This window comes from Garra rufa, chromosome 25, assembly GCF_049309525.1.
Source record: "Garra rufa chromosome 25, GarRuf1.0, whole genome shotgun sequence".
Lineage (NCBI taxonomy): Eukaryota > Metazoa > Chordata > Actinopteri > Cypriniformes > Cyprinidae > Garra > Garra rufa.
Window position 1 is genome coordinate 39,425,135 of NC_133385.1, and position 72,089 is coordinate 39,497,223.

At 38.7% G+C, this 72,089-nt stretch overlaps 1 long non-coding RNA gene and 11 other non-coding genes across 12 annotated transcripts; all 12 read left to right on the forward strand.

The window, feature by feature from the left end:
- Window positions 1-11,501: 11,501 nt before the first annotated feature.
- Window positions 11,502-12,155, forward strand: LOC141302203 (uncharacterized). The gene is made up of 3 exons (XR_012342315.1): window positions 11,502-11,550; window positions 11,647-11,929; window positions 12,048-12,155. It is a non-coding gene; the product is annotated as an uncharacterized lncRNA (long non-coding RNA).
- Window positions 12,156-18,183: 6,028 nt separating this feature from the next.
- trnat-cgu (transfer RNA threonine (anticodon CGU)) lies at window positions 18,184-18,257 on the forward strand. Its single transcript has one exon. It is a non-coding gene; the product is annotated as a tRNA-Thr (tRNA).
- Window positions 18,258-18,686: 429 nt separating this feature from the next.
- trnat-ugu (transfer RNA threonine (anticodon UGU)) lies at window positions 18,687-18,760 on the forward strand. The gene has a single exon. It is a non-coding gene; the product is annotated as a tRNA-Thr (tRNA).
- Window positions 18,761-18,940: 180 nt separating this feature from the next.
- Window positions 18,941-19,030, forward strand: trnar-ucu (transfer RNA arginine (anticodon UCU)). Its single transcript is given in 2 exon segments — window positions 18,941-18,977; window positions 18,995-19,030. It is a non-coding gene; the product is annotated as a tRNA-Arg (tRNA).
- Window positions 19,031-19,311: 281 nt separating this feature from the next.
- trnar-ucu (transfer RNA arginine (anticodon UCU)) lies at window positions 19,312-19,401 on the forward strand. Its single transcript is given in 2 exon segments — window positions 19,312-19,348; window positions 19,366-19,401. It is a non-coding gene; the product is annotated as a tRNA-Arg (tRNA).
- Window positions 19,402-19,923: 522 nt separating this feature from the next.
- Window positions 19,924-20,013, forward strand: trnar-ucu (transfer RNA arginine (anticodon UCU)). The gene is given in 2 exon segments: window positions 19,924-19,960; window positions 19,978-20,013. It is a non-coding gene; the product is annotated as a tRNA-Arg (tRNA).
- A 269-nt stretch (window positions 20,014-20,282) lies between these two features.
- Window positions 20,283-20,356, forward strand: trnat-ugu (transfer RNA threonine (anticodon UGU)). The gene has a single exon. It is a non-coding gene; the product is annotated as a tRNA-Thr (tRNA).
- A 180-nt stretch (window positions 20,357-20,536) lies between these two features.
- trnar-ucu (transfer RNA arginine (anticodon UCU)) lies at window positions 20,537-20,626 on the forward strand. The gene is given in 2 exon segments: window positions 20,537-20,573; window positions 20,591-20,626. It is a non-coding gene; the product is annotated as a tRNA-Arg (tRNA).
- Window positions 20,627-20,887: 261 nt separating this feature from the next.
- Window positions 20,888-20,961, forward strand: trnat-agu (transfer RNA threonine (anticodon AGU)). Its single transcript has one exon. It is a non-coding gene; the product is annotated as a tRNA-Thr (tRNA).
- Window positions 20,962-21,496: 535 nt separating this feature from the next.
- Window positions 21,497-21,570, forward strand: trnat-cgu (transfer RNA threonine (anticodon CGU)). The gene has a single exon. It is a non-coding gene; the product is annotated as a tRNA-Thr (tRNA).
- A 429-nt stretch (window positions 21,571-21,999) lies between these two features.
- On the forward strand, window positions 22,000-22,073 carry trnat-ugu (transfer RNA threonine (anticodon UGU)). Its single transcript has one exon. It is a non-coding gene; the product is annotated as a tRNA-Thr (tRNA).
- Window positions 22,074-22,253: 180 nt separating this feature from the next.
- Window positions 22,254-22,343, forward strand: trnar-ucu (transfer RNA arginine (anticodon UCU)). The gene is given in 2 exon segments: window positions 22,254-22,290; window positions 22,308-22,343. It is a non-coding gene; the product is annotated as a tRNA-Arg (tRNA).
- The last annotated feature ends 49,746 nt before the right edge of the window (window positions 22,344-72,089 follow it).

Genomic DNA, 72,089 nt, shown 5'->3' on the forward strand with positions numbered 1-72,089 from the left:
TCCTGCACAGTCAAGTCACATCACAGCTGCTGTTCCTGCACAGTCAAGTCACATCACAGCTGCTGTTCCTGCACAGTCAAGTCACATCACAGCTGCTGTTCCTGCACTGTCAAGTCACATTACAGCTGCCGTTTCTGCAAAGTCAAGTCACATCACAGCTGCTGTTCCTGCACTGTCAAGTCACATCACAGCTGCTGTTCCTGCACAATCAAGTCACATCACAGCTTCTGTTCCTGCACAATCAAGTCACATCACAGCTGCCGTTTCTCCAGTCAAGTCACATCACAGCTGCTGTTCCTGCACAGTCAAGTCACATCACAGCTGCTGTTTCTGCATAGTCAAGTCACATTACAGCTGCCGTTTCTGCATAGTCAAGTCACATTACAGCTGCTGTTCCTGCACAGTCAAGTCACATTACAGCTGCCGTTTCTGCATAGTCAAGTCACATCACAGCTGCTGTTCCTGCACAGTCAAGTCACATCACAGCTGCTGTTTCTGCAAAGTCAAGTCACATCACAGCTGCTGTTCCTAAGAAGTCAAGTCACATCACAGCTGCTGTTCCTAAGAAGTCAAGTCACATCACAGCTGCTGTTCCTAAGAAGTCAAGTCACATCACAGCTGCCGTTTCTGCAAAGTCAAGTCACATCACAGCTGCCGTTTCTGCAAAGTCAACTCACATCACAGCTGCCGTTTCTGCAAAGTCAAGTCACATCACAGCTGCCGTTTCTGCAAAGTCAAGTCACATCACAGCTGCCGTTTCTGCAAAGTCAACTCACATCACAGCTGCCGTTTCTGCAAAGTCAACTCACATCACAGCTGCCGTTTCTGCAAAGTCAACTCACATCACAGCTGCCGTTTCTGCAAAGTCAAATCACATCACAGCTGCTGTTTCTGCACAGTCAAGTCACATCACAGCTGCCGTTTCTGCAAAGTCAAGTCACATCACAGCTGCCGTTTCTGCAAAGTCAACTCACATCACAGCTGCCGTTTCTGCAAAGTCAACTCACATCACAGCTGCCGTTTCTGCAAAGTCAACTCACATCACAGCTGCCGTTTCTGCAAAGTCAAATCACATCACAGCTGCCGTTTCTGCACAGTCAAGTCACATCACAGCTGCCGTTTCTGCAAAGTCAACTCACATCACAGCTGCCGTTTCTGCAAAGTCAAATCACATCACAGCTGCCGTTTCTGCACAGTCAAGTCACATCACAGCTGCCGTTTCTGCAAAGTCAACTCACATCACAGCTGCCGTTTCTGCAAAGTCAACTCACATCACAGCTGCTGTTTCTGCAAAGTCAACTCACATCACAGCTGCCGTTTCTGCAAAGTCAAATCACATCACAGCTGCTGTTTCTGCACAGTCAAGTCACATCACAGCTGCTGTTTCTGCACAGTCAAGTCACATCACAGCTGCTGTTTCTGCACAGTCAAGTCACATCACAGCTGCTGTTTCTGCACAGTCAAGTCACATCACAGCTGCTGTTTCTGCACAGTCAAATCACATCACAGCTGCTGTTTCTGCACAGTCAAGTCACATCACAGCTGCTGTTTCTGCACAGTCAAGTCACATCACAGCTGCTGTTTCTGCACAGTCAAGTCACATCACAGCTGCTGTTTCTGCACAGTCAAATCACAGCTGCTGTTTCTGCACAGTCAAGTCACATCACAGCTGCTGTTTCTGCACAGTCAAATCACATCACAGCTGCTGTTTCTGCACAGTCAAATCACATCACAGCTGCTGTTTCTGCACAGTCAAGTCACATCACAGCTGCTGTTCCTAAGAAGTCAAGTCACATCACAGCTGCTGTTTCTGCACAGTCAAGTCACATCACAGCTGCTGTTCCTAAGAAGTCAAGTCACATCACAGCTGCTGTTTCTGCAAAGTCAAGTCACATCACAGCTGCCGTTTCTGCAAAGTCAAGTCACATCACAGCTGCCGTTTCTGCAAAGTCAAGTCACATCACAGCTGCCGTTTCTGCAAAGTCAAGTCACATCACAGCTGCTGTTTCTGCACAGTCAAGTCACATCACAGCTGCTGTTTCTGCACAGTCAAGTCACATCACAGCTGCTGTTTCTGCACAGTCAAGTCACATCACAGCTGCTGTTTCTGCACAGTCAAGTCACATCACAGCTGCTGTTTCTGCACAGTCAAGTCACATCACAGCTGCTGTTTCTGCACAGTCAAGTCACATCACAGCTGCTGTTTCTGCACAGTCAAGTCACATCACAGCTGCTGTTTCTGCACAGTCAAATCACATCACAGCTGCTGTTTCTGCACAGTCAAATCACATCACAGCTGCTGTTTCTGCACAGTCAAGTCACATCACAGCTGCTGTTTCTGCACAGTCAAATCACATCACAGCTGCTGTTTCTGCACAGTCAAATCACATCACAGCTGCTGTTTCTGCACAGTCAAGTCACATCACAGCTGCTGTTCCTAAGAAGTCAAGTCACATCACAGCTGCTGTTTCTGCACAGTCAAGTCACATCACAGCTGCTGTTCCTAAGAAGTCAAGTCACATCACAGCTGCTGTTTCTGCACAGTCAAGTCACATCACAGCTGCTGTTCCTAAGAAGTCAAGTCACATCACAGCTGAGGTTCCTGTGCTAAGTCAAATCTCAGTTGTTCCTTCAGAGACAAGTCAAGACACAGCAGCACTTCCTGAGCCAAGTCAACTTACAGTGTTGAAGATTTTTATTGGTCAAAATGTGAACTAATCAAACTACTATTATAATCATGTGCTTGAGTGTTTATGGAACTGCAGGAGAATGAAATGTGCAGACATTGCAGAAGTCACATATAATGGACCTTATATGCTTAAGCTGCACATCCTGTTTTGACACTAGACAAGAAATATATGATGGGGCCTCTTCCAATAACAATAACCACACATGTGAAATGTATAGAACACGCCTCGACAGATTGCTCTGCAGAGTTCTCTCGGCCTTGTTGTCTCTGACAATAAAGTCTCTTTTGGCATCCAAACCCAAGACCCCAGAATGTTTCTTCAAATGGGAAAAAAGGGAAACCACAACATTTGGCGTCACAAACAGGATTGGAAAAGAGCACAGGTGAAAGACCATTTGGGGCTGTCTGGACTGAGCAACGCAAACAGTGGCCACTAAAAAAGGTAGGCAGTTTTTGCTTGCATAATTACTTTGTGTTGTTCAGCCAGAAGCTGCCCGGGATGGTAAGAACACTAAAAAATTTGCTCCTCCAAATTGAAAAGAACAAAAAAAGGGGTTTTGATTCCAAAAGCACTAAATGCATGCATTGATCTGTGTTTTCTGTTGAGTTGGTTTTGAGAAGAATAGAGAATCCAGATTTTAATATTTTTTTATATAAGTGTAGAGTTTAATAAAAATATTTAATTTGACTTGTGTTACGTCTTGATGTATTGTGTATGTCTTGCTTTTTGCTGTTTTTTTTTCTCCTCTCTCTCTTTTTGTCCCATCCTTTCTTTCACAGGATTGGATCCTACCAAGTGATCTTCAGCTCTGATTGGTGCTAATGGGACCAAGGAGAGGCAATAAAAGGATCTACAGTACCTGAAGAGGGAGCTCTGCTCAATTAAGGAATTCCTGTTGTTTAATTGCACATGTGCTATTGTGTGTTTGCTACAGCTTGTTGTTGCTGTAAGCTTATCTGTTTGATCTGCCTGTTGGGTGTAGTGTGAATTTTGGTTTTTGAGTTGATTTGTTGTTGTCAACCTCATTTCCATTTTGTATAAATTGTAAAGTATTGTAAATACTCTTTTTCCACACTTGGAAGCTGTAGGGGGTGAGTGCCATTTTCTTTTGTAAACATAGTTTTCTCCAGTTTTCCATTAGATAGGGAGTTAAGGTAAAATATTGTACTTTTTTATTTTGCTTTTGTTAGGGAATTTAGCCTTCTCTGTTAGGAGCTAGCTTGGTGTTTGTTTGTTGTTTTGACCTTTGCTCAGCCCTGAGGTTGTGCTTTCACTTGTGGTTTTGTAAATAAATGTATAAAAGATATTTGTTTGTCATTGTCAGTTTAATGTTGCGGCCTTACCCTAGACAGGGTCGTAACACTTGTGTTTTCATCTGTAGATCAAACCGAAAGTATCTTGAAGAATGCTGTAAGGGAGAAATTGGATGGAAATGGAGTGGTAAGTGTTTTGTTTTATGTTTTGACGTTAGTAAATGATGAAAATGCAATAAAAATAAATAAATGTAATTTATATTTCATTTAATTAAAAGGTTGAATGGTGAAGTTTATAGTTTATTCGTGTGTAATTTGTACTGTAAAAAAAAAATATATATATATATATATATATATATATATATATATATATATATATATATATATATTAGTAACGCCAGGCCAGCAGAGGGAGCCCTTACACTGACTGTTGCTGCTCCCTCTGCTGCTGAGTTTCATATGCAGATTTTTGATGTCTGTGACTCTACATGGGCTTCTCTAAACAATTTCTTCAAAATGACATGCAAACTTTCAAAGTAGCACGGTGGCACTGGGTTTCATGCTTTAAATTTTTAAGGACACAGAAAAAATGAGATTCATTTCAATTAACATGCTTAGACACCTGATTTCTAATGAGGCTAGTGAGTCAAATAGCCATAGCAAGATCATCCACAGCACAACTTTTGAAAGATACAGTTACAGCAAACAGAAAAAAGAAGGGGGGAACTTTTGCGAAAATCAAGGGTCAAGAGCCCAACTAATGCTCATCTCCACAACGGTGTTTCTTTTGTGTGAAAGAAACAAAGTCAGACTGGTTTGTAGTATTCAGTGAGGATGCTGTGATCTAGACAGATCTGTTAGTGTTTCATGTTCTGTTGGAATTTAAAGGGTTTGTGTTGTCTGCGCTTTGTGGGTCACCATTGTGCTGAAGAGTAAAGCCTGTGCTTTAGAAGACAAGCAAATGTTGATGCTATGCTGTATGCCATTTTCTTTAAAGGCTGTAATTGCGGAGCTGGTGATGCAGTGATAGTTAAGCTAGTGCTAGCTATTGGATAACTGCACACAAAAAGAGAGAAAAAAGAAAGCTTGGATTTTGCAGAGAATGTTTCATGATGATAATCTAGGCAACACCTGTAAAGTAACACTTAAAAAAAAAAGTTTGACTTTTAGTTTTACAGTTTTTGTTTGGAAGCTGCTTCTGCTAGTCATTGACCGTTTCTTAAAATATGGTCTTTAACCACTATTTCCATTAATGGTAAACATTTGGCACCATGTGCTGCCATGCATTTTACTTTTTTTTTTAACGTTTAATTTTTTAACAGTGTGGGAAGCAGTTCTAGGTGTTTTGTTTTATTGTTTTTTGACGTTAGCAAATAATGAAAATGCAATAAATAATGAAATAAAAAAATAAACATATTAATTTATATTTCATTTAATTAAAAAAGATGAACGGTAAAGTTTATAGTTGACTAATGTGCAATTTGCGTTGTAGGAAAGAGTTGTAAGTGTTTTTTTTTTGACATTAGTAAATAATGAAAATGCAAATAAATAAAAGTAATAATAGCAATAAATGTGATAATTTATATTGCATTGAATTAAAAGGTTGAATGTCAGGGTTTATAGGTTAATCTTGATTCATTTGCATTGTAGGGAAGATTATGAGCCCTTTGCAGTTGCCTGTGAGCAGAACACAAGCGGCCTACTTACAGCCTTCCATAGGATACGCAGAGTAGAGGACTTCTTGAGGGAAGAGTCAGTTCATGTTCCTATATTTGCATCGGTTTTGGAGGAAGCCGGGTAATCTGTCCGATACAGCTACGATTTAGATGGAATAGTAGTGCTGCTATCCACTTTATCGTGTATCAGAGCAGGACTGCACTACTTGGTTGTAGGCACAGTTGATGGATCTAAATTGTCCAACCACTGGCATATATTAAGGAAGCACTGTGATCTGTCTCAATACATGCCAATGGGGTGAGGGCTCTCTGTAAGTCCGTGGGCACTGTGCTGGCCTTTGTTGACGGGGATATTTTCTAAATATATCCTGTGTACCTACCCACCCCTAACCAGGTCCATCCGATGTTTAAGTCTGAGGCGAACGCAAAGGCCCATGCAGTCGGAACGATAAGTGCTGTGTTCAAGAATTTTGCAGGCCGCCTCAAGGTCCTGCCTCCAGAAGATCTGGCGTGGCCATCAGTACAAAAGGCTCACCTCAACAACCTGAGCAGAATGAATCTTTTGTTTGAGGATCAAGAGTTCCTCCTGGACCTTTTAACTCAAGCTGTGCTGTCAGTGAACCAGGACGTGGACTTGGCTATCCTTTTGTCACTCACCAAATTTGGACAAGAAGTGGTGGGTGCCCGGGGTACTCTATTCCCTGTGTACTCCATGGCCGAGGCTGCCTATTTTCAATCCAACATCGACCACATGCCATTGGACACTGACCCCACACTGAGGCAGGTTCTTCGTGAAGATGGATGCAGTGTGAACTTTATTCAGCTTTATGCTGTGACACCCCACTGCCATGAGTCGTGCACACCCCACCACCCTGTGAGCAGGGTAATCACCATGTGCAATCTGCACATACAAAAACACAGACGCATGATCCTGATGAATGCAGAACGTTACGTCGACTACATGGAAGATCTGGGCTGAAAGACTGACCAGAACATGCGTGAGATTGGAGGCTGTTTTTGTGGCTGGGCCAGGCTACGTTAAGCGGTTTCATCCATGCCATTTCTTCATCGCATCAATGCTTGACAACTTGCTGGAAACCATGCCCATGATTATTCAATTTAAAGACAATGAAAAGGGGTCGGGGCTCAGAGAGGTGGTCCATCCGGTCTGCAGATACCTCACTTCCACATTACATGACCTTTTGCAGAGTGGTAAAGGGCAGGGCGGGTATGAGCGCAGCTGGACCGCTTTTCAAATAGAACTTGCCCTAGAGGAGATGTTCTTCGGTCGTCCCCTGTGTCTCTCATCGCGGCAGTACTCCGCATCCCTTGGGGTGAGTGCCTCACACCCAGATTCCCAGACCAGGATGAGGGGTTTTCTGGGCCTTGGACCCGTGGGAGGTGCAAGTGTGGGATAGTCCCCTCCCCCACTCGATACTTGGATCAGGGATGACCTACAGAAGCTGAGAGTGGAACGGATATTCCCGTTGTCTGACCTGGTTTTTGCAGGAGCCAAGGTGGTGGAAGAGGAACTGGTGAAGATTCTGCTGGGCGACCTGTATCAGCGTAACGACGTCTGCCCGTCCAGGTGCTTAAAGGGCCAGAACGTCCTATTGGCAACCTCCGTGACTGCCACACCGTGGAGGAATTGGCCCGTGAAATCTGTGACAGGAGAGCATTCAGATACCCGCACACATTCTCGAGGGCTGCAGACATGGTAATGTCTGTCGGATTGGATCCCGCAAAGTGTTTAGAGCAGGGACTGGCAAACCTCAAGTACTTCCCGTTTGTCCGTTATTGGGATGAGAACCATAACTTGAAGGCAACATGAAATCGTAAAGATTTTATTGAACTCCACAAGGCAAACGAAATCCCTTCAGCGGCCTCGCGTGCAGCTGCCTACACAGGAGACGTGTGTGCTCGGGTTGAAGAACTCAATCTGTCGAATCCGCACAATGTGAAAAAGTTCAGAGACCACGGCATGCCGTGGCTTGAAAGATGCATCGAGCGACTGCCACGAGGGATGTCCAAAGAAAGGCTGATCCATGTGCTTTTGTTTCTCAGTTCTGTTGGAATGATACAGAATGGGGACTTTGTGTCCTTCCAAAAGCTCACGGAGGTGGAGCGTGACCTACCTGTTACGTAGAAGTACATGCAGCAGTTGGCCATCCTGTCCCAGCTCGTGCTCATCCGTTCGCCGTGTTTTCTGTTTTTTATGAGGCTGTACCTCATAAAGTAGTCGTCCCAGTCACTCCACCTGGCAAACCTGCCCAGCCTCGTCCTCCAAAAGAGGAGGCACCTGCTGAAGTGCTCGAACCGCCACCTGAGGAGCAACCAGAAGAGGAGCTCGTCCAAAAGATGGAACTAACCTCAGTACCAGCAAGCTCTCACTCACATTGGACAGACATGGAGGTGTCATACATAGATGGGAATCCTAAACTGAGCCATCGCAAGGCCTATCCAAAAGTGTATTTTTTTTTTTTTTTTTTTTTTACAAAATGACTTTGTTTTCATTTCTGCTTTTTTCAAAGCAGCTATTTTGAATTTTTGAAATGAGCCCTTTATTTTGTTATGCCTTAAAGTCAGAGTTTTCAGACTTTTTTGTAAGAAAGCGAGCTCATATTTGATTCGATTTTTATTTATAAATTTTTTTAGTTAGTCTTAGCACAGTGTTTTGAGTTGTGTTTTGATGTATGTACATGTTTGTGTTCCAGCAAGTAAAAAAAATTTTTTTTAACCCAGCCTCTAACATAACATAACACTTCAGATTGTAATGTTAGTGCCGGCCCCAATCCCGGATAAATGGGGAGGGTTTTTAAGTATTTTCAGGTCTTCTTTCAAGTATTCTTCTTCTGTACAATGGTCATTTGGTCCGAAGTGAAGGCAAATATTGATCCAAATCATAATATTGTATGAGGTGAGTTCTACATTGCATCATATTTCCTTATGGCTATACAGTAAAAAAAAAAAAGAAAAAAAAGTTTTCATTCACATTAATTGCATATTAATTTGCAAACTGTATGTGATCGGCCAAAGCTTTTATCTTTCAGATGTTTCAGTTAGATTCAATGGGAATCTAGATAGATGTGTCCAGGTGATAGAAGACAGGACAGTTGACTAACAGCATCCACCATAGTGTGATCACCAAGTGTTGGAATCCTTAGCAGTTTTAACAGATGGTGTTTACAGTGTCATCTGGGAGAGGGCGACTTATGAGGCCTTGTTTATTTCCTGGAGTGAATGGATAGAAAAACTCTTCTTTTCTTGTTTCTATTTCCTACCTAAGAAAGATTTTGGATGTGTTTTTTTGATATCACACGTGTATTAAAGCTAGGTTATAAATGTAATCCCCACAATCACGTGGAGTTGTAAAAGTAAGACAAGGAGTGCTAGATAATAAAGTCTTGTTCAGTTAGGCTGTGATGTATGTAAGGGAGTATTTAGTTATTTTAATTTGAATAATTTTTAGGTTAGTTATCTATGTATGCATGGATGTTCCTGGGACATTTACACTGGTGCTGTACTGCTGAGTGATATTACCCAGTGGAAGAAGTTACCACTAGACCTTTTTGAACAAAAACCTCTCTCCTAATCACATTGTTTATTGCTTTTTTATAAAGACTATGCTGTTCTTGTTTCTATTTTCTTTCATTTTTTTTCCACCAAATAAATATTTTTGACATGTTTCTTTGATATAATGATTTTTTATTATTATTTTTTGCTTGTTTCTAAAACCTTCCAACAATTTTCTTAATTTCTCCTCTATTCTTCCTTTAGGTGTGTTATAAGGAGGGCTATCAAGTGTCAGGTAGATAGATGGATAGATGGATGGATGGATGGAAGAAAGCAAGCACAAAGAGAGAGAGAGAGAGAGAGGGAGAGGGAGAAAAGGGGTCTCATTGGCAAGAATATAAATCCAAATCTAAGCGATTACAGAGTTTGTGTCTGGCTGAAACCTCTATTGGAGTAAGATGTTAATCTAGTCTTCCTTAAATTAGTGTCTGTGTGTCTTAAAGCAAATTCAGACGAATGAAAACTATAAAACTCTGAAAATTAGACAGACAGACACTCTGCTGGTTTTGCCTGAAGCTCTGTGTCTCCAGATGTCCAGCAGAGGGCAGCAGATACCTTTTTTTGGTGATTCTCTGAAAAGTCATGACCTAAGTTTAATAGAGATGCAGATCATTAATGAGGGGCACCGTATTTGTCTGACCATCCTTACAAATAAACAGGGTACCAAACAGCACCCCTGTCCTTCGGTCTAAAATTAAATGCACTTGTGCTTTGCTGTCCTGAGAAACCCATCAGGTGGTCTTATACTAAGTGGCCACAAGTGTTAACTTATAATATCCTACAAGGTCCCTATAATATCTTTAAGTCCCATCCCCCTCTCTGACCCGTGACGTCGTGCTGTCAATCAGACCTGTTGTTTTGCACCGCTACTGACACGATTTAATGATCGATCTTCTGCTGGTCAAGGTAGCATAGTAATCGTTCTTTTTTTATTTGTTTACATGAGATGTTACGTTTTACCGGTACATATGCATTCACACGTTCAAGTCTTTAACTTTATTTATTAATTCGAACAGGTCTTTCGTGGTACTCACTGCCTTTTGGACATCATACAAATAAATGAAACGCCCCTTTTTAGAAGTACTATATTTTTTTTAAAGTTATTTTTCTTTACTTTTTAGAGTTTGTCATCATATGTTAAGTTATTCCTGTATTCACATTTTAAGAAAATTAACATAAGACATAAAATGGTTGCTCTTCGTCGTGTTAACCGTTTGTTTGAATATTTTTAATTAATTAACTGTATGATTGTACTGTACGTGCCTACTATTTGGACATCACCTTGACATAGTCACCACTGAAAAAGTACTACACCGATTCTAGAAAATATACCAAGCTTATACAAAGGAATGTGAATCGTAATACTGCAAAATGTTATTACATTGTAAAATAATGATATATAAAATGTAATTTATTCCTGTGATACACAGCTGAATTTTCATTCGCTGCTACTCCAGTGTTAAGTGTCACAGGATCCTTCAGAAATCATTCTAATATGCTGATTTATGAGTACTTATTAGTAATGTTGGCTGCCAATCTTTTATTTTTTTGCAACCTTTGTTTCTTTTTTTCAAGATTATTTTATTAAAAAATTTAAAAGGACATCACTTATTCAAGTATTAATATTTTATAACGATGTAAATCTCTTTTTATTAACTGAACACGACCTTGTTGAATAAAAGTATTTCTTTCCCAAAAAAAAGAGAATACAAATGTACTGTCCCCAGCTTTTCACCAGTAGTGGATATTGCTTGGACATTTGCCAGTTTTACATAAAGTTTCTATACGCATGATACAGACACACAAATGGTGTTGCAGCATGTTTAATTTATGGTTACCATGTTTTAATATTTGTACACCCGCTACCTTTAACAAGGCTGTTTCACTGCAAAAAATGCTTTTCTTACTTAGATTTTTAGTCTTGTTTCCAGCCAATATATCTAAAAATTCTTGAATCAGGTAGGATTTTCTAGACAAGTAAAAATTTGTGTCTGGTTTTTAGTAAAAACAAGTCAAAATTAAGTGAGTTTTTGCTTAAAACAAGCAAAATAATCTGCCAATGGGGTAAGAAAAAAAATCTAGTTGTCTGCTTGAAATAAGATTTTTTTTTCTTACCCCATTGGCAGATTATTTTGCTTGTTTTAAGCAAAAACTCACCTAATTTTGACTTGTTTTTACTAAAAAAAAGATAATAATTTTACTTGTCTAGAAAATCCTTCCTGATTCAAGATTTTTTAGATATTTTGGCTGGAAACAAGACAAAAAATCTAAGTAAGAAAAGCATTTTTTGCAGTGTTCTCATTGCTGCAGACACACACTGCCGGAGAAAACAGAAAAAAAGCATGGAGAGGACGAAATGTAAGTGCTGAAATGTCAATATTGTAATGTAAAGGTCATTCTAGCATACATGTGCATTGTGTCATGTGACTGATAATTTATCTACATGCTATCTAGCAGTGTGCAGTAATCCCCCTAAGGTGGCCCACTGCTTGAAATGCCTAAGGCCCCAGTCCAACATTGAACAGCACCTCAGAAAAGGATGCCTACGGGATGCAGAAGAGGACTGTATCCAGGCTGAAGTATTGAGGGCCAAGGAGTCACAAGATAAGTGGACAAGAGAGGGGAGGGTTATTAATGTTTCAGAGGTTAGAAAGTTGGTTAGTGAGGACCCATCTTGTGACTCCTTGGCACAATATTTCAGTTCCAAGGGATTCCTAATCGCAGAGCAGCATCACAGGTAGGGAGGTCTGTGAATGGAGAGTGAACTAGGCGTTGTAATCCATTTTTGATGGTTGTAATAGTCTGGAGAAGGGTGTGTTAGTCATGCCAACAGTAAAGATCCCTCCGTTTCCTAGTGCGGACATCCAGAATTCGGACATCCTCGCTCGCGTAGAGGAGGACATGGGTGGGGTGTTAGACCGCCTTGGTCAAAATAAGCTTCTGTGTTGCCACATTGATTTGGGTTTATGACCTCGGTCCTGCAGTTATGAAAGAGTTAAAGGTGAGCTCACCACTGAAAAATTTTAGATGTGTTCAAACACAAAAATACATTAGACCTTATCTTTCCTGTCTTAATGTTCTCAAAGGTCCAGGAATGGAATGACCGGGTGAAGGAAGGAGAGGGAGTCATTGTAAAGGTGTCCAAAGGAAGCATAAAGTTGAGCCAAAAAGAAGAACAGGTAAGATGATCCTGTACAGACTACACTATTAGTTCATTAACAGTATTGCTCACAGCAAACACTTGTAAAATAAGCTTACGTAATTAATAAATAAATAAATATATATATATATAACGTTTTTTTTTTCTTTTCTTTTTTCCCCCCATTACTATTTAACACTGTAAAGCCGCTTTGTCACAATTGTGTATTGTTAAAACTTGACAAATCTTTGCCGTAGTTGTTGGACTGCTACTTCACGCACATCCGGCCTGAATATTTAAAGGCTCAAGCCCCGGAGGGGGACGACAGGGACCGGTTGTTCCTAGGAGCTTCAGGGCTTCCTCTTAGTAACCCAACAGCCGATGTGCAGCGGCTACGAGAAAAGTAAGTATTGTAGCCAGTGGCTCATATGGAGACAGTTGAGTTTCAAGCCATGACAGACATCTTACCTTCATTTCTCTCTTGAATGCATGCCAACAGGTACGTCAAAAGGCTGCAAGAGGGACCACCACCAGAGCCCCAGCCAGGAACGGAGGCCAGTCCACCCAGTCCAGCTGCCGAGGAGGGGCCAGCACAGATGCTGGAGAGGTACGGAACGAGTAAACTTCATTAAGGTGATCCTCGTGAGTAGGGTTGGTAACTGTAAGAAATGATCTGTCATTCAGATTTCTGTTCAGACTAGGCAAGGCAAGGCAAGGCAAGTTTATTTATATAGCACATTTCATACACAATGGTAATTCAAAGTGCTGTACATAAAAAGGAATTAAAATCACAACAGCAAACAAATCATAAAAATTTAAAATAATCACACTAACAACAATAAAAACAGAAATTAAGAACATTTAAGATGATTTTAAAAATTGATTTTAAAATTAATTAGCACAGTAAAATGATTATACATAAAATAATGCAGTCTGTTCGGACGTAGCACAGTGCTCATTCAATAAATGCACAACTAAACAGGTGAGTTTTAAGTCTACGTTTAAATGTGGCTAATGTATTAGCACATCTGATCTCTTCTGGAAGCTGGTTCCAACTGCGGGCGGCATAATAGCTAAAAGCAGATTCCCCTTGTTTTGTGTGAACCCTTGATTTTACTAACTGACTCGATCCTAGTGATCTGAGTTGTCTGTTAGGTTTATATACTGTGAGCATATCTGCAATGTATGTAGGTCCTAGGCCATTGAGTGCTTTATACACGAGTAGAAGTACTTTAAAATCTATCCTAAACATAACTGGAAGCCAGTGTAAGGACCTGAGGACTGGTGTAATATGCTCTGATTTTCTGGTTGTAGTCAGAATCCTGGCAGCAGCGTTCTGTATGAGCTGCAGCTGTCTAATGGTCTTCTTGGGAAGGCCGGTGAGGAGACCATTACAATAGTCCACCCTGCTGGTGATAAAGGCATGAACAAGTTTCTCCAAATCTTGACGGGAAACAAAACATCTAATTCTTGCAATGTTTTTGAGATGATAGTATGCTGATTTAGTTACTGCTTTGACATGGCTACTGAAACTGAGGTCTGACTACAGAATCACACCCAGATTCTTGACTTGATATTTTGTTTTTTGACCCCTAGTGTCAAGGTACGCATTTACCTTATGAACTTCATCTTTGTTTCCAAATGCAATGACTTCCGTTTTCTCCTTGTTTAACTGTAAAAAGTTTTGGCACATCCAACTGTTAATTTCATCAATGCATTGGCAGAGACAGTCAATGGGGCTGTAGTCATTTGGCGATAAGGCTAGGTAAATCTGGGTATCATCTGCATAGCTGTGATATGCAATTTTGTTCTTTCTCATTATTTGACTTAGTGGGAGCATATACAGGCTGAACAACAGCGGCGCTAAAATTGAGCCTTGTGGGACTCCGCATGTCATGGACGTCCACTTAGACTTATGTTCTCCTATACTCACATAATAGCCTCTCCCTTCTAAGTATGACCTGAACCAATTTAGAACCATCCCAGAAAGCCCGACCCAGTTTTCCAGTCTATCTAGCAGAATGTTGTGATCGACAGTGTCGAACGCAGCACTGAGATCTAGTAGTACCAGCACTGATATTTTGCCAGAATCTGAATTTAGGCGAATATCATTTATTATCTTTATGAGCGCTGTCTCTGTGCTATGATGTTGTCTGAAGCCAGATTGGAAGTGGTCCAGGTATCCATTTGAGTTTATGTAGTGATTCAGCTGATTGAAAACAACCTTTTCAATAATCTTTCCTATAAAAGGAAGATTTGATATTGGTCTATAGTTGCTCAATATGGTGTTATCAAGATTTTTCTTTTTCAGAAGGGGCTTAACGGCTGCAGTTTTCAGGGAGTTTGGAAAAGTCCCAGAAAGAAGTGAGGTGTTCACCACTTTTAAAAGATCTGCTTCTAAACAGCTAAGCACACTTTTGAAAAAAGATGTAGGAAGTGTGTCAAGGGGGCAGGTTGACGATTTGAGGTGCTGTACTGTTTCTTCCAAAATGTTGCTATCTATTTCTTCAAAAGTAGACATAATGACTTCTTTTTGAAATTGCGGTCGAATCTGTCTGACCTCTGCATAACTTGAGGATGTGCTAATTGTCTTTCTGATATTATTGATCTTCTCAGAAAAGAAGGAAGCAAACTCATCGCACTTGCTGTCAGAGAGCAGTTCACTAGGGATCTGACTAGGGGGGTTTGTTAGTCTCTCAACGGTAGCAAAAAGAGTGCGAGTGTTGTTTAAGTTGCTGTTTATAAGGTTTGAGAAGAATGTTTGTCTAGCTTTACTTAGTTCAACATTGAAAGCATGAAGGCTGTCTTTATAGATGCTATAGTGAATTTCAAGTTTTGTCTTCCGCCACATCCGCTCAGCTTTTCTGCATTGTCTTTTTATTATCTGTACTGCTGTTGATTTTCTCCACGGTGATTTCTGTCCAATTATCTTTCTGTTTTTTATAGGTGCAATGTCATCAATGACATTCTTAACTTTTGAGTTAAAGGAGTCCAGGAGAAAATCAACAGAGTCTGCAGAAATGCTTGGCATTGAAGATATAGCCTTCATAAATAGCACACTCGTGTTATCGTTAATGCATCTCTTCCTGACAGAGACAGATCTAGATTCAGTGGTAGCAGAGATCAATATATCAAAGAAAATACAGAAGTGATCAGATAGTGCTACATCCTTGATAACAGTGGATGAAATGTTTAGACCCTTACTGATGAGTAAATCAAGAGTGTGTCCACGATTGTGTGTAGGCCCATGCACATGCTGAATCAGGTCAAACGTGTTCAAAACTGTTATAATTTCTTTTGTAGTTTTGCTTTCTGCATTGTCTATGTGAACATTAAAATCCCCTGCAATAGCAAAACAGTCAAACTCTGAACAAATCATTGATAGCAGTTCTGTGAACTCTTCAACAAAGGCTGGAGAGTATTTTGGGGGCCTGTAAATAATGATAAACAGAATGCGAGCACCTTTCAGCAGAATCCCTAGATATTCAAAAGACAAGTACTGACCAAATGACACTTGTTTGCATTCATAGACATCTTTAAATAGAGCAGCAACACCACCACCTCTTTTAACAGCTCTGCAGACATTCATGTAAGTGAAATTAGAAGGAATTGCTTCATTTAGGATTGTCGCACTGGAATTGTCTTCTAACCATGTTTCATTTAAAAACATAAAATCCAGGTTGTTTGTGGTTATAAAATCATTTATCAGAAGTGATTTATTTTTTAGTGAGCGAACATTTAAAAATGCTAGCTTGATGGCATCACTTTTTGTCTCTAGAGCAATCTTAGTTTGATGCCTAATAAGCCTCAGATTAGATGTGTGAACTGTACGATTTGAGAGGGCCTTAGACTTTCTATCACATATTAAAACAGAAATAGGGAAAGCTACAGGCACACTGGGTTCCCGCTTGTTTTGTAAACATTCCTGATTGTTGCTGTTACCGTAGCGGGGACCCGTCACATATCACTGAGGGCTGTTATCAGTTGTTTTTGGTTCACTCACAGCAGATGCAGGAGGGTTTGAGCCCTGGCGTTGTGGCAGCGGCCGGAGAGCTCTCACAGGAGGAGGAGGGTGAGCTGGGCCCACAGGTTTTGGTGGTTGTGGCGCCTGCCGTTTTTTTGTTGATAGCTGGGGGCTTGCAGCAAAAGAGTGGGAGAGTCTGGTTCCAGCATATACCAGTTCCTCCATTTTCTGTGAGAAGCTTAGAAGTGGAGATGCTGGAGAGAGGGATAATGTGTCTGGTGAATGGAGCTCTGGCTCTGGAGTTTCCGGTGGCTGGAAAATGTTGTTGTCCTGGCTTCTCTGACTGTTTACCAGAAAGTCGTCCTTCGGTGTTGAGTCTGTCTGTGATAAGCTCTGTGCGCAGGGCTCAGCCAGGAAAGTGTCCATGAGCAGTGCTTGTTGTGGCTGCGTGGCGTTGTCAGTGTCCTTGTTGGTTGTGTTGGCCACATGATGACTCTGAAGCTGATAGGATGTCCTGTCGTCACTTTGTCCAAGTGTGTGTGTGCCATTCATGTTGGGTAGACTCACACATTCTACTGAGGGATGCCGGAGTGAAAAATAGATATTGTCCTTAAGCACTCTCGCACCAAGTTTGTTTGGGTGAAGGCCGTCCAGTTTGAACAGTTGTCTATGGCCCCAGAAAAGATTGAAGTTGTCAATGAAGTTGACTCCTTTTAGACTGCAGGTTCTTTGTAGCCAGGTATTCAGTCCGAGCAACCGTGAAAACATGTTAGTTCCCCTTGCTGGGAGTGGTCCACTGATGAACGACTGAATTTCAAGTCTTTGAAGTGTTTCAATGAGTTCACCGAAATCCTTCTTTAGGAGTTCTGACTGCTCTTTCCGAATATCGTTCTTTCCCACATGGATGATGATTCGATTTGCAGTCTTGTGCTTCATTAGAATGTTCGGAAGTTCTTTGTTCACATCAGAGACGGTTGCTTGAGGACAACAGCATGTAGTTGTAGTTCTGCTACTGATATTTCTGATAATGGAGTCCCCCACTAACAGAGTCCTGGGCTCGGCTGCGCTCTGAGCTGAGTGCCGCTGTCTGCTCGACCTTGCGCGCCTGTTTATAGCAATGTTAGGAGTTGGCTGACATGATACATGTTCAGTCACATTTGGGGATTCCTCACCCACATTCATTAATGCATCAAATCTGTTTTCGAGCTGTATAGGGGGTGGTAAAACAACAGTTTTTGCAAGCCTTGTCGTAGCCATATCTGGGGTAGAGGCTGATACCGCAGCAATACGAGATACTCTTGACAGTCTGATGTCTCGAGTGCCTTTGGGTCTCGCTCCCTGTTTTTGCCATCGATTTGTGTGTCGATCAGTTTTGGCTTGTTCCTCTACATTTCTAAACTGTCGATATTGACTAGATTCACAGGACTCACCGGCTGTATGCTGAGGGGGTCCGTGATGATGATCTTCTGTGTGTTCCGCCTGTTTTGGGAGTCCAGCAAGTAACTTTGTTTCTAAAATCACAATCCTTTGTAGAAGTCTGTGGCAGTTTGTGCAGCAAGTAGATTCCAGAAGAGGCATTTTCTTTCTTGTCTGTTGAAAGTAGGCAGCTGTGTTTTCCCGTCTCCGGAATGTAAACTGCTGGCAGTGGGAGGCAAAAAGTCTCCTTTTTTCGTGATATTTGTATCAAAAATGTGTTGTATGAGCACTGTGCTCATCTGCTGAAGTTAAATATTTGAAAAATCGGAGAAAAGTTCAAAAGCAGGGAGCAAAGCGCGGAGCAGTAAGCAAAAGCGTCCGAACAGTAGCAAAGCCGGAAGCAAATTTTAGCATCGGCCTCTGGATGTTTTAAACCTCTGAGTCACTCTCCCGATAACCCTGCTTGCGGTTTGGCGCCGTGGCTTAGTTGGTTAAAGTGCCTGTCTCGTAAACAGGAGATCCTGGGTTCAAATCCCAGCGGTGCCTTGGGCGGGGTTCCAGCCCACACAATCCAGCAAGCGCAAGCTTTTCTGAAAGCGACCCGCAAGCAGGGGCAGCGAGTGGTTAATTTTGCTAACCGCCCCGACTCAGTTGTCGGCAAACGCCTTAAAGCTGTCCAGCGCCCAGTCAGCCAACCCCTGGCCTCTTCTCTGGAAGCCTGGATCATCTGAGTCGCCTTCCCGTAGGGCGAACGTGCTTCCAGGCTAGTCTAGTAAACAGGAGATCCTGCGTTTCGAATCCCAGCCATGCCTTTGGTTGCGCACCACAATACAGCCGAGCTCGTGCTTTACCAAAAAACGGACGGCGAAGGGCGACACAGAGGAGCTTGTGGACCGCGGGAGGTTTCTCTTGCAACACTACCCTCTCACCTGCTTTTGGAAGATACCATCGCAGGCTAACGGGTCCCGCCTAGGAGGCGCCGTGGCTTAGCTGGTCAAAGCGCCTGTCTTGTAAACAGGAGATCCTGGGTTCGAATCCCAGCAGTGCCTTTCCACCGGTGGCTGTCTCTGGCCTCGCTGTTGAATGGGGACCCCGGCGACGCTCTGTTTTTGAACCGTGCAAAGACCTGAGGACCTGTCTTTCTGCCCACACAGCGTGCCGCTCGGTTGAGCTGGACGGGCACAAATCTTTAAGAAAAGCCCTCAGTGGCCCAGCCTGGCATACCGACGGGCTCTGTGGCGCAATGGATAGCGCATTGGACTTCTAGGCTGCCAAATGAGCCCATTCAAAGGTTGTGGGTTCGAGTCCCACCAGAGTCGTGCTTTTTGGCATTTTGTTAAGCCCGTACTGCACAGTGTTGCTCTCGGACAGCAGAAACCATGTTGAGGCCTCCTGTTCTCAGCGTACATTGATTTAAAAAAAAAATGTCAATCATATTTAAAAGGTAGCAAAACATGCCCAAGATCCAATTCAGTGAGGTATGGCAATCACTGTCTTGCATCAAGTGAAGGCAGCAGGACGTTCGAAGTGTTGATTCATGAATCCTCAATCCACAAATCTTTAAGAAAAGCCCTCAGTGGCCCAGCCAGGCATACCGACGGGCTCTGTGACGCAATGGATAGCGCATTGGACTTCTAGGCTGCCAGATGAGGCCATTCAAAGGTTGTGGGTTCGAGTCCCACCAGAGTTGTGCTTTTTGGCATTTTGTTAAGCCCGTACTGCGCAGTGTTGCTCTCGGACAGCAGAAACCATGTTGAGGCCTCCTGTTCTCAGCGTACATTGATTTAAAAAAAAATGTCAATCATATTTAAAAGGTAGCAAAACATGCCCAAGATCCAATTCAGTGAGGTATGGCAATCACTGTCTTGCATCAAGTGAAGGCAGCAGGACGTTCGAAGTGTTGATTCATGAATCCACTAAGCCGCCCTCCGCTCGCCTAGCACGTGGGGTGGCGCAGTGGCTTAGTGGCTTAGTTGGTTAAAGCGCCTGTCCAGTAAACAGGAGATCCTGGGTTCGAATCCCAGCGGTGCCTTTCCACCGGTGGCTGTCTCTGGCCTCGCTGTTGAATGGGGACCCCGGCGACGCTCTGTTTTTGAACCGTGCAAAGACCTGAGGACCTGTCTTTCTGCCCACACAGCGTGCCGCTCGGGTGAGCTGGACGGGCACAAATCTTTAAGAAAAGCCCTCAGTGGCCCAGCCTGGCAGACTGACGGGCTCTGTGGCGCAATGGATAGCGCATTGGACTTCTAGGCTGCCAGATGAGGCCATTCAAAGGTTGTGGGTTCGAGTCCCACCAGAGTCGTGCTTTTTGGCATTTTGTTAAGCCCGTACTGCGCAGTGTTGCTCTCGGACAGCAGAAACCATGTTGAGGCCTCCTGTTCTCAGCGTACATTGATTTAAAAAAAAAATGTCAATCATATTTAAAAGGTAGCAAAACATGCCCAAGATCCAATTCAGTGAGGTATGGCAATCACTGTCTTGCATCAAGTGAAGGCAGCAGGACGTTCGAAGTGTTGATTCATGAATCCACTAAGCCGCCCTCCGCTTGCCTAGCACGTGGGGTGGCTCAGTGGCTTAGTGGCTTAGTTGGTTAAAGCACCTGTCTTGTAAACAGGAGATCCTGGGTTCGAATCCCAGCGGTGCCTTTCCACCGGTGGCTGTCTCTGGCCTCGCTGTTGAATGGGGACCCCGGCGACGCTCTGTTTTTGAACCGTGCAAAGACCTGAGGACCTGTCTTTCTGCCCACACAGCGTGCCGCTCGGTTGAGCTGGACGGGCACAAATCTTTAAGAAAAGCCCTCAGTGGCCCAGCCTGGCAGACCGACGGGCTCTGTGGCTCAATGGATAGCGCATTGGACTTCTAGGCTGCCAGATGAGGCCATTCAAAGGTTGTGGGTTTGAGTCCCACCAGAGTCGTGCTTTTTGGCATTTTGTTAAGCCCGTACTGCGCAGTGTTGCTCTCGGACAGCAGAAACCATGTTGAGGCCTCCTGTTCTCAGCGTACATTGATTTAAAAAAAAAATGTCAATCATATTTAAAAGGTAGCAAAACATGCCCAAGATCCAATTCAGTGAGGTATGGCAATCACTGTCTTGCATCAAGTGAAGGCAGCAGGACGTTCGAAGTGTTGATTCATGAATCCACTATGCCGCCCTCCCCTCGCCAAGCACGAGGGGTGGCGCCGTGGCTTAGTTGGTTAAAGCGCCTGTCTAGTAAACAGGAGATCCTGGGTTCGAATCCCAGCGGTGCCTTTGGTTGCGCGCCACAATACAGCCGAGCTCGTGCTTTACCAAAAAACGGACGGCGAATGGGGACACAGAGGAGCTCGAGGACAGCGGGTGGTATCTCTTGCTGCACTACCCTCTCACCTGCTTTTGGAGGATAGCATCCCAGGCTATCGAGTCCCACCGAGGAGGCGCCGTGGCTTAGTTGGTTAAAGCTCCTCTCCAGTATACAGGAGATCCTGGTTCGAATCCCAACGGTGCCTTGGGTGGCGCTCCAGTCCAGTAAGCGTGCCTCCACTGTGCACAGACCTGAGGACCTGTCTTTCTGCCCACGCAACAGGATGTTTGAAGTGTTGATTCATGCATCCTCTAAGTCACTGCCAGATGAGGTCATTCAAAGGTTGTGGGTTCAAGTCCCACCAGAGTTGTGGCTTTCTGGTAACTCTCATACTGTGGAGTTTTGCCCTCAGGCGGTAGAAATTTGTAGACATTTTCTTTTAGCATCCGCCTCTGGATGTTTTAACCCTCTGAGTCACTCTCCCGATAACCCTGCTTGCGGTTTGGCGCCGTGGCTTAGTTGGTTAAAGTGCCTGTCTCGTAAACAGGAGATCCTGGGTTCAAATCCCAGCGGTGCCTTGGGCGGGGTTCCAGCCCACACAATCCAGCAAGCGCAAGCTTTTCCGAAAGCGACCCGCAAGCAGGGGCAGCGAGTGGTTAATTTTGCTAACCGCCCCGACTCAGTTGTCGGCAAACGCCTTAAAGCTGTCCAGCGCCCAGTCAGCCAACCCCTGGCCTCTTCTCTGGAAGCCTGGATCGTCTGAGTCGCCTTCCCGTAGGGCGAACGTGCTTCCAGGCTAGTCTAGTAAACAGGAGATCTTGCGTTTCGAATCCCAGCGATGCCTTTGGTTGCACACCACAATACAGCCGAGCTCGTGCTTTACCAAAAAACGGACGGCGAATGGCGACACAGAGGAGCTTGTGGACCGCGGGAGGTTTCTCTTGCAACACTACCCTCTCACCTGCTTTTGGAAGATACCATCGCAGGCTAACGGATCCCGCCTAGGAGGCGCCGTGGCTTAGATGGTCAAAGCGCCTGTCTTGTAAACAGGAGATCCTGGGTTCGAATCCCAGCGGTGCCTTTCCACCGGTGGCTGTCTCTGGCCTCGCTGTTGAATGGGGACCCCGGCGACGCTCTGTTTTTGAACCGTGCAAAGACCTGAGGACCTGTCTTTCTGCCCACACAGCGTGCCGCTCGGTTGAGCTGGACGGGCACAAATCTTTAAGAAAAGCCCTCAGTGGCCCAGCCTGGCATACCGACGGGCTCTGTGGCGCAATGGATAGCGCATTGGACTTCTAGGCTGCCAGATGAGGCCATTCAAAGGTTGTGGGTTCGAGTCCCACCAGAGTCGTGCTTTTTGGCATTTTGTTAAGCCCGTACTGCGCAGTGTTGCTCTCGGACAGCAGAAACCATGTTGAGGCCTCCTGTTCTCAGCGTACATTGATTTAAAAAAAAAATGTCAATCATATTTAAAAGGTAGCAAAACATGCCCAAGATCCAATTCAGTGAGGTATGGCAATCACTGTCTTGCATCAAGTGAAGGCAGCAGGACGTTCGAAGTGTTGATTCATGAATCCTCTAAGCCGCCCTCCCCTCGCCTAGCATGCAGGGTGGTGCCGTGGCTTAGTTGGTTAAAGCTCCTCTCTAGTACACGGTGCCGTGGGTGGCGCTCCAGTCTAGTAAGCGTGCCCCCACTGTGCACAGACCTGAGGACCTGTCTTTCTGCCCACGCAACAGGATGTTTGAAGTGTTGATTCATGCATCCTCTAAGTCACTGCCAGATGAGGCCATTCAAAGGTTTTGGGTTCCCACAAGTCCCACCAGAGTCGTGGCTTTCTGGTAACTCTCATAATGTGGAGTTTTGCCCTCAGGCAGTAGAAATTTGTAGACATTTTCTTTTAGCCCTCGCTTATGGCCATACCCCACCTGAGGCGCTAGAGAGCGACAGGAAGTGAGTGACTGCAGTAGGAAGAGATAGGCTCTTCCACTTTGCTTGTTGTTTGTTTTATATTACGACTTTATTTTGTGCTTTGAGGAGGTTTTTTTTTTTTTGTTTATTTTTTTGTTTTTTCACTTCACTTTCACTTCACTTGTTTTTATTAAATGGCGGATTTACTGGAAAAAAGAAAAGGACTGCTATCACGGAAAGAGAAGGAGGTCGGAGATGAAGAAATGAATCCAAATACAGTTGAAGGGAATATACAAGAAGAAAATACTGGAGAAAATACTGATGAAACTTGGGCTATGGTTGTTTCAAGGAGAAAACAGCAAGCAAAAACAATGGAACTAGAAGGAAAGAGAGATCTGCAAACAAACAAAGTTGCTGAACTTACAAAAGGAGGTGAGCAAAATCAGTCTTTTAACAATCAACGTCAACAAATGATAAACAGATTAAATAAAAAAACACAATATCAAAGAGAATACAAGAAAGAAGCTACAGTTACATTAAATGTGATGGACACCGAAAGCACAACAATTATAATGATAATTAAAGCAGTAGAAGATATAGTGGGAATTGGCAAACTTATTGGGCTTCGAAGGAAAACAAACAATGACTTTGAAATGACAATGGAAAATGAGATGGACTGTGAAGTGATGTTGGATGGAATTGTGATAAATGGTCAGAAATGTGAAATCAGAAAATTGTGTGCAACTGAAAGAACGGTCTCCTTTTTAAATTTGCCCAGTTACATAGAGGATGAGGAAATCATTCAAAAATGTAACAGTTGGGGTGTAACTCCCATTCTTCCTGTGAGAAGGAGATATCACCCAGGAACAACAGTGGCAGACGGAACATGCTTTTTGAGAGTAAAGTTCCCAAAGGAGGTGGCATCTTTACCATACACAACAAAATTTATGACTGAGGAAGGAGTTCAGTATTTCAGAGTGATCCACGATAATCAACGGAAAACATGCAGGATCTGCACAAGTACTGAGCATGAGCTAAAGGACTGCCCTCAATTTCTCTGCAGGAATTGCCTGGAGCAGGGGCATTATGCGCGGGACTGTACAGCTCCGTGGTGCCAAGGCTGCAACAGGGCAATGATAAGGTGCAGATGTGAGACGGACGATGAGGAAAATAAAGAAATGGATATGGAGAAACAGGAAGAGATGGGAGGCACTCAAACTGAAACATCAAATCAAATATTAGAACAGACTGAAGGAGGAGATGACAAACAAACTCATGTAGAAGAGGAGGAGTATAACCTAGAGGAGAATGCAGTAAGGAGTGGGACTAAAGCATGTGAAATGGAGATGGACAAGGAGCCTGAGGAGAACAACAAGGTGGACTACCAAAAGACACATGGAAAAGAGAGAACTGATGACAATGAAACAAAACCGCAGTATGAGGTAAGAGAAACAGGAAATGGGGAGAAGAGCATTGAAACAGAAGTCAAGATAAAGGAAAGACTGAACGAAGGTTTAAAAACAAGAGTAAAAAGTGTTATAGACATTGAAAAGGTACTTAAGAAACAGAAAATAAGAAGAGAAGAGCGTAATGAAATGATGGAAAAGAGAAGAGCTGAAATGAGTGGTTCCACATTTGTAGCTTCGGGAGAAACTGAATTAGATTGATGAGTAGTTGTTTGTACACTCAACTCTTTCTTTTAATGAGTTCTTTATGGATTGCATCTCTGAATGCAAGAGGACTATCGAAACCTGAGAAATTTCAGAGATTGGTGTATTTGATTAAGGACTGTGATGTGTTATGTTTACAAGAAACTTTCTGGAATCAAGAAGTTGTGGAAGGTATGAAAAAGATCTGAGACGGAGAAATTTACTTTAACAGTGATCAGAGTAAAAAAAGGGGAGTTGCGATACTAATTAGAAGGGGTGTGAGTAAAGAAATAAATGAAATATATTCTGACAAGAAGGGGAGAATAATGGCAGTAAAATTAATAAAGATGGATAAAGAAATAATAATATGTAACATACATGCACCAAACGAAGAGGGACAAAAGATAATTTTTTATAGGAATTTGAATGTATTAATTGAAGGATGGCAAAATGTTTTTTTTGTTGGGTGATTTTAATACTGTATTAGAAAGAGTAGATGTTAGTGATTGTATGGTGTTTAGGAGGGATGAAGGAAGAAATGAATTATTTGAACTGATTAAAAAATATAACTTAAAAGATGTTTGGAGAAAAAGAAATAGAGCTAAAAGGGAATTTTCAAGACAACAAATAGTAAACAAAGTTTTAAAGCAAAGCAGAATTGATTTGTTGTTGAGCGGTAAAGAGATAGAAAACTACATTATGAAAATTTATTATAAGCCATACAGTGAAAGTGATCATGATTTTTTGCATGTAAGAATTGACTTAAGTAATGTGGAGAGGGGTCCTGGAGTTTGGCTATTAAGTCTTTGGTTCTTTTAATTGTGATGATTTGGCTCACATTTAACAAAAACCCACCAATTCACAACAAATCTCAACAAACTAGAATATGGTGACATGTAAATCAGCTAATAAACTCAAAACACCCACAAAGGTTTCCTGAGCCTTCAAAACGGTCTCTCAGTTTGGTTCATTAGGCTACACAATCATGGGGAAGACTGCTGATCTGATAGTTGTCCAGAAGACAATCATTGACACCCTTCACAAGGAGGGCAAGCCACAAACATTCATTGCCAAAAGAGCTGGCTGTTCACAGAGTGCTGTATCCAAGCATGTTCACAGAAAGTTGAGTGGAAGGAAAAAGTGTAGAAGAAAAAGATGAACAACCAACCGAGAGAACACCAGCCTTGAGAGGCTTGTCAAGCAAAATCGATTCAAGAACCCACTGTTTTTTGAATCACACGTCAAACTCTGCCTTCATCATTTTCAGCACTTCCACAGACTTTTCAACTGGAAATGGGGCCACTGGTTTCTCAGCTGAAAAACTTTGGGAAACTGGGAGATGAGTGAAGTCCTGCTTTCGCACCTGTCCCACAAGCAGTGCTAGTTTCACCTTAAATGCTATTGAGTCATTTTGTCATCGCTCTGAATTTTCTAGCTGCCTCGCGCATCACCTGTTCGATTGCGATGACACAGTATGTTAAATGTACCAATCTGTAGGTGAATTTAACAAATAATTAGGCTATATGATAATAACTGAGGGAAATTTTTGTTAGATTAGATTAAGCCAACCTTTATAATCAAATACCGATATGATAAAAGTAAAACACATATTTACAACTTCTAATTTTCATTTTTCATTTTCAAAATATGTCTCTGGCATTGTTCAGAGGGCCGGTCCAAATGTGGGGGTGGGCCGCATTCGGCCCGCGGGCCTTAGTTTGGGGACCCCTGCTATAAACCATTACTTTTCATTTGATTGGAGAGAATACAGCTCCGCTCCTCTTTTGTCAATGACTGTATCAAACCCTCCACCAAACACAACACACTACACCACACCCAGCATTTAGGACGCTAAAGGGGCCTCCTGTATCCACCAACCAGCCAAATAATTTGGCGGCCCTAGAATTTATTTCTGGTCCCTAGTGCTTCCTCGTAAGTGGGAAGAAAACTTTTACTAGAGTGAGTGTTTAAGAGAGAAATCTGAGACTTAAATCTGCACAAGAGTCATTCAGAAGCTTCCATTGAAGATCAAAGATTTCAAACATTCTTTTTTATGCTAATGACTCTGTCATTGTGACATCATACTGTGTATTTCAATCTGGCAGTGTGTTCTTCATGAGCAGTAGTAATTTGTCTCGGACACCACAAATTGAACTCATTACTAGGCCCCCTTGCATTGCTATAGTGCACTGAATGCTGGATGTGGTGTAGTGTGTTGTGGTTGACGGGGGGTGTGACAGTGATTAATAAAATTGCTCCAATACTTGAACACACTGATGTCACAATACTGTGCTGGGAGGAACGACGGAGACGTAGATCAAAGGAACAGAGTTTATTATAGTCCAAAGACACAGGGTAATCCACACAAGGAAATAGGGAAGACAGATGTATTTGGACGATAGAGACCCAACAGAGACAGAATGCACAGACTTTGATTTTAATATATGGGGTAACTGGGGAACACGGGTGCACAGAATGACTAACTGGACTAAAGGAAAGGAACGCAACCAAAAAAGGGCACACAGAAACAAAAACAGGTCCATATTCCTGACATATCGTCCCCCTTCTGGAAGGCGCATCCTTGCACTGATGGAACAACAGAAGGAGGAGAACGGACATCCAGGAGGAAAATGATTAACAGAGTCCAAGGTGGAGATGACGGAGGGAGGAGCCTTCCTCTGTATGTCCTCGTGTCTCCTTCCCTTTCTCAGGGAACAAGGGTTGTAGTTGTAACCCGAAACAGTGATGTTAAAAATGCTAACAATGTCCTTTATTGTGCTTCAACCAAAATCTGCACCTTCTGTGAGATCTCTTTTCAATTCATGATACAAATGTGAAGTTTTTACATTGTAAACAGAGCAAACACATCCATATTATTCCTTACTCTTTTATGCATTACCGTGTCAACAAGCTATATTGTGTTGGACTGAGCTTAAAGTGTACTATGGACAAAACATAATGCTTTAAATTTGAATGAGAAGGTTCCATTCTATACATTTTGTTTTAAATTCACTCTACACTAAGAGGATCTGTTGGGCTTCTCTCTATTATGAATTTTCATGTGCCTTTCAAGGCTTCCTTTTAGACTAAAACTTTTCCCACACTGTTTGCATGTGTGAGGCTTCTCTCCAGTATGAACAAACATGTGCCTTTTAAGGGCTCCTTTTTCATTGAAACTCTTTCCACACAGTTTGCATGAGTAAGGCTTCTCTCCAGTGTGAATCATCATGTGTCTGTTAAGACTTCCTTTTTCATTGAAACTCTTTTCACACCACTGGCAGGTAAAAGGGCTCTCCATGGTGTGAATTTTCTGGTGGACTTTAAGGTTTCCACTTTGAGCGAAACTCTTTCCACATTGAGAGCATGTGTAAGGCTTCTCTCCAGTGTGAATTATCATGTGTCTGTTAAGGCTTCCTTTTGAAGTGAAAATCTTTCCACACTGTTGGCAGGTAAAAGGGCTCTCCATGGTGTGAATTTTCTGGTGGACTTCAAGGTTTCCACTTAGAGTGAAACTCTTTCCACACTGTTTGGATGTGTAAGGCTTCTCTCCAGTGTGAATCATCATGTGTCTGTTAAGGCATCCTTTTAGAATGAAACTCTTTCCACACTGTTGGCAGGTAAGAGGCTTCTCTCCAATGTGAATCATCATGTGTCTGTTAAGGTGTCCTTTTAGGATGAAACTCTTTCCACACTGTTGGCAAGTGTACGGCTTCACTCCAGTGTGAATACTCATATGCGTTTTAAGGCTTCCTTTTTGAGTGAAGTTTTTTCCACACTGAACGCAAGAAAAATAACTCCTAGTTCCTGTTGTTTGAGCTCTTTTTTGTTTAGAAGTCTTTTCAGACTGTAAGGAACAAAAAAACTGATCTTTCTCTTCAGATTCATTCAGATCTTCTCTCTCCTCTTTCAGCGCTGTTAGGTCTAAGGTGGAAAAAAAGGAATAAAAGTTAACCCCAGTTTAGTGGCACAAAACAATTAACATCAAAACATGTAGATATGTAATGCATGTATTCTAGAGCCTATACCAGGGTGTCCAAACCTGATCCTTCTCAGCCAGTACTGTAACAGTCACTGTCTGTCACAGGTTTTGTCAGAGTCTTCTGTTTGACATGTTCATACTTGCCACTAGAGGGAAACGTGTAGCTCACTCTGTACTAGCTAAAACAGGAAGTAGTAGAGTAAGTGATAGGTTCTGTTTGTTCTTACTGTGGTTTTTCTTAATTGAGTTTAATTAGTTATTCTGTGTTCTCTCTTGTAGAGGATGGTTAATGGTGTAGTTCTTGCTCAAATACTGTGACTACCACCGATGGACAATTGTACTGCTGAAGCCAATTATTTGGCATATATCTGAGGGTCCTTGGTGCAGACTGGACATTCAAGTTTAGGACATCAGCTTGTCATTTTCTCATATGCAGATAGGATTGGTTACTTTCGCTTCAAGGACTGTTTATGATCTCAACCTGTTTTGGACCATATCCATTCTTCTCACACATGTACTTATATGCACGGTAAATTTGTGGAATTGTATTTGAATGTAGGTGTTTTGCACTATTTGAAGAGTTGTGTCTGACCAATGTATTGATTGAAAACATGCAGAAAGAAACATCAATGTTGTGCTTGGATGTATTTATTTGGCAATTTAACTCTTTCACATAAGACCAGTTTGATATTTGCAAAGAAGATGATTCCCCCCTTTTAAATTCTCGTAGCTTGACCAGTGCAAAGTAACTGGGAACGTTACAGTACCCTACAGAGATTAGGCTGGCCATTATACAATTAATAATAAAAAAAAATCTAGGAAATTTAATTACAGAGTTTAGGATCTACATATATCTATACACAGATTGATCTTAATGTTTCTGTACCATTTTTGTCTCCTATAGGGAATAAAATGCAACAAATTTAGAGAGAGACGAGGAAAAACTTCTTTCGTAATAAACAAATAATATTTAAACAATGTCAAACAGAAAAAAAAATTCTTAAATGGCTACAACAACATATATCACCCTTTCTCGTTTCGTTTGATCTCTTTAAACTAATCTTTGCCGCTTTTTTGATAATTCTTTAAGTAAACATTTGCCGGTTTGGTGATTAAATAAACTTCCCCTTTAGACTTCCCCTTGAACTACACGCGACTCATCCTGTGTGTGTGTGTGAGATACCTGCGCTGCCAGTTGTCCGCACAACGAAGCGCTGCACTTTTGTCCGGTTTCATTAAGGGTGGGTGAAAAATGGATTCTCCGATGCATCGCAATCCTCTTTTCAACGAGCTTGTGTTTTTTCCCCGCATATGGCACGTGTGCGCGCTAGAGACGCGGCGGGCTTCATTGCACAGAGTTTGCACTGTGAGACATGTGCGGATTGTTTGACAGTGTGTGCATCCACCCGCAGTGTTTTACTTTAGATATGCCTTCATTTCTGCCGGTTGTAATGCAGTACTAGTACTATTAGATGCACAAAACTCACGCACTGACAGACTTTCACTTTCACTTTCTCTTTGTGTTTGTTCATCCTAAAAAGCTCAATTGCAGATGCGGTTAAATGCACTTGCATTTTCTAATACTTTTATATGAAACTTGTTTAAAAAGCAGGACAAAACATCTGATATATCGAAATAGATCTGTGCATTCATTGAAGCCTGTTAAAGCAGCCACTGTCATATGTTACTGTCTATTGTTTTAAAAAGTAGCCTGCTTATATATATATATAAAAAAAAAAGTGAATTCTGCACGAATTAAATTTAATATAAAATCGAATTAAATTGAACCTTAATTTTAAGATGGCAGTACTGACATACAGAGATTACAAATATAAACAAAAAGCATAGAAACTGCTATTTTACATATTGTTAAAATGCTACTTGGAAAATGTAGTGAGCTAAGCTAACAGTTACTCTTCATTAAATGAAGCTTAATTACTCTAAAGCTACAGCCTTGGGTAATGTAGCAAGCTAAGCTACAGCATCATGGCAAAAGTAGTTCACTACATCTAAGCTATTTTTTAAAATTAAATTTTTCTATTGAACCAACATCATACTAAGTCAGTGCTCTCTCACTGATCAATTAAATTGTCAGTCATACAGGCATACAAGTTCAGTTTAATTGTTTATTTAACCACTCTTCCAAACCAATTTGCCAACAAAAATCAGTATCATCTACAAGGCTAGATTTATCTCATATTTTGGGGGGTTGAATTCTTTCTTGAAAAACAAACAAACAAACAATGAAACCAGTTTCAGAATATTAAACAAATAAAACAGGGAAAACACGAAATTTGTAAATAAAATAATTGTATACATATTATTGAATAACATAGTCTATATATGAATGGGTGTTCGTCAGCTGATTGCATGCTGTCAGAGTTTACAGTGTTGACAGCTTCGTAAAAAATAGCCTAGTGGAAGCGCTGTAGATTTGTTGTCTATAGCTACTAAAATATGACACACAAAAACAGCACTTTAATTTACTGCCGTTTTTGAACAAAGATAGTGATTGATTTCATGAATACAGGAGCCTGTTTTTGTTTTGTTTTTTTGTCAGAATCTATAGTACATAACAAATACAAAAATAAAAATAAATCACAAATATTTGCAGTCAAGACTGTGAATAAAAGGCAAGTGTGGAATGTAAGCCAGATTTGGCCCAGACTCTGTTACTATCTGGGAAGCAAAGCTAAATTCTATTGTAAATTTGTTAACTGACAGTAAGAATATATAACCGAATCAAGCGGCTATTTTCGTTTGCAGAAGGTAAAACACATTAACAGAAATTGTAAGACTTTGGGAGGAAAAATTAAACCGACAGGTCACAGTGGCTATAAGTCACATTTTATTATATTCTGAAATAAACAGGCCTACAGAGTAATGTTATAATGTTTTGACATTATTTCCCTCACTCCACAACAAATCCTTTAACTTTAACCTTATTCAGAACAGAACAATGATGAAATAAATAAATAAATAAATAAATTTGCCTGAACAATCCAAAACAAATTAAATGCAAAACTGAAAGTAAAGTTGGGCATATGTAGACTACCTCTCTTGCCACAAATACAAATGTTTCCATATCTGCAGTGTATTTGAAGCGAAATTATTATGCATTGGGTAAGCTTTGTACTTCATCATGATGAGCAAAAATTGCAAAAAAAATTGACTAGCGTAACTTTTGGGTGACTGTGTTTTATTTTTCAAATGAACAGGCTGCAGTGATAGTGTGCGTGTAAGACACCAGCGTGATCAAACAGCTGAATATCATATTCTGTCATTTTGGTCATAGTAAAGGCATAATTCGATACTGCAATGTCCAAAGCCAGTGTTTCCCCTAAGTTTCCAGTGTGAAATTCTGTGTTTTAATTTTTCTGACAATCAAATAAAAGAATAAACATTTATTTATTTTTAATCAAATGAAACATAAACCCTTTTAATTTTTGGCAAAGAAACAGAGGTTTACTGTTAAAATCAATACATGGAAAAAAAATTATATTCAGTTTAAAACGTTTCAATAATAATTGTCGTATTTTTTTCTACAATTAAGTGGTTAATCTTGTTGTAATTATTTTTTATCATATATTGTTTTATGTAAATTATTTAAATAGGAATATATAAACACTTACATTATACTGTACAAAAGTAATACAAGACTAATATTGTTCTGTTACATGTTAAACCGTACTTTTATTTTGACAGGTTGCCGTGAAGTTTCTGTGTACAGTATGATATGATGCTTTCTCAAATGAAACAGTAAAAGTGACAATCACAGCAGCTATGGAGACTGAGTTTATCTGTTCATGTGACATGCAAAGGCCAAAAATTAGCGAGAGCATCACGCTTGCTTCAGAATTCATGTAGGAAAAAACGTGTCTCCTCCATTCATACATGTATACAGAGGCAAAAGGAATATGCAGGATTCATATTGAAACGGTAACGTTATTTGGCATTTCAGTTTTCACAGACACTATATCGCGATCTGAATTAAGTGATAGACCAACTTTTGATTTATTAATCCAAAAATCGACAAATTACGTGGCATTTCACGTTATAGTAAATTTGTTTTTTATGAATGGAGTCCGCGATCCCGTCTGTGTTTTCGTGGAGGAGACTGTAAACGCGCGACCATCTACAGAAATGACATGCCTTCGTGTAAATAAGATAACTAACATAAGGTTATTTAGTTTGTTTAATAAAAGAACAATGTATAGACCTGTTCTATAGGAAAGATTACCTTAAATGAATTCTAGATAATAATTTTAGGGGGAACACTGAAAGCAGTTGGAAGTATCAAGAATATTATATCAAAGATTATTATAATTCGTTTAGACTAGAACACGGTTTCATCCTTATTTTGCTATGGAACTTGGTCGTTTTTTGTTTGTTTGTTTCTGCTAAGAACGAACCGAAACATTTTGCCTTTCGCCATGAATTTGACACCCACCCTCTGCCCATCTCTACTTCTGAGTTTGAGATCTTCCCAGAGCACTAGCCTGCTTCAAAGACTAAAATCAAGGCGCCCATCACTAGTTCTAATACTACGTTTTGCATTGCAGATTATACAGTTTTCTACGGAGCCCCTTACGTCACCTGTAGAAGAAAAATAATTAATCCGTGGGGACGGTTTTGCAATTCGTTCCCTCAGTTTATAAACCGTTCTCACGAATTCTTAAACTGTTGCCTCGGTTTAACAATTCGTGCCCACGGATTAACAAACCGTGCGCTCAGATTTTGTAAACCGTACCCTCGGATTTTGAATCTGTACCCACAAATTCATAATCCGTGCGCACGCTTTCGCAATCCGTTCCCACGGTTTGTAAACTGCTCTCACGGATTTGTGGCCCCGCCCCCAAATTCAACAGGACACCTGTTTAAGGGATGCATTGCACTGCATTTATTAAACTTTATTTCTCAGTAGGCTATATGAGAATATGCAACACTGACAAAACAGAGTTTTTAGCTTTATTTTATATTAATCACCAATAGATTAGCTGCTAAAACACAATGTGTTTTATTCTATTGGTTATTAATGTAAAATAAACGCTAAAAAGAAGCCTGTTTTGTAAGTGCGGTCATGGTACCAAAATAAAATAATAAGTGAAGAGCGCTGTTCAAACGGCTTTGTTTTATTTAATAGTATTTTTCAAAATATAAAATTACCTGAATTAAAAAAAAAAAAAAAAACGAGTTTTGGAGAGGAGAAGGTAAAAAACAATACAAAACAGATAATGTACAGGTTGTTGCCATTCCTTTGCTCTCAAACTAAATGCAATGTAATAATAGGCCTTATTTTATAATATTTAATAATAACATTAATAGTGCAGCATGATCGTTACTTTAAAAAAACACAAACTTATATTGAACGAACAAAAAATACTCCAAACGTTTTTCTAAATTAACTTAATAAAAAAACGAAACGAAATACAATCACTTTGTCATTACATGCAAAACTGTTTTAATAGCTGAAACAGTAGCTGTTTACGTCATAATACTTAAAATATTATTATTTTATTATTTATAGGCTAAATAAATGAGTGCACAAATGTGTTTGTGTACTATTCATTCTTAACATGTAGACTCATTTTGGCGATTTTATGATAAGCTTTTCACCCAGAGTTAGATGCATGCTGCTGCACTATTAATGTTATTATTAAATAAGGCCTATTATTACATTGCATTTAGTTTGAGAGCAAAGGAATGGCAACATAACCTGTACATTATTTGTTTTGTATTGCTTATTACCTTCTCCTCTCCAAAACTCGTTTTTTTTTTAATTCAGGTAATTTTATATTTTGAAAAATATTATTAAATAAAACAAAGCCGTTTGAACAGCGCTCTTCACTTATTATTTTATGTTGGTACCATGACCGCACTTACAAAACAGGCTTCTTTTAAGCGTTTATTTTACATTAATAACCAATAGGAGAAACGACATGGTGTTTTGGCAGCTAATCTATTGGTGATTAATATAAAATAAAGCTAAAAACTCTGTTTTGTCAGTGTTGCATATTCTCATATAGCCTACTGAGAAATAAAGTTTAATAAATGCAGTGCAATGCATCCCTTAAACAGGTGTCCTGGTTGAATTTGGGGGCGGGGCCACAAATCCGTGAGAGCAGTTTACAAACTGTGGGAACGGATTGCGAAAGCGTGCGCACGGTTTATGAATTTGTGGGTACGGATTCAAAATCCGAGGGTACGGTTTACAAAATCTGAGCGCACGGATTGGAAATTCGTGGGCACGGTTTGTTAATCTGTGGGCACAAATTGTTAAACCGAGGGAACAGTTTAAGAATTCGTGAGCACGGTTTATAAACTGAGGGAACGAATTGCAAAACCGTCCCCACGGATTAATTATTTTTCTTCTACAGGTGACGTAAGGGGCTCCGTAGTTTTCTATGTGGGCGCTCAGTTTTTTTTTCTGACATTTAGCCAAAATATAAAGATTCAGTGCTTCACATAAGCAATTTGGTTCTCTCGACAACAAGTGCTAGACTAAGACACACTTTTCTCATCTCCTCAAATGCAAAAAAAAAAAAAGCATTAGCCTTTATAAATACAGTGCTGTATTATAAATACAGAAATCATGTACTTTTCAATCAACACTTCTTTATTTACCTCAAGTCTGCAAACACGCTGAGAAGCTTCAAACTGCGCGCCGCACTTCATTCACGAGAGAGGCAGGAGAAATAATGAGGTTTGACTGACAGTTTAACGAGCCAATGGCGTCACGAGGTTTAGTGGCAGTGACGTCGCTTACTGACCCAGGATCAGTGATTCCGTAGCAGTTATATTTCCGATTTGAGCTTAAAGTATAGAAAAATATATAGCTTGTAGCTTTTGTTGACGCTACCGCGCTACTTGATCAAAATAATAGCTTAGCTACTGAAAAGCTATTTGATTCAGAAAACAGCGACGCTACCACCACGCTACTGAGAAATGTAGTTAAGCTAGTAGTGTCACTACTTGTAGCGACGCTACTGCCCAACACTGTTAAAATGTAAAGATTTATTTTCTTAACATTAATGAACTATAAAATAACTTTAATGATCAATATATAATTCATATTAATATTTTTATTAAATTTACAAAGTATGGTTTTGTACTTTTTTAAAAACTAGTAGAGCACTATTTTAGTTTCCTTTCAGTATCCATTTTCAAAAACTATCGGTTAATTAATCGGTATCGGCCAGTGTGGTCCAACCTAGCTATCGGTATCGGTAAAAACCAAAATCGGTCGACCTCTAGTTTTTTTAACCCTCTGTGTCGTAAAAGTAACAACATATTTTATTCATAATTTTTGTTTTATGCACTTAATAGTATTGAACGCAAAAATCGAAAATCACATCGCAATCGCAATATTTGCGATATAATAAACTGCATCTTGTGTTATCTTTGATTAATATTTAAATTTGTTTGATGACCTGAAATATTAAAGTGTAACAAACTTTAAAAAAATTTTAATAATCAGGAAGGGGGCCAAAACTTTTTCACACCACTGTAAAACAGACAAGAGTCCAACACAATCATAAAAACGTAACTCTCATACTGTGTTAAAAGCCAACGAGTAAAAATGAGTTTTAAGACTAGGTCCCCCGGTTTGTAACCTCATGTGAGGAAGAAACAAAAGTAAATGCTCAGTGGATCTAAATGCTCTTGTTGGAGTGTATAGCTGTAGTCCATTTAGTGATTTAAACAATAAAACCAAAATCCATTAAAATCCATTATAACCAGGGGTTAAATTGGGATTTGTTATGTGGGGGGGCTCTATGGTGGCAGGCTATATATATATATATATATATATTTTTTTTTTTTTTTTTTGTGTATTTTTTTCTGAAGCAATATTCTCATCGGTCTTCTATCAGCTTTGACATATATCTCCTTTTTTTATATATATTAATTCAATCGTTTTTTTTTCATTTATATTTCTTAATACTTGATGTTTAATTTAAAATTCTTACATTTGATCTATAAATTCTATGACATAATATAAAATATGAACAACTGAATGAAACAATGTTAGGATTGTTTTGATATACACAAGAAATTAAACCAAATTAAAACACCAGTAGGTGATGGCAAGTGTCTAATGAGTGACTTGTTCAACGATTCGTTGTTTCGATTCAGTTCGACTGATTTATCAGATGTTTGTGCATTGGAGAATGAAACTTTGACTCAACTGATTTGTTCAAGACAAATTACAAAACAAATTATTCAGCAATGAATCGTCTGGTTGCTCTGAAATGCGCTTTGGGTTAGCTGTCTTTGAAATTATTTTTGCTGCTGAAAATAGAACTGAACGCTGAATGATTCTCCGCAATCTCTCATGAAATCAGCAGGGGTTTTTTTTTCTTTCTTCTGTAGAGCCGTTTTGAACTTACTGTTTGAATGCATTAATTTACTTAATTCTTAGACTGAAAAGTTTAAAGGGGTTCGCCGGTTTAAAAATACCACTTTAAGGTATTGTTTTGATTCAAATTGGTGATCAATAATTATTTTTTCTTCTGCGCACCTCCTCTGATGGAGCGGTCATAGGCCCATCAGGCGCAATCATTAAACATATTTAAAAGGAAGGCGGCGCCACGGCCGCATCACATTTCCATCCACCACGTTTTGATTTTTTTATAGTGATAAAAATCATTTAGTTCAGTTAGAGAAACAGTGCAATTAAAAACTGAACACGGCTGCTCAACAGTCGCATCACAGATCCGCGGCTGGAGTCGAGTATATTTTGGATTTTAAAAAGGCCTGTTGCCGTTTATCTAGATAGAAGGTGATTTTGGAAGCTCATTGGAAGAACATTCGGTTATTATTTATTCCACCGTGTTTGCTGATTTTCAGTAGGCCTGTTTTTATATACAAATATAAATGCACTTTGTGTAGGTTAACAGTTATTTTATTTTTGTTAATAAATTAATAATTCTTTGTTTAATATAGACTAAGTGAGTTAGTCATACTCTTTTGTTGTCGTCCATTCAATCAATTGACGCCGAATTCGAAAGTAAAAGTAAAAGTAAAATGCTCACTGATCCCTTCAATTAATTATATTTATATGAAAATTATTATTTTCAGTGACTTATTCTAGTTTTATTAGTGATATTTAATGGAAATTTGTCAGCAAGTGATGACTTTGTACTCTGTCTTATTGGACGGAAACGCTGCTTTATGCGCAAATGTTTTATGCGATGTTCCAGTTTTGCGCATAAGTTAAATTCACATTTTTGGATGGAAACATAGCGTCTTTACTCTGTGTTTATAGGGAATTTTTGCATTTATTCACATGCGATTGAATTGGCTGTTCATGTGGTATAGAGTGTCGTGATTTTGGTTTGCGTTTTGGTGATTGGCTGGTTATTTTTTGATGTTTTCATCTGGTTATGGTATACTTGTGTAGCGTTAATGAAGTGTCGAGTCCTGCAATCTATGTGCCGGGGCTCAGCCCCGGACGGCCCCGGCCCAATTTAATCCCTGATTATAACATGAACAGGAAACCAATGGAGAGGTGCCAGAATTGGTGTAATATGTTCTCGTTTGTGTGTTCCTGTCAACATACGAGAAGCAGCATTCTGTACCAACTGCAAATGTATGAGAGAAGCCTGGTTAATACCTAAACATATGTATAACTTTTTCTAAGTTACTAAAAGATAGAAAAGACTTCACTTTTGATAATTGCCTCAACTGAAAACAACTAGCTTTAATTACTGAATTAACCCATTTACCCAGTTTTCACTCCATAATAACACCCACATTTTTACATTGGGCTTCACATATAATCTTAAAACACCAAGATCCAAATAAGAAGAGTCACGAGCACCTATAGATCCAAATACCACAACTTTTCTTTTCTTCATTAAACTTTAAAAAAGATTTAGAGTCAACCAGGCTTAAATTTCTTCAAGACAGTCCAACAATGGTGCTTTCGACTTTGCATCTTTCCTTTTCAAAGGCAGATAAAGCTGAGAATCATCTACATAAAAATGAAACGAGATGCCAGACTTCCTACAGATGGACCCTACATGAAACAAATATATAGAGAACAGAACAGGCCCAAGAATGGAACCTTGAGGAACTCCACACGAGAATGACGCTGAAGAGGACACCATTCCTACGCAGTACCCTTTAATACCAATGCAATTTTCTAATTGAGAAACCAAGATATTGTGGTCTACAGTGTCAAATGCCGCTGTAAGATCTAAAAGCAAGAGGAAAGCATAATTACCAAAGTCAGTAGCTAATAACAGGTCATTAAAAACTTTTACAAGGATTTAAAACATGACTGGAACACTTCCTGAAACCCATGTAAATCTAGAAAAGACAGCAGTTGTATTAAAGGTCCCATATCGTACACATTTCTGGAGGTTTATTTTATTTGTTGATGTCCTTAAGAATATATATTTGCGGTATAAGTGCCAAAATCCATCTCAATATATTTTTACAGCTCCTTTTTTAGGAGCTCTGTCAAAAACAGGTCGATTTTGGCCCATCTAATTAATATTCATGAGCCTCTCTTCTGATTGGCCTGTTGTTTTCTGAGCGACGCACAGCCAGGCCAATCACAGGTAACTACGGTCATGTATGCTGTAAGCGTAAGCGAGCTCAGAGCAATAGAGAGAGCTACTCAACAGGATATTTTAGAATGATCATTAATGTTTTTTCTTTTACAAACACCGAATGCAGTAGGCTACATAACTGTTGCTTTAGTAAAGCCCCTTTCACAATGCGCGCTGATTCTGGAAAATTACGGGAACTGTGTGAACCAAAGCCAGAACCTAAAGGCAGTGTTGAAGTAATGATGCACGTTATCAAGCGACTCTTCACAACGAAAAATAACGTTACGTGCAAAGTGGAATGAAGCAGCGATCATCAGGCAGAGCCAGCTCCTCACTATCAGCGCTGAAGCACAGTTTGTTCAGGTTAGTTTCAGTTTAGTGAAACGTACGCGTCGCATTACATCTCACATCCAAACGTCACATGTCTTTATGGTTTGTGTGTAAAGCAAGCACAGATTCCGGAAAACAACTGTGAATGAACCAAATTAAACAATTCCGGAACAAATCGTGGGACACATTATCCGTGTATTTACCGGAATCGCTGTGTGAAAGAGGCTGAAGTTGACGTGCCGCTGGTCTCTTATATTAACGTTGTTCTGAAGCCTGTGTAATGATCGTAGCTTGACATCTATCGACTGAACAGGGTTTTCTCAACTTGTTTTCCTGTTGTTGTTGCTCAATGAATGGATGCGTTGTTGTCTGGGGGTTTGACAAAAGGAGGGTGGGACGTTGGTTTGTGACTGAAGGCGGTGACTTGAGTAGATCGAACGTCACATCGTTACGGAAGTCACAGCTGCTCGTGTAAATGAACAGCTACTTTAAGCAGGCTGTGTGCAGTTTACTGTGGATTGACTGTTTTGAAACTCATATGGTAGTTAGATAGCCCCTAGACCGTAGTTATCATGAAAAAAGCCAGGAAATTTTGATTTTGACGATATGGGACCTTTAATACAACTTTCTCTAACACTTTGGGAAAAAATGGCAGTTTTGATACAGGTCCAAATTTGCCTTTTTAATCAATGGTTCCACTATTGCATGTTTCAAATTCTGTGGTGCAACACCTGAGGTGAGACTGCTATTTATAATTCTCTAAATATTTAGTGTGAAATAAAAGTGTGAAGGGACAATGTCCATACAGCAAGAAGATGGTTTCATCTTACCAATAATATCTCCTAAAAAATAAAGAGACACGGGCTCAATCTGGTTAAAACGTTTTTACCAGATTGAGCCTGTGGTTTTATAACAGCTGTATCTTCTATCTCTAGTTTTTAAAACACTAAATTTAAATAGAAATAATACAAACAAGCCTACATTTTAACTGGGAAGAGGAACAGACATTTACTCATTTGAGCTAATAAGTAGGACTGTATCAGTCAGCTTACATTTGATTTACATTTACTGCTATGATAATAATGCACTTACATTACGGTTAATAATAATACATGTCACAGTTAATGTCCAACAACACATATTTTAGCTAAATGTATGTTTTCCTCAGAATACCTGAGGAAAACAACATCTCAAATGTATTTAACAGTACAAATATATTTGCCATGGTGGATCAATCTGATCTATAATCGACATTAAGGACTGTTTTAAGAATAAGCGTGCACGTCAAATTATCTTGACTCACTGAACCTGGGTCAAATGAGTGAGATTGTATTTAATGAAATGGTCATTTATGGTACCACTTTAACCCCAATAGATTTGTTCGATTATTTCAGTTCAAGCTTTTCTGAGCGTCTTTTTTGAAACAGCCCCCAGAGCTTGACATTAAGACTTGATATGCGCTTGTCCTTTAGACAGCTAAATCAATCATTCATTTGTAGAAAAAAGTAAAAAGTTATATGTAATAAAAAATAAAAAAATAATTTGTTGTTCAAGTAATTTATTTACAAGCAATATTATCATTACAATTTCATCAGCTCTAACATAAATAAGCATGTGGTATCTGTGGTATTTATCACATTAAATTGATGGATGTAATTTTGTATCCGGATTAATTTAGATGTAGCTTTAGTGTCCACTGTCTGTTTTATTTGCTTATCAAACACTTTAAATGACCAAATGTAGTCAGCACATTTCAAGGTTTGTGCAAATAACTTTCACATAAATAATTTTCTTAGATACTTTTGCATAATTCGCCTAAGTGCTAGAAATCAATGGTTTTAATATTAGAAGCAGATATTGGGTTTAATGTTACAGAAAAATATATAAAAAAAATTTAGGCTAATTCCATATTATTGTTGCAACTTAAATGCATGATCTCATAATATCAAATGCTCAGTGTGAACGCATGATATTGAAGGAAGCGTTAGTATTTGTCATGTGATCTTAACACTTCTGTCAAATGTCTTAACATTTATACACTCGTGTGACATTTCTGTAGTGAATTCAGCTTTGAGAATGAAAACCAACCTGTTTGTTCCTCAGTATCTTCATGTTTGACTCTAAATGTTTCTTCAATCTTCATGTCTTCACTCTCCTCTTTAATAAACTCCATCGTTGTTTTTTCCTCAGTATCTTCATGTTTGACTCTAAATGTTTCTTCAATCTTCATGTCTTCACTCTCCTCTTTAATAAACTCCATCGTTGTTTGTTCTTCATTATCTTCATGTTTCAATATTTCTTCAATCTTCATGTCTTCGGTCTCCTCTTTAATAAACGGCATCTTTATAATAGTGTGTCACATGGATCTCTGTTGATTCTCCAGGAGTTTTTCTGTGTTTGTACACTTTGTCCTGTTTAAGATGAGAATAATTAAAAGAAAGAAAAATCAATGCAAACTAAATATCTGTGTGAGTCTCAATCAGCTCCTAGTTCAATAGTCAGTACATTAGTAAGACAATCAGAGAGTATATAGACTTCTTTATAAAATTTATAAAATATACAAATTACCAAGAAGGTTCATATTTAGGTTGGTTATTTTTGATTTAGATATGGTATTCAATTATTTGTACATCATATCTAATATATTACACTTTAATGAAATCATTCTCGGTTGTGATTCACTCGTTTGTGTTTGTTGTCGTTTGTAGTCCACGTGCCGCTGAATCGAATCACTGAATCATTTCACAAATGATTCGATTTAAATGATTCGGATTCTCAGTTTCTCTCATCACTTCTTATCATCACACGATTGATTCATGATTTAAGGAGAGAAATGAGACAAACTTTCTCTGTTACTAACGTCTTCAGTAACACTAAATAAAGCATTACAACGTTAGATTTAATAATGATGCATTTATTTTACATAGCTTGTAAAAACGCTTTATTTGATGTAATAGTTAGCGTTGATTTAAAAACTTTAAAAGCACAAACCTTTCTTCAGGCGACTGACAACAGATGAGGAGCGCAGCGCATCTTTATGACGTCACATCACCGGAACAAAATAAAAGTCCCACTGGTGCACTGCTCTCTAGAATCACAAATATATCATGGAAATGTTGTATATAGAATAGAATTTCGTACTCATATGATGATGCTTTTCTAAAGTTACTAACATTGTGAATGTATTAATGTTATTCTCTTTTTTAATGTACATTTATAACACTTTATTTTATGTTGATATATACCGTTACAAAGGTTTTGTTGGACTTTCAAATAGTCCTCTGCGTGTTCAAAAATGGTTCAGGAGTCAATCAATCAAAGTTCAAAGTTTTATTAAGGTTTACAACAGGAGAAATCAAGAGTAATTTGACAGCGCGCTGGAGAAGCTCAAAAATGCTCTAAGTTTCCCTAAGTGCTTCTGAGTGCTTCTTTTTAGAGACACCCTTATATGTCACAGTTGTCTGCTATCTATTGACGTCTTCCGTGTATCTTCTCTTGACTGTTGGCGTCTGAAGCACCCACACACAGCTCGTACCTCCTGTTAGCAACTTTCAAAAGTATCTGTTCTTATCTATGAAGGCCATAACAGGACGTTCTATCCTCAGCAGTCTGCAACATTTTTCTGCACTGCGCACATAATATTTTCAGTTAACCCTTTCAGACAGTTTCACAGTAATTAGCACTCTATAGTTTAATTATTTAAGCCTTCTTATGCAATGGAAAATATATAAAACATGTTTAAACTGAAAAGTACCACAGTTTCAGTGGTAATGTTCTTTTATGTAAGCAATTTTGTTTTAAATAAATTTTTTTGTAGTGTAAAGGAATATGGTGCATTGATTATTACCTTTTCATTTTCGTTAATTGGCAAAAAATATGCCAACACATTCAGTTACCTCCATATCTTCTTTTATTAACAGTGAAACGTTTGGGTAATAAATACAAGACACAATAAACTGTTTATTAGAAACTTTAACTAGAAGTACTTCCATCAGAAAAAATGCCATGTTGTATTAGTTTTATGATTTTAGTGAAGTTAAATGTTTAAAGAACAAAATACCTTTAACACACCTGCAGGAAAATGAAGATCAGGAGACTTGTTTGAGCTGGTGCTGTGTGTCTCTGTGGTCATCCAGACTGACTAAAACACTCAATCACTGGAGTTTATACAGATTTCAGGAGGCTGTTCTTACAGATGAAGACAAAGCTCTCAGACCACAAGCTTAAACACAGTATTCAAAGGATGTGATCAGTTCTATACTGTACTCTAACTATAGCACTCATGATCACAGAGATCTGGGAAAGACATTCACACACAACTCAGGTCTTCATTAGCATTAACAATCACAACAATTAAAGAGACAGAAACATCGAGAGCATCACAGATTTGTATTCACACACACCTGAAGCAAAAGAGATTCATTTACAAATGAACATTTACCTTTTTGCTGAATTTCCTAGGCAATAATTTCATTTCAACCAATATAATTGTGTCTTTAACAGTAATGATTGTCACACCTATGGACTGTCCTTGTGTTTGATTTTGTTTCCATGTGCTCCTTGTCCTTATTTGGATTTTCCTGTTCCTGTTTCCATTGATTTCAGATGTGTCTTGTCTTTCCTTCGTTTAGTTGAGTATTTAATAGTGTTCTGTTAAAGAACCACAGAATTAGGTTGATAGTTATTTAAAACAGATGTGTCTAAAGAATAATTACTGCAAAAGACATTCAGAAAATAGCATTAGAAACTCAGCAGAAAAGAAACATGGCATTACATTTTAAAAAGAATATATTTAGCTTTAGGAGTGTGTGAATATGAATGTGAAATGATGGTAAGTGTCACCTTTTGTCTTTATTGGCTGTTGATGTTTCTGCCTCATTTCTTTAATTGGTGTCTTTGTTTCTGATCAATATCTGAGTTAAATATGAATGCAGAGGCTGAAGGTGAGTCTTTCCCTGATCTCTGTGATAATGAGTCTATAGTTCTGCTGACTGGATTAGAGTCGCTGAAAATCTGGGCAAATTCCTGTAACTGCTTACATCCTTTGCATATTTTATCTTCTAATGATGATCCTGAAATCTGAATAAAACTCCAGTGATTGAGTGCTTTAGTCAGTCTGGATGACTGCAGTGACACACAGTAACATCTCTATCAAGAATCTCCTGATCTTCTCTTCTGAGTTTACTACAGCTCTAACTGGATATTGCAGGTATTTTGGTTTCAAAATTTTTAACTTAAGTAAAATCTTAACAGTAATATATCATAATTATACTTGATAATTATGTTATATACTATATTATAATTATATAACATAATTATAAGTGCATTCATATACTATGAAATGCACTTCTGGAGATTGAGTTTCTAGTAAAGCAGGTATTGTATCTTGTATTTATTAACTGAACTGTTCACTGTTAAAAAGGGAAGATGAGGAGTTACAGCTGAATAAGTTGACATGGTTTTTGACAATTAAAGATGCTGAAAAGGTCATAATCAAGTTTAATAAAGGAATGGCAGAGAGGATGAGAAAAGGAAATCAAGGATAGACACATGTTTCTGTTCAATCTAAAGTTAGAAACAAATGTTTTTGTACTTGTCCATCCCATAGGGCAGGGGTCACCAAGTTCGGTCCTGGAGGGCAGGTGTCCTGTAGAGTTTAGCTCCAACTTTATTCAAATACACCTGAAGCAGCTCATCGGTCTTTCTAAGTATACTTGAAATGTCCGGCAGGTGTGTTGAGGCAAGTTGGAGCTAAACTCTGCAGGACACCGGCCCTCCAGGACCGAACTTGGTGACCCCTGCCGTAGGGACTCAGTTAAAATGTAGACTGTGGTTGGGGCATTGTGGGTTAAATTATTTTTGTATACTGTAGAAAAGCATATTTCTGGCTTATGTGAATATGGACATATTTTCTTGGAATAGGAAATATAATTTAGAATGAAAAACACTTTTTGATAACAAGTTGTTTTTTTCTGTTACTTTTTATTTGTTTGACACAGTGACAAGCAGAAACTGATCTCTTTCACTTCTTGCATAATACAAGACTGAATATAAGAATTTAGTTTCAACTTTGACCTGTGGAGTAATCAGTCAGTAATATGCCCAGTAGTGTCACTGCCGGAAAGATGGATAAAATAGATTACTAATAGGGGTAGAGTGGGGTAAAACGCCCTCCACCTGTTTTTCCCAAAATAACTACTAGAGGGAGTCAAGATACCTTTTCACTGTTGCTATGCACTACATTTACAACGGGGATAAACAAATCTCCTTGGAGAAGTTGACACCAGCGACATGTTTTACGAGAAGAGGATTACATGCTAAATGCTATAATTTTCAGATATTAGTAAACAAGTGTTTAAGAGAATATTGTTCTGTAGGATATCACAGTGATCTATGATAGATGAATAGTAAAGTCTGTAGCTTGAGAGAATATGTTATTTATAAAGAATATAATTGTATTTTAAAAATAAATTTTTAAAAAAAAAAAAAGACATAGCTTGTGGGGTAAAACGCCCCCCCCCCCCCCCCCCCCCTGAGGGCATGTGAATCTTCAGCTGTGCCTGACCTCCTTGCCATATAAAAAAAAATGGAGGACAAGATAGCTGCACAAAACAAAGGTAAACAAAAAAAAAGTTAAATGCAAAAGCGCAGCGGAAGTGAAGTAGAAAGATGATACAGTTATTTTCAATAAGTGGGGGGACTGGATAAGGTGTGAGGGGTGCCAAAAGTGGGAACATGTAGATTGTTTCAATGAGATTCGAAGGGAATTCATCTGTGAAATGTGCATGGATGAACAGTGAATGGCTAATGAATTAATGTTTATTTATTTCTTTATTGTATTTATTACAACATATTTGTTTGCATGGCTTAGTTATATGTATAAATATAAATGTTAAAAAATTGGGATATTTTGGACATTCCTCAAAAAAAAAAATTTTTTTTAATATATATACATGTTGATACATTACTTGCCTTTTACTTTTAGAGATTAAAAACTGTAGTCTGTTCATTTTGCTGTTGATCTATGAAGCAAACTGGTTGGTAAGAAAGGAGGTATTTTACCCCACTGCCTGGGCAAAAAAAATATACAAAAATATGTTCAGTCAAAATACTAATTAATAATGAAGGCTGAGCAATTTTAATATTTGGTGAATAACTCCTGCCATAGTCACTCAAAACAGGGATGGCAATTCTAGTCACACTTATGTTTTGTTTCACTGTAATGTCACATTTCCCTTAAGCGGGGCGTTTTCCCCCACTCTACCCTAATTGTTTGTTTTCCTCTCTAAATATTCACTCACAAAGACTGCTGATGCTGATCAAACACCATGATGCAAGTCTATAATTGTAAGTCGTTTTCATTTATTTAATTTATTTTCATTTAATGTTATGTACAAATAATTGAACGCCAAAACTAAATTCTAATTCTTATTCTAATCTTAAAGAGGACAAAAGTGTCTAAAGACACAGAAAAACCCTGCTGAATCAACTGAGATCCACGTGACACACTATTATAAAGATGGTGTTTATTAAAGAGGAGAGTGAAGACATGAAGATTGAAGAAGCATTCAGAGTCAAACATGAAGATACTGAGGAACAAAGAAAGATGGAGTTTATTAAAGAGGAGAGCGAAGACACAAAGATTGAAGAAACATTCAGAGTCAAACATGAAGAGACTGAGGAACAAACAGGTTGTTTTTTTTATTTTCAAAGTTGAACTTGATCCTTAAAATGTCTAGCTCTACAGAAATGAATGATATTTGTGAAGATTGTTAATGAGTGTCGTAATTAAAGCGGTTTGTGGACAGACATGTTGAGATCACATGACCAGACAAATAATAAAATCCTGCGTTCACATTGGACATTTGTTATTATGACATCATGCTTTCAGGTTGTAACAATAATACAGACTTAGCCTGAGCATTTCTGTTTTATAACATTAAACCCAATATTTGCTACTAAAATTAAAAGCATTCATTTTTATCACTTTAGATTTAATAAGATTTAATGTTGCTGGGCTTGATGTTTGTGCTTTGAGCAATTAAAAAAAATTTAAAATTAAAATTTTTCTTTTTCTGCATTAAACCTGATGACACTGAAAGAGGAGAGTCAAGAACTCAATGAAAAGGAAGATAATCTCCAACATGAGAAACATGATTTCATGACTGGAGAAAAATAAACCATGCACCTTAGATAAGATGGCAGACCGGCTGCTCAAAGGGGTCCGTCAGACAGCAGCAATGAAGAGGGGTCTCGAAATGGAAGCTGATGCCATCAAAGAGTACTGCAAGCTCAAGAGGGTGAACTACTACCCTTGTGGCTTCATAATACACCCTGACACTCCATGGCTAGGTACATCCCCAGATGGGGTTGTCTTTGACCCAACAGAAAGTACTGAATTCGGCCTTGTGGAAATAAAATGTCCAAACATTAAGAGCTATGTGGATTATCCACATCTGAAAATGAAAGACGGCAACTTGGAATTGAAGCAGGGTCATGGCTACTACTGGCAGGTGCAGGGTCAGCTGCTCTTAACAGGGATGGAGTGGTGCGATTTTGTGGTGTTTGCGGAGGAAGACACCCTGATTCAAAGAATATACCGGGACAGTGGTGTGATGCAAAAAATAAGAGAGAGAGCAGACTTCTTTTTTTTTCTACACATACCTACATGCATATCTGCAGTAATAAAATGAATTATCAGTAAACAATAACTGTCTTTGTCCTTGTTGATATCTCATTATAGTGTGAGGCCTTCAAGTGGGTTGTATTAAAGTTAATTTAAATTTGTCAAGTTTCTAATCAGAAAATATGTGCTAAACAGTGTTATAACACAGGATTGATCACTTGCCTTAAAGTGTACACAGCAAAGGTGAACCCACACCAATGTATTGCTAGAAGTTAAACTAATATTCAATGAGTCAGGCCCACTTTGGGGGAAATTAAACAACACAAAGGGAGACCAAGTTAATATAGATTTCAAATAAATAATTTATTAATTTAAAAAAAGTCAGTAAATGTAAGCCAAAACTGTGGTGTGAATCAGTATATTGTTTGTAAAAAAAAAAGGAAAATGAGGCAGAGCAGCAGCCAGCCACGAAGCAAACAGTCAGATTTCTACCTGGCTCTTATGTTCTCTCCAGTCTTTGACCAGAGGTCCGTTTTGGTAGTTGCACAAGATACAAGATACAGTGAAAAGTTGGTTAATGCTCCCTGAAATAGACAAAGGGATTACAGTGTCAAAAAGTTTGTTCTCCTTAACCCGCCTGATTAGCCTTTCAACATGAAGTCGCAGCCGCGCGATTGACTGTGTCTCCAGGACGTCCTGTGCTGCCATTTGTTCCTTGTTGGAGCGGAAGGCAGGCCTGTGAAGTCTTCCTGGCACAAGGTTGTCCACTCTAAAGCCCTTGTCCACCATCACAGCCATGTCAGGGGACAGGAGAGGTATGATGCCAGACAATCTGAAGAGCTCACGGTCACTGATAGAGCCGCCATAGAGAGCAGAAACAAATGTCAGAGGACCATGTGGTGCCATGCCAATCATGGCCTTGAAGGTACAGTGTGATTTGTAGTGCGAGTACACCTCACTCTGTAGCACAAGTGAGGATGGAGTTTGGCACCGCAGTTCTGTGCAGTCAACAATGACCTGAGTGTCTGCATATTCCTTGAACTCAGGAGGTAGGCTGGCTGTGATTTCTTCAGGTGTCATCCAGATACAAACAGCTCCCAGTACACAGTAAAGAAAGTTGGCCCAGGTTGTGATGATCCTGCCGGCTGTTGTCCGATGGATGTTAAATCGGTGGCCAAGCTCTCTCTGTGTGCATCCGGTTGATAGATAATTTAGAAAAAGAAATAACTCATCTATGGGCAGCAACTTAGTTGATCTGTGCGATGTTGTCTTCTCTGTCACAGAGGCCGATGCTTCTCTTGCCACACTTGTCACACGGATCATCTTTGATGTTGCTGGTTCGATGAGCCTCCAGAATGCCATCAGATGGTCATAAGAATGGAATCTTTTAAACAAAAAACACAAAAATAACATTGCTGTTAGTCATGGTAGTCTAATTTAGTTACACATGATCAATTATCTTAATTTTTATTCACTACATTTATTTTATATGAAGAAAAGACAATGAAAGGTTGTGTTGAGTGCTGTAGGTAGCACAAGTTTTGGCCTGATCTCATTATGTTAGTCATAGATTACATCACTTTTACTTTTGATATTTGATGTACACTTGTAGGAAAATACTCTTCCTCTTTTAAGGTGGACGTTTAGTGGAGCAACATTTTACATGTGTAGTAGCCCATCTTTACTTTCACTAAAGTGCATGACTTGTGTGATTTAATATGGTACAAGATATCAGCTTCCTGCAATTCAAAACACTTAATTATGACTCACCTGGTATAAAATCGGATGTCCTCGTCCGATCCTGCAAAGCGCTTCAGTCCTAAACAACTCCGCAGCTGGAGAGCCTGAATTTGTTGTTCGAGCTCCTTTACTTTCTGGCGAAGTGTATCGTTTTCCTCAGCTAACTGATCTGCTACCATTGCTGTTGTAGGAGTAATACAGTAATCATGATCTGGTGCCAGGGTAGTCAGTTCCATCTCTTCTTCTGAGTCGATGTCATGGACAGGAGGAGGGCTATCCGCTCTGGGTCTCCGCTCCCACACGCTCGCCCTCGGTGCCGGTGTTTGAAAATTATTCCAGGAAAAAAGAGCAGGAATGGCCCCTTTCTTCAACCGTCTCAATTTCCCCGGGTTGTTTACAAAATCGCCCTTTTGGAAATGCCTGCTGCAAACACGACTCGTCTTGCTTGGGGTGAAGTCGTCCCGCCGTACTCTTACCATCCATTCGGCTCTCACCAACACATCCACTGGAAAGCTATGAAAGCTTATAGTACTGTTGTACCTGGACGAATTCGCACACAGGGGTACACAACAATGGAGTGCGGTCTTTTTCACGCGTTGATACGCCAACCGCCTCTCTTTTACCCGAAATCCGCTCATGTTGAAACTTTGTCTAACTTATGTCTACTCAAAACTAGCGACTCCGGAAAATCTCCACTACAACAACAACACGACCTACCGGAAGTAGTCGACCGCACACTCAAAACACGGAAGTTAACCGGAAGTTATATTGTGCACGTAGCGAATTACACTCACGATACGCCGACTGTCAAAAGTCCAATTTTTTAGCTTTTCAGCTTGGAAAAAGCACCTTGGATCCCAAGTGTCTGATTAAACAAAATGGCGTGGGTTGCAGCAGTTAGACAGAAAAGCATTTCTTTTACCAAGATCCCTAGGCACATGTTTGTTTGTTCAATGCATTTCCATAAAGGTAAATTAAAAAACAAAGTACATCCGACTGATTTTGTTGTTAAAGCAAGGCATGTAAATATTGTGTGTAGCTACATTGGAAACACTTTAGAATAATGGGCCATTGTTACACATTAACTATGCAGGAAGTAATAGGTAGTTCTACATTAACACTTAACTTAATACTATTAACTAATATAGAAGTAAGATTAACTAAGCAGTAGGTAATTGCTAATTTTGGACAAAGGTAGTCTCTTATTAGGTATTTGATAATTACTAAAAAAAAATTGTCATTGAGAACTACTTGTGAACTGTGACCAATTCATAAAGAATAACTAATTAATTAATTATCACAACAGTAACATTTATAAAATGAACAATTAGGTTCTTTGTGCAAACTAATTTATGAAAACCAACACCATCACTGGTTGAAGTACTGGTTGAAATTGTGACTCTTACCAAAATATGAATGGATGTGTTCTCGGTTCATTTCAAACAAACATATAATTTATTTAATTAGGACATAATGCCAGCAATGATTGGATTCTCATGATTGAATTATTTTACTATTATGAACTGCATTTAGTTCAATGTTGTTGTTTTTTGTTTGTTTGTTTTTTGATAGTATTCTGGGGCAGGCTTCTCTTTAGTGTGATAGTAAATATGTTAATGAAGACATTAACTGCATTTATTTTGTTAAGCACAAACACAACATTTTCCACATTACAATGTCTGTTAGAATATCCGTATAGTGCTTCAAAGAAATACATGGCTGTACAGTATGTCATAGAAAATATGTAAAATTTTTTATTTTAAATTACTTGCAAAATCCATCTTAACCCCTCAATAATAACTTGAGTGTTACCTTGTCAGTCCGCATGAACTACCAGTGTGATCTGGCCCATTATTTTAAAGTGAAAAACATGTTAACCCCTCACCAACATGTCTATATGCAACGTGATCTCATGATAATTCGTATGTATTTACATAAAATGTGGTTCTACAAAATGTACATTTACTTTTACATTTTACATTTACTTTACATTTTTTAGCATTTTAAGGTCTACAAAATGTTAAACAAGACTACACTTTAAAACATTAAAATAAATGACATTTCTGCAATCGTTTAACCATTCATGTAATATTAACTTTGTTTGCTGTGGTGGGACACAAAAGGCGTTTTCTGTGACTAACAATAGAACCATAAAATACACCGAACATGCATCATAATCATAAAATCAAACAATTTTATTTGTACGCTGTAATCCAGATCTTCAGAATTCATACGATTGCGAGGAACAACAGACCCAAATTCAAGCCTTTATATGACGATCGTAACATCTCCATCCTGAGCTGGAGCGACTCCAGCAGCTACAGCAATAAAACCCCGCGCTGAAGTGCATTTATTTAAGAATTCAAATACAAACGCACCAGGAAACTACAGGTTTTACGGCAGGAAAATCGAACGCTCATTGGCCCTTTGCCAGAATTTGCTACAGATTACGACATGCCGTGTTTCTGGTGAGATTTGATAAACGATGCGCAGGCGCCATCACGGAGAGGATCAGGATAATATTTCCAGCCATCAGCAACTTAAATCCTGCTCTGTAACCTCAAAGAAACCTACTGTATTCCACCAGAGACAACTGCGGCTGCAAACGCATAGTCATTTGGATTACTTTTTGGTATGGCTGTTGACATTTTTGCAATGAATAAATGATTGCGAGTGTACGTTTCCATCTTTCATGTTTTCTTTATTACTTTATTACTGAGTTGAGGTTAACGTTAGGTTTAGAGGTAGAAGTGGGATTAGCGGCTATAAAAAAATATATATTTTTATATTGTTATCAAAATGAGAATTTTCCTGCATATTTTGGTCAGTTAACGTTACGTTTTGTATATTACGTTTTAAATCACTTATTAATATAATAAAAAAAATGCATATTTGCTATAAAATGTTTAGGTTTGGGGGTAGGTTAAGGGGGCTGTCTAAATCACTTATTAATGAAATGATAAATTTGCATATTTGCTATAAAATGGGTAGGTTTATGTTTGGGGGTATTAAAATTAAACTAAATTTTAAAATTAAAGTAAAATTAAACTCTTCAAATAAATTTGGCACAGTATACCTAGCCACAAGCAAGGTAACACTTGAGTTGTTATTGAGGGGTTAACATGTTTTTCACTTTAAAATAATGGGCCAGATCACACTAGTAGTTCATGCAGACTGACAAGGTAACACTTGAGTTATTATTGAGGGGTTAACATGTTTTTCACTTTAAAATAATGGGCCAGATCACACTAGTAGTTCATGCAGACTGACAAGGTAACACTTGAGTTATTAGTGAAGGGTTAAGATGTTTTTCACTTTAAAATAATGGGCCAGATCACACTAGTAGTTCATGCGGACTGACAAGGTAACACTTGAGTTATTATTGAGGGGTTAACATGTTTTTCACTTTAAAATAATGGGCCAGATCACACTAGTAGTTCATGCAGACTGACAAGGTAACACTTGAGTTATTATTGAAGGGTTAAGATGTTTTTCACTTTAAAATAATGGGCCAGATCACACTAGTAGTTCATGCGGACTGACAAGGTAACACTTGAGTTATTATTGAGGGGTTAACATGTTTTTCACTTTAAAATAATGGGCCAGATCACACTAGTAGTTCATACAGACTGACAAGGTAACACTTGAGTTATTATTGAGGGGTTAACATGTTTTTCACTTTAAAATAATGGGCCAGATCACACTAGTAGTTCATACAGACTGACAAGGTAACACTTGAGTTATTATTGAGGGGTTAACATGTTTTTCACTTTAAAATAATGGGCCAGATCACACTAGTAGTTCATGCAGACTGACAAGGTAACACTTGAGTTATTAGTGAAGGGTTAAGATGTTTTTCACTTTAAAATAATGGGCCAGATCACACTAGTAGTTCATGCAGACTGACAAGGTAACACTTGAGTTATTATTGAGGGGTTAACATGTTTTTCACTTTAAAATAATGGGCCAGATCACACTAGTAGTTCATGCGGACTGACAAGGTAACACTTGAGTTATTATTGAGGGGTTAACATGTTTTTCACTTTAAAATAATGGGCCAGATCACACTAGTAGTTCAAGTGGACTGACAAGGTAACACTTGAGTTATTATTGAGGGGTTAAGATGTTTTTCACTTTAAAATAATGGGCCAGATCACACTAGTAGTTCATGCAGACTGACAAGGTAACACTTGAGTTATTATTGAAGGGTTAAGATGTTTTTCACTTTAAAATAATGGGCCAGATCACACTAGTAGTTCATGCGGACTGACAAGGTAACACTTGAGTTATTATTGAGGGGTTAACATGTTTTTCACTTTAAAATAATGGGCCAGATCACACTAGTAGTTCATGCGGACTGACAAGGTAACACTTGAGTTATTATTGAGGGGTTAACATGTTTTTCACTTTAAAATAATGGGCCAGATCACACTAGTAGTTCATGCGGACTGACAAGGTAACACTTGAGTTATTATTGAGGGGTTAACATGTTTTTCACTTTAAAATAATGGGCCAGATCACACTAGTAGTTCATGCGGACTGACAAGGTAACACTTGAGTTATTATTGAGGGGTTAACATGTTTTTCACTTTAAAATAATGGGCCAGATCACACTAGTAGTTCATGCGGACTGACAAGGTAACACTTGAGTTATTATTGAGGGGTTAACATGTTTTTCACTTTAAAATAATGGGCCAGATCACACTAGTAGTTCATGCAGACTGACAAGGTAACACTTGAGTTATTATTGAGGGGTTAACATGTTTTTCACTTTAAAATAATGGGCCAGATCACACTAGTAGTTCATGGGGACTGACAAGGTAACACTTGAGTTATTATTGAGGGGTTAAGATGTTTTTCACTTTAAAATAATGGGCCAGATCACACTAGTAGTTCATGCAGACTGACAAGGTAACACTTGAGTTGTTAGTGAAGGGTTAAGATGTTTTTCACTTTAAAATAATGGGCCAGATCACACTAGTAGTTCATGCAGACTGACAAGGTAACACTTGAGTTATTAGTGAAGGGTTAAGATGTTTTTCACTTTAAAATAATGGGCCAGATCACACTAGTAGTTCATGCGGACTGACAAGGTAACACTTGAGTTATTAGTGAAGGGTTAAGATGTTTTTCACTTTAAAATAATGGGCCAGATCACACTAGTAGTTCAAGTGGACTGACAAGGTAACACTTGAGTTGTTATTGAGGGGTTAAGATGTTTTTCACTTTAAAATAATGGGCCAGATCACACTAGTAGTTCATGCGGACTGACAAGGTAACACTTGAGTTATTATTGAGGGGTTAACATGTTTTTCACTTTAAAATAATGGGCCAGATCACACTAGTAGTTCATGCGGACTGACAAGGTAACACTTGAGTTATTATTGAGGGGTTAACATGTTTTTCACTTTAAAATAATGGGCCAGATCACACTAGTAGTTCATGCGGACTGACAAGGTAACACTTGAGTTATTATTGAGGGGTTAACATGTTTTTCACTTTAAAATAATGGGCCAGATCACACTAGTAGTTCATGCGGACTGACAAGGTAACACTTGAGTTATTATTGAGGGGTTAACATGTTTTTCACTTTAAAATAATGGGCCAGATCACACTAGTAGTTCATGCAGACTGACAAGGTAACACTTGAGTTATTATTGAGGGGTTAAGATGTTTTTCACTTTAAAATAATGGGCCAGATCACACTAGTAGTTCATGCAGACTGACAAGGTAACACTTGAGTTGTTAGTGAAGGGTTAAGATGTTTTTCACTTTAAAATAATGGGCCAGATCACACTAGTAGTTCATGCAGACTGACAAGGTAACACTTGAGTTATTAGTGAAGGGTTAAGATGTTTTTCACTTTAAAATAATGGGCCAGATCACACTAGTAGTTCATGCGGACTGACAAGGTAACACTTGAGTTATTAGTGAAGGGTTAAGATGTTTTTCACTTTAAAATAATGGGCCAGATCACACTAGTAGTTCAAGTGGACTGACAAGGTAACACTTGAGTTGTTATTGAGGGGTTAACATGTTTTTCACTTTAAAATAATGGGCCAGATCACACTAGTAGTTCAAGTGGACTGACAAGGTAACACTTGAGTTATTATTGAGGGGTTAACATGTTTTTCACTTTAAAATAATGGGCCAGATCACACTAGTAGTTCATGCGGACTTACAAGGTAACACTTGAGTTGTTAGTGAAGGGTTAAGATGTTTTTCACTTTAAAATAATGGGCCAGATCACACTAGTAGTTCATACAGACTGACAAGGTAACACTTGAGTTATTATTGAGGGGTTAACATGTTTTTCACTTTAAAATAATGGGCCAGATCACACTAGTAGTTCATGCAGACTGACAAGGTAACACTTGAGTTATTATTGAGGGGTTAACATGTTTTTCACTTTAAAATAATGGGCCAGATCACACTAGTAGTTCATGCGGACTGACAAGGTAACACTTGAGTTATTATTGAGGGGTTAACATGTTTTTCACTTTAAAATAATGGGCCAGATCACACTAGTAGTTCATGCGGACTGACAAGGTAACACTTGAGTTATTATTGAGGGGTTAAGATGTTTTTCACTTTAAAATAATGGGCCAGATCACACTAGTAGTTCATGCGGACTGACAAGGTAACACTTGAGTTATTATTGAGGGGTTAAGATGTTTTTCACTTTAAAATAATGGGCCAGATCACACTAGTAGTTCATGCGGACTGACAAGGTAACACTTGAGTTATTATTGAGGGGTTAAGATGTTTTTCACTTTAAAATAATGGGCCAGATCACACTAGTAGTTCATGCGGACTGACAAGGTAACACTTGAGTTATTATTGAGGGGTTAAGATGTTTTTCACTTTAAAATAATGGGCCAGATCACACTAGTAGTTCATGCGGACTGACAAGGTAACACTTGAGTTATTATTGAGGGGTTAACATGTTTTTCACTTTAAACTAATGGGCCAGATCACACTAGTAGTTCATACAGACTGACAAGGTAACACTTGAGTTATTATTGAGGGGTTAACATGTTTTTCACTTTAAACTAATGGGCCAGATCACACTAGTAGTTCATACAGACTGACAAGGTAACACTTGAGTTATTATTGAGGGGTTAACATGTTTTTCACTTTAAACTAATGGGCCAGATCACACTAGTAGTTCATGCAGACTGACAAGGTAACACTTGAGTTATTATTGAGGGGTTAACATGTTTTTCACTTTAAAATAATGGGCCAGATCACACTAGTAGTTCATGCAGACTGACAAGGTAACACTTGAGTTATTATTGAGGGGTTAACATGTTTTTCACTTTAAACTAATGGGCCAGATCACACTAGTAGTTCATGCAGACTGACAAGGTAACACTTGAGTTATTATTGAGGGGTTAACATGTTTTTCACTTTAAAATAATGGGCCAGATCACACTAGTAGTTCATACAGACTGACAAGGTAACACTTGAGTTATTATTGAGGGGTTAACATGTTTTTCACTTTAAACTAATGGGCTAGATCACACTAGTAGTTCATGCAGACTGACAAGGTAACACTTGAGTTATTATTGAGGGGTTAACATGTTTTTCACTTTAAAATAATGGGCCAGATCACACTAGTAGTTCATGCGGACTGACAAGGTAACACTTGAGTTATTATTGAGGGGTTAACATGTTTTTCACTTTAAAATAATGGGCCAGATCACACTAGTAGTTCATGCGGACTGACAAGGTAACACTTGAGTTATTATTGAGGGGTTAACATGTTTTTCACTTTAAAATAATGGGCCAGATCACACTAGTAGTTCATGCGGACTGACAAGGTAACACTTGAGTTATTATTGAGGGGTTAACATGTTTTTCACTTTAAAATAATGGGCCAGATCACACTAGTAGTTCATGCAGACTGACAAGGTAACACTTGAGTTGTTATTGAGGGGTTAACATGTTTTTCACTTTAAAATAATGGGCCAGATCACACTAGTAGTTCATGCAGACTGACAAGGTAACACTTGAGTTGTTATTGAGGGGTTAACATGTTTTTCACTTTAAACTAATGGGCCAGATCACACTAGTAGTTCATGCAGACTGACAAGGTAACACTTGAGTTGTTATTGAGGGGTTAACATGTTTTTCACTTTAAAATAATGGGCCAGATCACACTAGTAGTTCATGCGGACTGACAAGGTAACACTTGAGTTATTATTGAGGGGTTAACATGTTTTTCACTTTAAAATAATGGGCCAGATCACACTAGTAGTTCATGCGGACTGACAAGGTAACACTTGAGTTATTATTGAGGGGTTAAGATGTTTTTCACTTTAAAATAATGGGCCAGATCACACTAGTAGTTCATGCGGACTGACAAGGTAACACTTGAGTTATTATTGAGGGGTTAAGATGTTTTTCACTTTAAAATAATGGGCCAGATCACACTAGTAGTTCATGCAGACTGACAAGGTAACACTTGAGTTATTATTGAGGGGTTAAGATGTTTTTCACTTTAAAATAATGGGCCAGATCACACTAGTAGTTCATGCGGACTGACAAGGTAACACTTGAGTTATTATTGAGGGGTTAACATGTTTTTCACTTTAAAATAATGGGCCAGATCACACTAGTAGTTCATGCGGACTGACAAGGTAACACTTGAGTTATTATTGAGGGGTTAACATGTTTTTCACTTTAAAATAATGGGCCAGATCACACTAGTAGTTCATGCAGACTGACAAGGTAACACTTGAGTTGTTAGTGAAGGGTTAAGATGTTTTTCACTTTAAAATAATGGGCCAGATCACACTAGTAGTTCATGCAGACTGACAAGGTAACACTTGAGTTATTAGTGAAGGGTTAAGATGTTTTTCACTTTAAAATAATGGGCCAGATCACACTAGTAGTTCATGCGGACTGACAAGGTAACACTTGAGTTATTAGTGAAGGGTTAAGATGTTTTTCACTTTAAAATAATGGGCCAGATCACACTAGTAGTTCAAGTGGACTGACAAGGTAACACTTGAGTTGTTATTGAGGGGTTAACATGTTTTTCACTTTAAAATAATGGGCCAGATCACACTAGTAGTTCAAGTGGACTGACAAGGTAACACTTGAGTTATTATTGAGGGGTTAACATGTTTTTCACTTTAAAATAATGGGCCAGATCACACTAGTAGTTCATGCGGACTTACAAGGTAACACTTGAGTTGTTAGTGAAGGGTTAAGATGTTTTTCACTTTAAAATAATGGGCCAGATCACACTAGTAGTTCATACAGACTGACAAGGTAACACTTGAGTTATTATTGAGGGGTTAACATGTTTTTCACTTTAAAATAATGGGCCAGATCACACTAGTAGTTCATGCAGACTGACAAGGTAACACTTGAGTTATTATTGAGGGGTTAACATGTTTTTCACTTTAAAATAATGGGCCAGATCACACTAGTAGTTCATGCGGACTGACAAGGTAACACTTGAGTTATTATTGAGGGGTTAACATGTTTTTCACTTTAAAATAATGGGCCAGATCACACTAGTAGTTCATGCGGACTGACAAGGTAACACTTGAGTTATTATTGAGGGGTTAAGATGTTTTTCACTTTAAAATAATGGGCCAGATCACACTAGTAGTTCATGCGGACTGACAAGGTAACACTTGAGTTATTATTGAGGGGTTAAGATGTTTTTCACTTTAAAATAATGGGCCAGATCACACTAGTAGTTCATGCGGACTGACAAGGTAACACTTGAGTTATTATTGAGGGGTTAAGATGTTTTTCACTTTAAAATAATGGGCCAGATCACACTAGTAGTTCATGCGGACTGACAAGGTAACACTTGAGTTATTATTGAGGGGTTAAGATGTTTTTCACTTTAAAATAATGGGCCAGATCACACTAGTAGTTCATGCGGACTGACAAGGTAACACTTGAGTTATTATTGAGGGGTTAACATGTTTTTCACTTTAAACTAATGGGCCAGATCACACTAGTAGTTCATACAGACTGACAAGGTAACACTTGAGTTATTATTGAGGGGTTAACATGTTTTTCACTTTAAACTAATGGGCCAGATCACACTAGTAGTTCATACAGACTGACAAGGTAACACTTGAGTTATTATTGAGGGGTTAACATGTTTTTCACTTTAAACTAATGGGCCAGATCACACTAGTAGTTCATGCAGACTGACAAGGTAACACTTGAGTTATTATTGAGGGGTTAACATGTTTTTCACTTTAAAATAATGGGCCAGATCACACTAGTAGTTCATGCAGACTGACAAGGTAACACTTGAGTTATTATTGAGGGGTTAACATGTTTTTCACTTTAAAATAATGGGCCAGATCACACTAGTAGTTCATGCGGACTGACAAGGTAACACTTGAGTTATTATTGAGGGGTTAACATGTTTTTCACTTTAAAATAATGGGCCAGATCACACTAGTAGTTCATGCGGACTGACAAGGTAACACTTGAGTTATTATTGAGGGGTTAACATGTTTTTCACTTTAAAATAATGGGCCAGATCACACTAGTAGTTCATGCAGACTGACAAGGTAACACTTGAGTTGTTATTGAGGGGTTAACATGTTTTTCACTTTAAAATAATGGGCCAGATCACACTAGTAGTTCATGCAGACTGACAAGGTAACACTTGAGTTGTTATTGAGGGGTTAACATGTTTTTCACTTTAAACTAATGGGCCAGATCACACTAGTAGTTCATGCAGACTGACAAGGTAACACTTGAGTTGTTATTGAGGGGTTAACATGTTTTTCACTTTAAAATAATGGGCCAGATCACACTAGTAGTTCATGCGGACTGACAAGGTAACACTTGAGTTATTATTGAGGGGTTAACATGTTTTTCACTTTAAAATAATGGGCCAGATCACACTAGTAGTTCATGCGGACTGACAAGGTAACACTTGAGTTATTATTGAGGGGTTAAGATGTTTTTCACTTTAAAATAATGGGCCAGATCACACTAGTAGTTCATGCGGACTGACAAGGTAACACTTGAGTTATTATTGAGGGGTTAAGATGTTTTTCACTTTAAAATAATGGGCCAGATCACACTAGTAGTTCATGCAGACTGACAAGGTAACACTTGAGTTATTATTGAGGGGTTAAGATGTTTTTCACTTTAAAATAATGGGCCAGATCACACTAGTAGTTCATGCGGACTGACAAGGTAACACTTGAGTTATTATTGAGGGGTTAACATGTTTTTCACTTTAAAATAATGGGCCAGATCACACTAGTAGTTCATGCGGACTGACAAGGTAACACTTGAGTTATTATTGAGGGGTTAACATGTTTTTCACTTTAAAATAATGGGCCAGATCACACTAGTAGTTCATGCGGACTGACAAGGTAACACTTGAGTTATTATTGAGGGGTTAACATGTTTTTCACTTTAAAATAATGGGCCAGATCACACTAGTAGTTCATGCGGACTGACAAGGTAACACTTGAGTTATTATTGAGGGGTTAACATGTTTTTCACTTTAAAATAATGGGCCAGATCACACTAGTAGTTCATGCAGACTGACAAGGTAACACTTGAGTTGTTATTGAGGGGTTAACATGTTTTTCACTTTAAAATAATGGGCCAGATCACACTAGTAGTTCATGCAGACTGACAAGGTAACACTTGAGTTGTTATTGAGGGGTTAACATGTTTTTCACTTTAAACTAATGGGCCAGATCACACTAGTAGTTCATGCAGACTGACAAGGTAACACTTGAGTTGTTATTGAGGGGTTAACATGTTTTTCACTTTAAAATAATGGGCCAGATCACACTAGTAGTTCATGCGGACTGACAAGGTAACACTTGAGTTATTATTGAGGGGTTAACATGTTTTTCACTTTAAAATAATGGGCCAGATCACACTAGTAGTTCATGCGGACTGACAAGGTAACACTTGAGTTATTATTGAGGGGTTAAGATGTTTTTCACTTTAAAATAATGGGCCAGATCACACTAGTAGTTCATGCGGACTGACAAGGTAACACTTGAGTTATTATTGAGGGGTTAAGATGTTTTTCACTTTAAAATAATGGGCCAGATCACACTAGTAGTTCATGCAGACTGACAAGGTAACACTTGAGTTATTATTGAGGGGTTAAGATGTTTTTCACTTTAAAATAATGGGCCAGATCACACTAGTAGTTCATGCGGACTGACAAGGTAACACTTGAGTTATTATTGAGGGGTTAACATGTTTTTCACTTTAAAATAATGGGCCAGATCACACTAGTAGTTCATGCGGACTGACAAGGTAACACTTGAGTTATTATTGAGGGGTTAACATGTTTTTCACTTTAAAATAATGGGCCAGATCACACTAGTAGTTCATGCGGACTGACAAGGTAACACTTGAGTTGTTATTGAGGGGTTAACATGTTTTTCACTTTAAAATAATGGGCCAGATCACACTAGTAGTTCATGCGGACTGACAAGGTAACACTTGAGTTATTATTGAGGGGTTAACATGTTTTTCACTTTAAAATAATGGGCCAGATCACACTAGTAGTTCATGCGGACTGACAAGGTAACACTTGAGTTATTATTGAGGGGTTAAGATGTTTTTCACTTTAAAATAATGGGCCAGATCACACTAGTAGTTCATGCGGACTGACAAGGTAACACTTGAGTTATTATTGAGGGGTTAAGATGTTTTTCACTTTAAAATAATGGGCCAGATCACACTAGTAGTTCATGCGGACTGACAAGGTAACACTTGAGTTATTATTGAGGGGTTAAGATGTTTTTCACTTTAAAATAATGGGCCAGATCACACTAGTAGTTCATGCGGACTGACAAGGTAACACTTGAGTTATTATTGAGGGGTTAAGATGTTTTTCACTTTAAACTAATGGGCCAGATCACACTAGTAGTTCATACAGACTGACAAGGTAACACTTGAGTTATTAGTGAGGGGTTAACATGTTTTTCACTTTAAACTAATGGGCCAGATCACACTAGTAGTTCATGCGGACTGACAAGGTAACACTTGAGTTGTTATTGAGGGGTTAACATGTTTTTCACTTTAAAATAATGGGCCAGATCACACTAGTAGTTCATGCGGACTGACAAGGTAACACTTGAGTTATTATTGAGGGGTTAACATGTTTTTCACTTTAAAATAATGGGCCAGATCACACTAGTAGTTCATGCGGACTGACAAGGTAACACTTGAGTTATTATTGAGGGGTTAAGATGTTTTTCACTTTAAAATAATGGGCCAGATCACACTAGTAGTTCATGCGGACTGACAAGGTAACACTTGAGTTATTATTGAGGGGTTAAGATGTTTTTCACTTTAAAATAATGGGCCAGATCACACTAGTAGTTCATGCGGACTGACAAGGTAACACTTGAGTTATTATTGAGGGGTTAAGATGTTTTTCACTTTAAACTAATGGGCCAGATCACACTAGTAGTTCATACAGACTGACAAGGTAACACTTGAGTTATTATTGAGGGGTTAACATGTTTTTCACTTTAAACTAATGGGCCAGATCACACTAGTAGTTCATACAGACTGACAAGGTAACACTTGAGTTATTATTGAGGGGTTAACATGTTTTTCACTTTAAACTAATGGGCCAGATCACACTAGTAGTTCATGCAGACTGACAAGGTAACACTTGAGTTATTATTGAGGGGTTAACATGTTTTTCACTTTAAACTAATGGGCCAGATCACACTAGTAGTTCATGCAGACTGACAAGGTAACACTTGAGTTATTATTGAGGGGTTAACATGTTTTTCACTTTAAAATAATGGGCCAGATCACACTAGTAGTTCATACAGACTGACAAGGTAACACTTGAGTTATTATTGAGGGGTTAACATGTTTTTCACTTTAAACTAATGGGCCAGATCACACTAGTAGTTCATGCAGACTGACAAGGTAACACTTGAGTTATTATTGAGGGGTTAACATGTTTTTCACTTTAAAATAATGGGCCAGATCACACTAGTAGTTCATGCGGACTGACAAGGTAACACTTGAGTTATTATTGAGGGGTTAACATGTTTTTCACTTTAAAATAATGGGCCAGATCACACTAGTAGTTCATGCGGACTGACAAGGTAACACTTGAGTTATTATTGAGGGGTTAACATGTTTTTCACTTTAAACTAATGGGCCAGATCACACTAGTAGTTCATGCAGACTGACAAGGTAACACTTAAGTTATTATTGAGGGGTTAAGATGGATTTTGCAAGTAATTTACAATAAACTTGCACTGAAGCACTAGCGATATTCTAACAGACATTGTACTGTGGAAAATGTTTTTGTACTTAACAAAATAAATGCAGTTAATGTCTTCATTACGGAAGTAAAAGAACATAATTACTCACATTAAAGAGAAGCCTGCCCCAGAATACTATTAATACTAATACTAAAAACAACAACAACATTGAACTAAATGCAGTTCATAATAGTAAAATAATCCAATCATGAGAATCCAATTGTTATGGAAGCAGACCAGAACACTGAGGTAAGTGATAGTATAAACAAGTTTATTCACAGCAGAGCATGATGACGATGATAGCGTGCAAAACCGGGTAAGTAAACAGTCCTAGATGAGTTTCTTGATGTGTAGACTGAATTGTGAAGAATGGATGTATTTTCCTTTCCAGGAACGACGGGAGGAGGACCGGTGAAGGCAGACACACTCACACACACACTGCTGGAGTTCCATAAATAGACTTATGGCTGACACACCGCTGACTGGAGACTGAGACTTGACTTCGGCTGGAATAGACGAGAATACAGGTAAGTATCAGAAGGTAAGGTTCAAGGTAAGTATGGTAGGGTTTTGAGAACACAAGAGTGACGCTCAATGAGTCCGCTTCGTGCAAACGAGCCCGGACACTGATGGCTGTGTGTGGAGTGCTCTTGTAGTGCGTGATTGATTGAGTGCAGGTGCGTGATGATCAGAATTCAGGTGACTGTGATCTGGGCGTGATTGTGGGTGCAGAACCTGACCAATCCGTAACACCAATCATTGCTGGCATTATTTCCTAATTAAATAAATTATATGTTTGTTTGAAATGAACCGAGAACACATCCATTCATATTTTGGTAAGAGTCACAATTTCAACCAGTACTTCAACCGGTGATGGTGGTGGTTTTCATAAATTAGTTTGCACAAAGAACCTAATTGTTCATTTTATAAACGTTACTGTTGTGATAATTAATTAATTAGTTATTCTTTATGAATTGGTCACAGTTCACAAGTAGTTCTCAATGACAATTTTTTTAGTAATTATCAATAATAAGAGACTACCTTTGTCCAAAATTAGCAATTACCTACTGCTTAGTTAATCTTACTTCTATATTAGTTAAAAGTATTAAGTTAAGTGTTAATGTAGAACTACCTATTACTTCCTGCATAGTTACTTGTTAACAACGGCCCATTATTCTAAAGTGTTTCCCTTGAGCTCTTTGAAGACATGGGATTTGACTTGAGAACTTGTGGCTTGAAGGGAATGACTTGGTCCCACCTCTGGTGAAATCAGCTGGCTGTGTTCATGGGTGGAATAAACAAATGGCAGGACTCCTGGACTTCCCACCTCTGCTTATGTGACCGGTCTTCACTTAGCTCTGCGCTGTGTGTGGATGGATGAAACCAGGCATCAGGAATTTGTTCTTTGTTTATAATTTATGTCATTGACACTAAAACTATGATAACTTTTCTGAACACATTTAACTTTTGCACAGTTCCCAACCCTACTAGTTGATTATTAGCTTTTTCAAAACGATTACATTTAGAATTTTAAATTTGCTTGTCACTTTTTGAACTTATTTGTTTGAAGTTTTAAGTTGCATTCAAACCATCATTCAAACCAACTTACATTGTATTGAAGGAATACATTTTTTCAGTTAATGCATATATAGCCGCGGTCATCATTTTTGTTAACAGCAATGTAGTCTATTTTAGTATACTTCTGTGAATGTGTTTCAGTGTGAGTTTTGCAAAGCTATTTGCTGGTATTTTAAGGAATTTTCAGTTCCTCTGTTTTATATGTTTCTGCAAAAGCAGTCATTGCCTTCATAGCTGTGGCCAGCATTTTCATAACACATATCCAATATCATTTTCTTTATGAAAGGGGAACACATGTACTGAACTCTGAACATTTAAAAATGCCCTAGAATAAGACTATTCAGCAGGACATTATGGCAAAATATACCCTGAACACGATGCAGAGTGATCTTAAATGGAGGCATTCAGTGTTAAAAATTAAAAATTCAGTATAATAGTTTCATAGTTGCACACAGAGCCCCCATCCACAGAAAACAAGTATTTGTTCTTGCATGTTAAGACTCACAGTGGTTATTTGAAGAAATATCAATAAAATTCTAAGTAAAATAAGCCAATAAATTTAAGCTTAAATTTTTTACAAGCTTGAATCGGGTACCAATATAAAATATATATAGTGTTTTTTACAAGCTTGAATTGGGTACAAATATATAGTGTTTACTTAATTACAAAATAATTGTTATCGGTGTAAATATGCCTGTCAAGATTTTCTGGTATATCAAACACTGTTACATTAAATTATGCTGAAAATATATTTTTCACAGTTGTGTGAAGAAGGTAGAACACAAGAGTCTCAATACACTTAAACAGTCTTTAATAATGCAATCGCAGATGAATTGCAACTCTGTTACATTGTTTGTTATTGTTCCAAAGTAGGCAGATGTTAGACCAGACAGAGAACCAAGGGGAAAACAGGCTGATTAACAAAACAGGTGAGTAGAATAATGCATTAACCAAACAAGGAATGGAAGCATGATTTGGAAAACTAGAAACAAAAAACGCGTTTCCATTACAGATTTGAGCAAAATTTGGTGCTATTTTATAAATGTCGATTAAGAAGTTGCAAAATGACAGCGATTCCATTAACCAATGGTTTGCGACTGATGTATTATTTTTTCCTCTCATGATAAATAATGGCAATGGATTTTTGTGGTATTTTGGCTATATTTAAAGGAACACTCCACTTTCTTTTTTTTCCCAACTCCCCTCGAGTTTTACCATTTTGAAATCCATTCAGCCGCTCTCCTGTTCTGGCAATAAGCACTTTTAGCATAGAATATTGAATCCTATTAGACTTATCTAATCGCATCTTCGGTGATCTTAGCAAATGATATAACTGCAGAAGAGTCAAGATTTAAATAGGACAAAACTCGTCATTTTTTAACGCAATGCTATTGGTCTCATAGGATTCAATGATCTATGCTAAGCTATGCTAAAAGTGATATGGCTAGAACTGGAGAAAGGCTGAATGGATTCAAAATGGTAAAAATGAACTTATTAACTCGGGGGAAGTTGGAGAATGAGCCTATTTCCAAAAAAAAAAATTGTTCCTTTAATCAAATTTCACTTGTAAATGCAGGGGGAAAAACATTTCCATAGCTGTTTTGTGAAATATTCCTTTTTCGAATTGCCTAAAAAAAACACCTCAAGTGAGCGTAAAATATTTTGCGATATATGGGAGTTTTTGCGCAATTGAGACGTTTCTCTTAGGCGGATTTTCAATTGGCAGTTTCAATTTGTGCAATTTAAGGGGTAATGGAAACGCAGCTAAAGACCGGTAAAACACAGAACACAAGTCTAACAAACACTAGCTGGGTTTCCATTACCCTTTAAATTGCGCAAATTGAAATTGCGAATTGAATACAAGCATCAATTCAGTATTGCAAGAGGAAAAAATAAGTTTGTGTTGCATAACATTGCTTAATAGAAACACTGTCATCTCGCAATACTTTTTAATTGTCATTTATAAAATAGTGCCAAAGTTTTACGTAGATTTGTAATGGAAACCCGCCTAATGTATGTATTTGTTAGAACATGTTAATCATCATCCCTGATAGCACAGGTACATCTCAGAGACGTCTATTTGACGTCTGCATTTACAGCTGCAAGAAGTAGTTTGCTTATCTGCAATACGTCTATAATTCAATTCCTACAGCTATGCCCATGACAGTCATCCAGGGATCAGGTTTCGCTAATCTGTAATCGTACCATTTCTTCAAAAAGAAACGGATCTGCAATCCGGGTACCATCATCCAATCAGATTTGTACTGATAAATATCAAAATTATCCGTACCATCCTCCATCTTTTCAAAATATACAGCATATTGAAAGCTGTCGTATCCATTATCTTTATAATGAAAACTTGTGTAAAACCCCACCCATGAGTATAGGAAGACATCTTTCCAGTCTGTGAAGGTCTTCATTACATAAAGTCGAGCACAAGCTTTACCGTCTTTAATGAAGAGCTGCAGACCAGCATTATACCCCTTTATTTGAACAGGGACTTTATTGTTTGCATCATAGAACTCTGGTTCATAAAAGAATTCTGGAAAAAACCAGGATGATGGGAGTTTTGGCAGATTTTTCCTTTCAGAACAACTTGATTCATTATCCGTCTCCCAGGGTGTAGTTGAGGCCAGAACGTACTTATAATTGCTTTCCAGCAGGAAACGGATTTGAAACCCAGGAGCAATTGGCAAACTGGAATCGTACTGGTAAACTTTATAATGACCAATGCTGTAAATCTCTGCAAAATTCACAGCCCACTGAAATTCTGAATAGTCATTATTTTCCTTTAGTGAACTCTTGTAGAACCCCACCCATGATGAAGTAAATGCCTCCTCCCAGTTGCTGAAGGTGTACTTGATGAAGAGTCGAGCACCTGCTTTGCCGTCTTTAGCATAGAGTTGCAGACTGGCATCATTTCCCCTTATTCTGATGGGGAGTACTTTATTAGTTCCATCAAACTCTGGGCCATACCACAAGACATTGTTGAGCTTTGGCGTTTGCAGTCGTAGTTGAAGTCCAGCAGTCAGTAAGACAAAGGTATCTTCAGTTCCAGATGATTTATCAACATTGACATATCTTTTGAGGTTGCAATCACTGGTTTGGCAAATTTCAATGTATAGGTTTCCATTTCCAACAGGTACGTTGTCCCATATGAGCTTTGCGTGACCATCTGTAGTTGTTTTAATCTCTATTTTAGTTTTCGCATCGATATAGCACTGGGAATGGAGAGAGCGTTTATCTCTCCTATAATTACAGTTAAATCTGCGATACCTTGTCTCTTCCAGAAACAGAATACATCGATCATATTCTGTATTTCTACTTATTGATGTTCTGTAGAAAAGAAAATTCCCGCAATTATACTGTTCTTGGATTTCAGCGATCAGAGAAGGATCAATCTCATAAGTGTCATCAGAATTAAAGTCATTTCGGTTTTGGTTATGTGCGGTAACATACACTCTGACTATCCTGTTTGACCTACGTTGGTTTAATACAATCATAAGCCTGTCCATGTTTGCTTCTGCCTCATTATTTCTATTGTTTCTGAAATATGTGCGTACATAATCTGGCAATTCTCTGACTGTATAGTAATTTAGATTGCCAACAGAATAGTAGCTCTCTCCACTGTTCAACGAGGGGAGATCATTCTCTCTGTTTCCATACCAGTGAAATCCAAAGTCACCTCTATGAGGATTCAAATTCGAATTCAAATACATATTGTTGTTTTGATCAAAATACACTTGTTGGGCAAACCAGAACAATAACTGGCGTCCATGACGTGGCGAAGAGTCGGCATAGTAAGTGTTACTCAGGTCTTCAATACTGCAAAGTCTTTCCACAGAAGAGACACTTGGCTTCACAGAAGAAACGCTCGTCAAGAAGAGACAGAGGAGCAGGAAGCAGAGTCTCATGGCACCCATCTGAATCAAAAACAAAATATTTTAAACCACAACTTAAAGGCAAAATGTTGGATTTTTACATTAGAATTTAAGATTTGAATGTTAATAAAAAAAAGGAAAGAAACATGTCTGCTGTTTTAATTATGCTAAACAAATATTAATATACAGTTACGAAAAGACCACTTGGATATTCTCAGTTACAGCAGCATACAGCAATATTGGCATCCAAGGCTGTGGAAAAAACTTTATTGTTTAACCTTATTTAAAACATAACCTTATTAAAACATGTTAACCTAGACCTACCAGTATGTAGGTGTACATTAATGTTACATAAATAACTAGCCTATAGGCTATTTTAAAGGGTTTTCAGAACAAAACAAGAATGAAGAATATAAGTTGCTGAACAAGCCAAAATGAATTTGGGTAAAGCGAAGCTGAAAGCAAAAGGCATTGTTCTCAAGCAGCCTATACCTCTCTCGTTCAACATGAATCCAATTAAATGTGTCCATATTCACAATGTATTTGAATTTTTAGTCAAACATTTTTGATGGTCTCCGTTACTTTAGTGTTATTGGCACCAGTCCAGGTGCTTCCAGGACTTACTTGTGTTATTTCTCCATGTTGAGACAAATGTAGAATCCGTCTGGATTTTTTTTTTAATTCACAAACTAATTTTAAGTTAAAGTTGTTGTAAATTGCGTTACTGAGATTGTAACAAGTAGCATTACCCAAATTGTATTGGTAATGCATTATATTACCGCGTTACAGCAAAATGTAATATACTACTGTAATATTATTACTTTTGTAATGCGTTACTCCCAACACTGGTTGTTAGTACTGTATATTGTTTTTTACCAACTAATGGTTGTTCAGAGATCCTGTGGAGGTACTCTGATAGAAAGGCTGGACAAGTGTGCCAGTTAGTAGGAGGAAAAAAAAAACTTTTTCTTGGGTTTTTCCCCCCCTGTGGTTGTATTGCTTTGGTTTATTCCTGTGTCTTCCCCGTTTTGTTCAGTTTGCTTTGGTTTTCCCTTATGCCCATATTTGTACTTCCCCCTTGTTTCCTTGATTGGGTACACCTGTCTTGTTTAGTTGACACACCCCTTTTCTTCTCTTTAAATAGTCTTTTGTCTCCAGTTTTAGTTTGTCCTGTATTAAAGTTTTGTCGTGTCTGTTTGCTCCCTGGATTTCTGTTGTTTTATTTAATAAGTAAGTATTATTTTGTATAATACTTAGTCTTGTTTTCCTCTGGCACCTCATTCCCCACACGGCATGACAACCATTGCCGGTTGTTTTTCAATGTCAGAAAGGTAACTTACTGTAAAGCTACACAAATAAAATGAAAGAAGGCAAATTTCCAAATCTCTTGGATAGTCATGCAGTTGCTCAGTGAATGACTCTCATTCACGTATTTACGTGTATCTGATCTTCAAAACTATCCATTTCACTTAAAAATACAATGCTTTTCCACTAAACAGGTTGTTAACATGTGGAACACTGTTTTACCTGCTGAAAAAAAAACAGCTAATACCAGCCTAGGCTGGTTGGCTGGTCTTAGCTGGTTTAAGCTGGAAGTTGCTGGTTTTAGCTGGTCTCCAAAACCCCTCTAAAACCAGCCTGCCTTCCAGCTATGACCAACTAAAACCAGGCTGGTTTTAGCTGGGGGTTTTTTTCACCAGGGTTATCTTTATGGGAATTGATTCAGTTGTGATAGTTGGACATTTGACGAATTGGCAGTCATTTGAGAGGCTGAGCAAGGTATTTCGAAGAAAGATTATTTTATCACCAGCAACATGCACAATAATACCAAGAAAATACTGATGGTGTCTATCATGGTGACATTAACATCAACAAAAAGTGCAGTTTCAATAATTAGCAGTGTTAGCTCAGTGTTACCCCTGCTGAAAAAAACAGCATATGCTGGTTAGGTATGTTTAGGTGCTGGGATGCTGGTTTTAGCTGGTCCTTTGCTGGTTTTTTGCTGGTCCTTTGCTGTTTTTTTGCTGGTCCTTTGCTGGTTTTGCTGGCCCTTTGCTGGTTCATGCTGGTCCTTGACCAGCAACATGACTAGCATAAACCAGCAAGGGACCAGCATTAACCAACTATGGACCAGCATAAACCAGCAAAGGACCAGCAAGAACCAGCAAAGAACCAGAATTAACCAGATAAAACCAGCATCCCAGCACCTAAACATACCTAACCTGCATATGCTTTTTTTTTTCAGCAGGTACTGTCCAGTTTATTATTTAATTATATTATCTTTCGGAGTTAGGCATGTATGTTTTTGTTTGTGTGTGCGCATTAATTAATATTTATTTTTTTCTCTCTCTCTTTTTCCCTGGGTAACTCTACCCTTAACTTACGCCCAATTCTGTGGAGAGCTGTTGGCTTATAGGCAGAAGTGGTGTTGGGGTGAGGGGGAAGTGGTGTGGCTCTTTGTTTCCCAGCGCTTGGCAGATCTGTTTTTCTTTCCCTGAGCTCCGTGTAAGCAAGGCCCATATTTTTTTTTATGCGCTGTTCGTTTTTTTTTTATCTATGTTTGTGGGTTTATTTGATTTATTCAA